The sequence below is a fragment of the Miscanthus floridulus genome, chromosome 7, assembly GCF_019320115.1.
Source record: "Miscanthus floridulus cultivar M001 chromosome 7, ASM1932011v1, whole genome shotgun sequence".
NCBI lineage: Eukaryota > Viridiplantae > Streptophyta > Magnoliopsida > Poales > Poaceae > Miscanthus > Miscanthus floridulus.
Window position 1 is genome coordinate 29967464 of NC_089586.1, and position 70275 is coordinate 30037738.

Sequence of the window (70275 nt, forward strand, 5' to 3'; positions counted from 1 at the left end):
TCCATGATGCCTGTGAACTGAAGCAGTTCAGCTAGCCACAATCCTCCCCAAATGCTTTCTTTCATACTCGCGACCAGTATGACCTCTTCTGGGGCAGGTTCGAGCAGGCCATCATGTGCACGAACCAGAAGTGGGTGGATTGGGACATCATGAGAAAGTATGAGCCTCTTTGGGTTTACTATCCAAAGTTGAGAAGACTAGGTTGAAGAAGATCATGAGGTTTCGTCACAATTGGAATGAAGCCGTGGTCCGACAGTTCTACTCCACACTGGAGGTGAACTATAAGAAGGAAACAATCAAGTGGATGGCTAGGAAGGGCAAGTACAAGGCCTCCTTTGGCGAATTTGTAGATGTGTGCCAGCTTGACTATCATACCATGAAGGAGGGAGAGCAGATGAACAAGCTTCCCAAGGCGAAGAAGAAGAGTGAGGTGGCTCAGCTCTATGTGACTCCAGACTTCAAGTTTGGAAAGGTCAAGGATCTAGCAGTGGAACCAAGTGTACTGAACACCATGCTTCGTTGTACTTTGCTGCCCATGGTCATTAACTCTGATGTTGTCTATGAGAAGTACTATGTGGCCATCAAGAGTATCCTAGATGGTACAAAGGTGAACTAGATTGATTTCCTTGTTGAGCTAATGTGGTGCAATCATGAGGTGCGGAGTTCCTTGGGTCACCAGCCCTATATCATGGCGCTGATCAAATCCGAGGCATCCTTCTAGGTTGTTGAGGAAATAGTGCACAAGTCCTTCCGTCCACACGTCAATGACAAGGATTTCTTCACCAAGGGCTTGCCTCAGCCTTAGGCTCCATCAGCTAAGGGAGGTGAGTCTTAGCTTGAAATGATGTTTGTGGTCACAGGAGGGATGTGGGTGCTGGGGGTCAGGGTGGTTGGGTGCCTCTAGCCAGTTTCTTTAATCAATATTTTGAGGACATCCGTGCTCATGTGCACAACATGATAACGCCAATGGAGGGGAGCCTTGATCAGAGATTTGAGCGTGAACGAGGCTACTTGCAGGAACACCTTGTTAGCCCTCTACAGACCTCAATGCGTAGCTTGGCGAAGAGGATGGAGTTGCTCGTCTCCAGGGAAGAGCTACAGGGAGTCCGCAATGACTTGGTGGCTAATGCTCAGAACATTGCGCAGCTTAGGCAGTCCCATGACAACCTTGCTGCCCATATCTACTGAGTTTTCTAGCCGGCGGATTAAGGTAATTCCATATTACTCACTTTTCAGGTTTTTGCCCGTTACACAATCCGTACCTTAAATTTCTTATGTCCATTTGACTTGAGCTCACTTTTCTTGCAGGTGTAACTCTAGTATCCCATTCAGCACCGTACCTTCAGGGAGTTGCTACATCAGGCTCTTCCTCGACCGGTATAAACTTAAATTCCCTTTAATTTTCAGATTTGTACCTCACATATTCCAACTTAGTGAATTAAGAATTGACACTTAACTTTTGTTGTAGGAGTGCTCCCAAATGTGCCTACTGATGGCATCTTTTCTTCGAAGTATCAGCCAATTCCTCTGTCGCCGCACAGCCAGCAGTAGTCGACCCCACCGCTAGATGTGGCGAACTATTCGGTAGATTCTGGTTTCACCTATCCAAGCTTAAGAACCTGATTCCTTTGACCTTGAATCCATGTTGAGGCTTGCAATGGCCTGGTTCATCCCTTTGGTGAACATAACTGTCTTGAGTTGGTTTCTTCAATTGGCGTCCTCCTTTGATGGTCGCTTGGTTGACCTTAGTTGACGGTGGTTGACTCGGTGCGTCGTCGGGTAGTTGGTTGCTAGGACGTAGCATTTCTTTGGTTTGGGTTGTTAAGGATGTCAAAAAATGATAGCCTATGGTGTAACGAACTTGGGTCATTACAATATCGAAATGCACAAGTGTTAGACAAAATAGTAGTGTGTTTTGTTGAATTAACTGATATAATGAAATGGGAAGCATATACACCATTTGCCATGCCTACACCTCACTCCTCAGCAAGGGCTCCGCCAAGACGTGACCCAAGCCGATCATCACGTCTGACTCGCACCATCGCAAGGGCTTCGCCTCACGCGACCATGCTACCGCTGAGCTCCTGGAGCAGCCGCACCGCTACACCCCACCGAGCACCCCACACCGACCAACCCATGCAGAGTACCTGCCGAAGAGGAAGGCGAATGTGGCGGCACCCATCTCCGTCGAGGGGGAGGCGGAGGAGGAGCATGACGTGGAGTACTACATGGAGAACGACATCGACGTCCTGCACCTCCAAATCGTCTGCTTCACCATCGTCTTGCCCGATCTCTAGAAGGTCTGCAAACCCCCTCCCGGAATCGTCGGAGAGGATGACGATGCTATAGTGGCCACGGTGACGGCGGATGCGTTTGCTACATCATTTGCTCACCACATGTTCGACAAAATGTTTCAACGCGCTGTAAACTTATTGATCTTAGGGTAAGATGATTCTATTCAAGGTAAAGCGGACAACCAAACACAACCTATCTTATACAGGCTAAGCTAGTCAATGTAACCAAATAAATGCATCTTGTATTGCTGAAGCCAGGCTTTAGTTGTCCTGGTTTAATTGGCTAGGTAGACCAGGTCTTATACATCAACCAGACACACCCATAGTGTAGATAGATAATGTTTGTGAATATCTTTGTAATATCATAGGCTTTCTATCTAATCCATGTTTCTTTATAATAAGAACCAAGAATATATGAACTCAATACTTTATACCATTCCTTAATATATTATACGTAACTCTTTTTTTGAATAAATGAGTGTGAATTTTGGTACGTGTTGAATAATAATTGGATAGATTGTCATACAATGGATTAATTATATTTCTTTTACTAGAAATTTTCATTAATTACCTATTGAGTATAAATGTTTTTGCATATCTACGAGTTCATACAAAGTTTTAACAAAAACAAATTTCCAGATGGCTATGGTACGTATATGCAGTTCTTTTTATTATATAGTATCCGCTCTGTTTACTTGGTTTATAAACCGTATTTTTTCAGTTAACGAACAATATTATTGTCTTACACCAAATCAGCCAACAGTACTTTCAGCCATGGTTTATCAGCCAAGCGAAAAAGACAATCATCCTTTGTTTCATCAAATTATAGATTGTTTTGGTTTTTTAAGGTATATATAGCTTTTACTGTAAATGTAAATTTATAGTATGCCTAGGTAAGTTGCGTTTATAAATGGGAATGGAACGGAGGGAGCAGCCTGTTTCCGCAACATCCATCCACCAAAGTCCTAGGATCCACCCGGCCAGTGACGCTCCAGGAACCACCGTTAATCCAACTCCAAACCCTGCAAAAAAAATGCAAACCAACCAGCTAATCACCCTATTTCCGGCAAGCGGCAAGCCACGGCCAGCCCGGCAGCGAACCAACCGCCGCCCTTGCTTCGCTCGCGGCCGCTCGCGCTGCCGCGGCGGAGGTCCTATAAAGCGGCGCCCCGTCCTGAGGCAGGAGAAGCAATTGAGAGATCACTCAACGCACGCCGGCCGTCGAGCGAGCAGTCTCCCAATTCCACCCAATAAACAGAATAACATCTCCTCGAGCGCGAGGCGGGCTTCCTTCGACCAATCCAGCAGCAGGAAGCAAGCGACGATCCGGCCACCGCCACCACCAGCCGCAATGGAGATGAAGAAGGTCCTCGTCGCCGCGCTCGTCGCCGCCGCCTCGGCCACCGCCGTGCTGGCCTCGGTCGCCTCCGAGGCGACCGCGCCCTCCGAGGCCCCCGCCGGCGCGGCCGGCGGTGCGGCTGGCCCTTCCGCCAGCGGCGCCGCCGCCGCCGCCGCCGTGCCCGCCGCCGGGGCGCTCGTCGCCTCCTTCCTCGCCTACTACCTCCACTGAGCGACGACGCGAACGCGCTGGCCGCGCGGGGCGGGAAACTTGGGTTGGGATCCACATCGTGTTTGGTTCATCCGATTAATTAATTATATTGTTTTTATTTGTGCTTTGCGAGATTGGTTAATTATTACGTGTTAATTTGTTTGTTTGTTCATTTGTTCGTGATCGTGTGGATTGTCAAGGGTTTGTTCTGTAATCGTGCCTGATCGATGCTAATATATTACGATCCCAATTTGATTTTGTGATTCTACTATTCTTTATCGATGGCCACGTGCTGACGTGGTTTTGTTAATGCTCCTCCGATCATTGCATTGTTTGATACCTTTCGCTTCAATCAAAGGAGAAAAAAAATGGTGCCTTTCTATTCCATTCCAATTGATATGCTGCACTACGACGTTTCAGAATTAATTAATTCAACGATGTGGAAAGAAAACCATTGTTGGAGCAGTTATGGTTTGCATCATGATTCTCATGTCAGTCGTCACTGCTGCTGCTGCAAATAGTCGTTTCCAAACATGTGCGATGCCAACAACTACAAGAGGGACAAACAAAACTAAAATGTGAACAATTCCCACTCGTGACTCGTGACTCATGACTCAGCAGCCGTCGCCTTCGTCAGTTTTATGCGTGTTCCAGCTGGTTTCAATTTATTCTTTCTCACAAAACACTACTAAATCAGTCGAAATCAGCTGCCCAGCCACAGCTGAAATCACTTTTCATCAGTTCTACTAGTATAAAGTCAAAATCACTTCCCCTCGCTCAGCCTGGCCAGCCATCGCCTCGCGGAGGCTCACGCAGTCACGCCAAGCTCGCTTGCCGCTCCCCATCCTCCCTCCCCCCGAATACTCCTCGATCCCCGAAGCCCAAACCCTAGCACGGGGAGCTGCGTCGGGCGAATGGAGTTGCAGGTCTTCTACAGGGCGCTCGTGCTCTCGCTCGTCGGCGTCCTCAGCACCGCCCTCGGTACGGCACCCTCCGACTCTATCGGCTCCGCGGTTGCTGAATTTCCGCTTGCTTGCTTGCCGCCGTGCTGTGGTTCTCTACGGTTCTCTGCCCCTAGGGTTCGGATACTAGCGGGAACCCACTGGCTGCCGCTGGTTGCAGTCCAATTTCCTCGCGCCCAGCTTGGCCTGCGCGGTCTGGAGCAGTGTACTCAATGCGATTGAGTGTTCCGTAGGCTAGGCGTTTCTCGTACTGATCGGTGGGCGAGCAACTAGCAGTCTAGCATAACCATAATTCCGGTGTCTATCAAGTTAGCTCTGTTGCCTCTGTTATCAGCAACAAAATTGTGGAACACCTTCCATTTGGTTTTAACCACTCACTATCAAGTGATGGAAAATTGTTCCTTCACATGTAAAATTAATTGGTTACTCTTCAAGTTTCGAATGGGAACCCAAGTACCACAGTTGCTTCAGTTTAGGACTACTCTTTCTTGGTTAAATCTTACATATAGCTATAAACTGGTCCTCATTGTACTTACTTTTGATATATGTGTTGCCATGGTGATTTGATGAACTACCTCAGGATAAGCCCAGCCTTACTTTTTGTTGATCAAATTGGAATGTTGACTCAGTTGTGTGCATTTGAGTTTTTTTTTTAGCAATTTCACCCACTTCATCTGGGTTTGAATTCTCTGTTTCAGGTGCGCTATTTGTGGTTTTGAATCCTGCCCCTAACCTTAAAGTGCTCGGGCTTCTACAGGTGAAAAATTATCATTTAACTTCAAATATCCTCTCCAAGTAAGTTGTTTAGCTGCTAAAGCTCTATATGTTGTTCATACTGGCTACAGGGTTTTGCTGCTGGACTTATGCTTAGCATCTCCTTTCTAGACTTGGCACACAATGCCCTGAATTCTATTGGCTTCTTGAAGGGGAACCTCTGGGTGAGTTATAACATCCTTATAGTTCTTGAATCCATGCTCATCTGTCCACATAACAAGGAGCAACTGCAGTTTTTTGCAGGAGTTCTTTTCTTCGGTTTCATTATTAAGTTTATTCCAGAGCCAAAATTTTCGCCACCAGCTGATCCAAGCGAGAAAAAGGTTGGAATGAACAGCCCGTAATGATTTTCTTAGAGCACTACATCAATCTGTTTCCTCACTGAAATAGGAAAGCTGAACAGAATTTAGTTCTCTTTGTTTGGCTTGAGGAAAGCAGGCTGATGATGGTGGAACAGGTAAAGATACGATGAGGAAACATCGCCGGCAAGTGTTATTCAGTGGTATTATCACTGCTGTTGGTAAGAAACATGGATTCCTTCTGAAATCCTTCAGTTCCCTTATTTAACCACTAAACAGCAAATGCACCTGGTTGATATTATTTTTGAAATTTGGATGGCATTATTTGGACTGTTTCATTTCTTGCCGTATCTTCTGCCAATAGTTTGTGCAGCTTTGCTTCATTGAGGCTACAATCATTTGAATTGGCAAATACTCTTATTTCAGGAATATGCTTTCATAATTTTCCAGAGGGGATGGCTGTATTTCTGGGATCTGTCAAGGTAATGCCTTAGTACAGTTATGCCAGCATTATAGCTCAAATTGCTAACTGTCTAACCACCCTGAAATAACATTCTTTTCTTTGGTCACTTATCTATTTAATTAGTTCTTAAATGGTTGAACTAGTGATACTCTCCCTGTTATTCATCAATGTGCAGATTGAAAAGAATGTCAGTATAATAGCTCAGATGACTAAACCATTAATTAATAACTGAAGCAACAGTTGTTCTTTTAGTTTGTTGTCCAAATAATTTGTTCTTAACGGTTTAATTAGGTGATTTTTTTTCTCGAACTACGCAGGAGAGCTGCGCGTCATTTCATTAAGGTAGAAATAAAATACACGAGTCTGGTTAGACCCTACTCGAGTACAAAAACACCACCAACACACACTCACTCACTTAACTAAAACATGCGCGCCACAAACTATATTGATGTCAACCAGACAAAACAGCCTGCCTTATACCCCCAAGGCCGGCTCCCTGACCAAGAATTCCTGGAACTTTCTTGTTCCAGCATTGCACCAAAGATTGCTCTCAGCGCTGACAGCCCTAAGAACCTCCTGGATGCTTGGCGTGGCATTTTCAAACACACATGAGTTACGGTGCTTCCACAGCTCCCAGGCTACCAAAATTATCAGGGAGCTGAGACCCTTCCATTCAGCCTTGGGCACTGACGATATTGCCTTCCACCACCATTTAGAGAAACGAGATGTTGTAGGTTCTGGCGATAGAGAACTGAGACCCAAGTATTGGAAGATTCGAGCCCATATTTGGCGAGTGAATACACAGCCAACCAGGATCTGATGAATAGTCTCCTCAGCTTGATCACACTAAGGGCAAGCCTCAGGATGGGGCAATCCCCTCTTCGCAAGGTGATCGGCCGTCCAGCACCGATTTTGGAAAACCAACCAGATAAAAAATTTGCAACGAGGAGGTGCCCAGCTTTTCCAAATTCTTCTCCAAGGACCAAACCTGATGGTTCCCACAAAGAAGGCAGCATAAGCTGATTTACTTGTGTATAAACCAGATTGGGCTAGCTTCCAAGTAAATTGACCTGGAACCTGTTGCTGCAGAACCATTCCATCCACCAAGTCCCAGAGCTGCAGGTACTCGATGAGGACTGGTACTGTGCGAGCTCCCCTGATGTCATCTACCCATTTTCTGTTCTGGAGTGCCTGAGCAACGGTACGTCTCTTGGCTGTACGTTTGGGGACAGCATTAAACAGATTGGGGGCCAACTCAGCCAAGGTGTGACCGTTTAACCATCTATCTGTCCAGAACCGAATTTTCTCAGCATTCCCTACTATGGCATCTACTGCAATATTGAAGAGGGCCTGAGCCTTGCGGGGGACTTGTACTGGAAGACCAGCCCATGCTCTTGATGGATCGGTTTTCTCAGCCCACAGCCAACGAATCCATAAAGCGCAGCCAAGGAGTTCTAAGTTATGGATCCCAAGGCCACCATATTCAAGAGGCCGCTGCACCCTTTCCCAAGCCACCAAACAATTACCACCATTAGCCTGCTCCTGGCCTTTCCAAAGGAAGCCTCTCCTTTTCTTATCAATAGCCTTATTTACTTTTATTGAAATTAAGCTCCCTTCTATCCTTTATTTCAATTATCCATTTTAATATCCGTATACATTGTGATTATTTACGAGCTTCCATCTTGCAATGTTGTAGTCTTACATAAATTGTAAATACCCTATGCCTGCATTTTTTATAGGATGGGTAGATTTATGAACAAATGAAACTTCCTATCAAGTATGTAGAAGTCACAGGCACCCATTGGCTTGTGATGGAAAGTCTGAGGAATCACCATCCCTTCTGAGCTTGTGATCTACTGATCTGTACTCCAGGAACATACTCTATGATTTTTCCTATAGGTTACAGCTTCTGGAATTAGTTGTTTTAGTTCCTTTCAAAATGCTGGTTGTCTTGCTAATTCCTTTTGTATATTCCATTTTTGATTCACTGCAAAGGTGGGATTGATTGTGCCCTGCATTTTCTTCAAACGAGAACTGTAGGACTTATTTCTGCTTGTGCCTAGCTTTGTTAGTTCTGGAAGGGCTCCGTCCTAAACCTCATGTTGTGTTCCAAGTGTTTGTATTTATTATGATTTTTTGTGCCTGAATTGATTGCTTTTTGTCACAATAAAAAATTGCAGGGTCTTCATGTGGGTCTAAACTTGGCTGTTGCTATTGCTTTACATAACATACCAGAGGTACAAAATTCAACTATTCAGCTTTTGTCGTTAGATGAGACAGATTATCTAAAGTTTGAATTATTTCCACCCATGATAGCTCTTGGATACATTTGCACATGCAGTAAGATTCAAATGGCACAAGTTTTATCTTTGTTCTAAAGCTTCGAAATTCCATGGTCAATATGAATGCCAAATTCTTATGGTTACCTTTACATGTGCAAATTAATGTATGTCATGGCAAAAGGGCTCACAACGATTCTTAAGTTCTGTGTGATTAACCAACCTCTTAGTTTTGCTGGGTATCTGATAATCCTTTTATCCATTTCTTTTCAAACTGTGTGAGTTTTGCCATAATCAGGTAGCATCTGAAGCAGTATTAAAAAGAATATGTTTCTAAATAGTGTTAGCACTTAGCAGAATATAGTTTAAACTTTAAAGATGCAAAATACAACTGAGGAAATCAAGATTTTCATTTTTATGAAGAGAATGTATGCTATGTGCATAAAAATGATAACTGGGCAGTGGTGATATGTTGGCATATTTGTTATGGATGCCATTCAGGTTATTTTCTTCTGTATATTTGTGTCTTTTAAAAAAAAGGGCATACCCAGTGCAGAGAGCTCTCGCTCGGTGCAGGGTCTGGGGAAGGGTGTTAGTGGCGAGCCTTATCCTCGCCTGTGCAATGCGAGGAGACCGCGACTCAAACCCGGGACCTTCCGGTCACAGGCGGTAAGACTCTACCGCTTGCACCAGGCCCGCCCTTCATATTTGTGTCTTTTATTTGGATAAATGTTGAGTTTCATCCAGTTTGGTTTGTTTTGCTCAGTTCAATATACCAACTACTTAACAATTTGGTCTAGACTCCTCTTCCTTAATATAATGATACACAGGTCTCCTGTGTGAAAAAAAAGAAAAAAAAACTACTTACAATTACAACTTTGTTACATTTTCAGGGGGTTGCTGTAGCTCTTCCAATCTATTTTGCTACCAAAAGGTACTATCTCATGCAGAGATTGGTGGTGAATGAAATTTATATCTCACAGCAGCCTTCAGAGATGAATCTAGCGTTGAATATATCTAATTTGCAGGCAAAAAGTTTCTCTAAAATACAACAACAACAACAACAACAACAACAAAGCCTTTAAGTCCCAAACAAGTTGGGGTAGGCTAGAGTTGAAACCCAACAGAAGCAATCAAGGTTCAGGCACGTGAATAGCTGTCTTCCAAGCACTCCTATCTAAGGCTAAGTCTTTGGGTATATTCCATCCTTTCAAGTCTCCTTTTATTGCCTCTACCCAAGTCAACTTCGGTCTTCCTCTGCCTCTCTTCACGTTACTATCCTGACTTAGGATTCCACTACGCACCGGTGCATCTGGAGGTCTCCGTTGCACATGTCCAAACCATCTCAACCGGTGTTGGACAAGCTTTTCTTCAATTGGCGCTACCCCTAATCTCTCACGTATATCATCGTTCCGAAAATATCGTCAGTTCAAATCTGCCATGAATGTGAGATATGCATGTTGTCCAAGTTGAGAACTTGACCTAATTATAGAAAGAAATCAGATTCTAGCTAACATTTCCTTCTTTTGTTTGTAATGCTTGCTCATCATATTTTAACTATTCTTGTATTTATTGGACCTTTTGTTATGTAGATGACATTTCTATGTTTTTGTAATGTCACAGCAAACAGCGGGCATTTTGGACAGCAACACTCTCTGGTTTGGCTGAGCCACTAGGAGTGATTGCTGTAGGTATGCTACTTCATGAACCTTCCTATTGTAATTGTGTCTTTCAGACAGAAACTAGACCCAAATCTATCTATGATATGCTACCTTATTTAGCACTAATGTTATTTTGGTTACTGCAGCTTTGTTGTTTCGAAGCAGTTTGAATCCTGACATTCTTGAAGGCCTACTTGGATCTGGTCAGTCCGTTAGTAAATTGAATACTTGTTTTGTTTCCATATCTGAGTACTCTGTTGACTTCTGCGCCTTTGTGCAGTTGGTGGTGTCATGGCTTTCCTCGCTTTGCATGAAATGCTACCTCTTGCATTTGACTATTGTGGCCAGAAGCAAGCTGTCAAAGCTGTCTTTGTGGGCATGGCCTGCATGTCTGCAAGGTTTCTTGATTCTTCAAATCAAGTTAAAGGATACTTTAAGTAAACATGATGTCATAATGACCAGTATGGATATGCTTTCAGCAAGAGACTCCTATGTGGCTTTTTATAACTTGTGCACTGCAACTAGTCAAAATCCTCAGCGTTTTTTTTTTCACAAGTCACAAGTTTGCTGGCATCAGCTATGGTACTAGTTTCATATGTTTTTAGCGCTAGGTGCTAGGGCAAAGCAAAGAGGCCTATGCCATAGGTCATCTAAATGATAAAACATACTGGCAGAAATCTCTGCAGCCGTCATAAATATTCACATTTCTAAAGTGCATATAATGGGGCAATTACAGTATGGCCCTATAGGGCTGCGAAGGTGCTGAACTTGCTATGTCACAAAAAAAAAGGTGCTGAACTTGCTATTAATGTAGTAGAGCTTGTATTATTGTTCTACACGCCTTTTAACAACAGTACACACTATTCTGTTACAATCCTAATTCATGTTTTTTTTAATTGACAGCTTGTACTTCTTGGAAGTCAGCTTACCAAAGGAGATAAGCTTGTAGCATCGAGCTGCAGGTACAGGGAGGTCATCTGAAGCTGAGCTTGTCAGTAGATCCTAATTTCTGGGAGGAGTGTGTTCCTGGAGAGGCAACAACACACCAAAACCATGAACAATGGCTACTGCCGCGCTGCCATTGATACTGTCCATTTTACCATGAAAAACTAAAAGGAGGGGGAAACTGCATTTCCCCAGGATGTAATAGCTACATTAGTCGTGGGACCATATGAAATAATTGGGGGGAAAAAAGTACTGTAGTACTCCGTCGGCTCGACAGATGGATGTTAAGTGTTAACCTTTAATTTCTTAAATAAGATCTATTAATCCAACTCATATCAACTAAATTTGCATATAATTTAAATGAGTTGTCTATCAAACTTTTCTAAGTTTGCAAAAAAAAAAAAGGCCTTACAAGGGCTGACACTTGTTAGAGGGAATAGTGAACTGATTGATCACAATACTTGAACTACTATTGATCACAGCTACCTTTTGTTTCAGACGAGTTATCGTGAAACTTTTGAAACGTGATTAACAATAACCATTAAAATAAAGAGCTGTTTTGAATTTGTTCTCTAAGAAATTTGACGCTAAACTTGATCACTCGGGGAAAGCTAGAGTTACCTACTTGAAACTAAAATTTTGTGGCTTTCTTCTATAAAATTTAGTTATGGTGAACTAATACCAGTTGGCGAAACATTTCCATATACAATTCATGCAACAAATTTCTATATTTATTAAAGCACACATAGGTATCACTAGAAGTTTGGTATATAAAGAACAGTAATTCTTGCTATAGACGGCCGGACGTCGTCTTCATTTGCCTGCACACGGATCGGCACAACAGGCAACCGGCCTGCTCCCCTACTCCCCTATCTCTGCGAGACTGTGACCATAACTTCCCCACTCTGTGTTGTCACGGGTCCGCCCCTCCGCCTCCCGTCACGGCGTCCACTCGTGCCCGTGTCAGGCAGCGCAAAATCGCTCCAGCACCCACCCTCCCTCTGCGCCATCGTCGCTGCCGCGCCCTACCTCATCCACCGAAGCGACCTGATGCGGCCTTCTCCAGCCCGCGCCCCACTTCACCTCGTGGCCTTCTCCAGAGCGCGGTTCGCCTTCTCCACCGGAGCGACCCGCCGCGGCTTTCTCCACTAGACTTGCCACGGCTTCTCCACCAAAGTGGCGAGCTCCGCGCCACCAGCGAGTTCTACAGCAGTGAACTCCATGCACTGACGAGCCTCCATTCTCAAGCAGCAAGGAGACGTTGCACTAAAAGCGCATATTGCAAACGTATGTTTCAAGTATTTCAAATGTTTAAGAGGTATGTTGCAAGTTTTCTATATCGGTGTTGCAAAAGTAGATCAGGATGTTGCACATGTTGCAGTGGCTATACACGTATATTTCAAGTGTATGTTCCCAATGTTTCATCTGTTTCAGACGTATGTTAGAAGTGTTATATCTGGATGTTGCATATATATGTATGTTGTAAGCGTGTGTTTTCAAGTGTTTCATGCATACGTTGCAAGTGTTTCATCTGGATGTTGCATATGTTTGCAATGGCTACACATGTGTTTTCTTGTATTTCAGACGTATGTTGCAAGTGTTTCACCTATTTCGGACATATGTTGCAAGTGTTTTGAATGTTGTAAAAGTAGATATGGTATTGTATATATTGCAATAGGACCCACGTGTCGTAGTCATCTGGTGCTAAGGTGTCGCGGCACATATAGACGCGGAGCAGGTGATTGGGATCCACGTGGGCGCAGACGGTCCCGCCTGCGCGCGGGAGCGGGCGTGCATGCGGGGAAAGGAGTGGCACTAGAAATAGGGTGGTCCCCGCCTGTGCGATCCCTGCATACGCGCGCGCGTGAATTAATTTTCTCCATTTCCGGCTGCATCCTGCGGCAACGTCTGATGATTCAGCTAAACAGCCTGTGACAGCGTACGATACTAGCGCTTAAGATCGGACGTCTTTGGTCCTCACATCAGTTATATCGATTTATTAAGCATGTTCCTCCGGAATCAGCCCTCAATCTCCAGGTGTCACCCTCGTCCTCCCCGCACTGAACTGGACCGATTGCAGCAACAGCATCAACCCGAATGTCCTCACGGGTCAAAGCTTTTTACAACCTCTTCTGGCATTGGCACAATGAACATCTCTATCTTAACAACTATGTTTGAACTGGTACACGTTTTGGGACTAGATCAACATGGTCCCCAAAGATTAGTGATTCATAGGGGGGAAAACTGCAGTTGCCCAACACTAACAGCCAAATTTGCTGTCAGACCTTGTCGTGGCAACTTGAAATAATTGGCATTATGTACAACATATATCGCCAGTTGTAACAACTAACAAGCTCAACGCATCTAGATTAACAGGTGGAATTACACTCCGATGCATAAATGATATATAAAACTACTGAGAATGCAACATCTAAATTGCGTTCAAAAGAATGCAATATCTAAAAGCGACCGCTATCGATGGTGCAGTTTTTATACAGCTCCCCCGCCTGCCCGTCTGGGCCAGACTGCGGTTCAGCCGTTTAGGCAATCAGGCCACACGCTGGGTTGACTACAGTGAACTTACAGCCCCTCATGTATATTTGAGATCATATCTCGCACATACTGCATATTCGCTATGCATGTCAGAGAACTTCCAGATGCGCATTTACATACATGTAAAAATGGAGCTCTGGAAACCATGCTGTACCACCAAATGAAACCTTTTTCATTGCCCGAATAAATCATGTCATCCATGTGACAAAAAGACAAATCCGCTACTTAGCTCCTTTAGTTTTATAAAGCACATATACACATGCATAAATACGCTAGGAATGTGCAATGCTATTACAACAGCATTCATCCCTCTTTCTTCGTACTTTCTGTTCCACTACAGGGCCTTCCAGATATCAGAGGTAGGATGATCTACCAGTAGGGGTCCATTTAATTTCTCTAGCTGAAGAACACTCGACAGAAGTGAAGGAACTATATGTTACAGAAAATGAAATCTGACCTAAGCAAAACTTGCTTTGGCATCGCCGAAAAATGGAAGACATAGCACTAGTTTCTACCAGCCCAAAATGCTCAGAAGAACAAGGTTGAATCTCAATGTGACCAATATACATGTTAACTTCTGTATCCAACACCAAAGTGGAATCTGCTGGCTTGCTTATCATTGAAGGCGTACTCAAGCCGCAGAGGTCCCAGTGGGGAGTCCATGCGGACGCCAACACCGTAGCCATAGCCACTACCTGGCTTTCCACGAGCTCCAGCTGGGTCACCTGAAGAGCCAATCACCACAGATGGTCCAAGTAAGAATTGTGTATACTGTCTAACAGAAAAGCAGCTAATATGTATAGATGGTAAAATGATTTCAAGTAAATTCCCCATTTGTGCTAGACTTCCATTCTGTCAAATGTGTCCTAGAAAAATAAATAACTATCACATTAGAGTACATACAATATATGAATTACCAGGAACTTTAGGACCAGAACCAAGATCACTGCCATAGTCGCCAAAGATCACGCCTTCCAGTGGCCCAAACTGCATTCAGAGCAAGAATACAAAGTAATCAAATGATGATTTAAAACCTTGATTTGTTCATTCACGAGATCAGAGTAGGTAAAATGTGCATTAAAGTAGCAGTGTAAGACCACCATGAATAGTATGCATTTCTTCAAACGCATGATGGCATTTGCAGACGACTGTGCATACAAGTTCTCAGGGAAAAAAACTCTGCATATAACTGATTTTCAAGCTGCCAATCTATTCAGACATGAAGAACAGGGCTCCAGATTATCTATGCAAAAGGGGCTCGGAACAACTGTTGTACTCAGCTATTACAAAGATAGCATATTATACCGCTCAACAAATATTCTATTAAGACTTGGGCCCAATATGAAAGTAGGGCAGTGAAAGAGTAAAGCAAGCAGGCCAAGTTAAGCTACCACAGGAAATCATTGGGTGATGGTCCAGCCATACAAGTGATGGATAAGTCTGGCTGGTCTATTGTGGGGCTGTTGGAGGCTGTTGCACAAGGACAACATCTAGTCTTTGTGGGGCTGTTGGCTGTTAGCATCTAGGACAGTGGCTGTTAGCATCTAGGACAGCATATTAGAGGACAGCATCTTAGAGGACAGCACCTTAGCATCTTAGACTAGCATCTTGGCATATGCTTGGCTGGCTAGCAGCCTATAAATATGTAACCCCAACCCCTCAGGTTGGCATGGCATTTGTGTGAGCTTGTGTGAGAAATAGACAAGAAAAATTGCCCCAACTCCTAGTGTCATCCTCTCTCGATGAGAGTAAGAATTCTCCTACTACCAAGAGTGAGAATTCAGCGACTAACAACTGGTATCAGAGCCGTATTATCCTGTAGCCTGAGCATCTCTTGCTCATCTTCTCTCCCAGCCCCACAACAGCCCCAGCTGTTGGCAGCAGCAGCTCCTCCGGCCGCTCCTGTTCACTTCTCTCCCAGCTCGTCTGAAGCAGCCCTCTCCCCACGCAGCAGCCCCCCGGTAGCGCGTCATGTCCGCAGGGCAGTCTCAGCGCTCGGTCGCCTCGAGCACGCGGCGTCGGCAGGAGGCCGAACTTGCCGCGGCACAGGAACGCGAGCGAGCGACGGCAGAGACCGCTGCGGCGGCGGCAAGGGCGTCGAGGCTGGCAGCAGCAAGAGCGGAGGCGGAAGCAGCGGCGGCGGCGAATGCAGCGCGTGCGGCGGCGGCGGAGGTCGAGGCTCTGCGCGGCAGCATCGGCAGCTCCATTTCCGCTGATGACACCGCCGACGCGGACCTCGAGCTGCTAGAGAGGGAGGCAGCGCGAGCGCGGGCGGCGCAGTGGGCAGCCGCGCACGTCCACGAGCGTGGCGGCAGCCCAGACAGGCGCGGACGCGCTGGCGGCGCTCCTGGAGGAGGCGCGCACGGCGGTGGCGCTCCTGGGGCAGCCGCGCACGCCCACGAGCGCGGCGGCAGCCCAGACAGGCGCGGACGCGCCGGTGGCGCTCCTGGAGGAGGCGCGCACGGCGGCGGTGCTCCTGGAGGAGGTGCGCACGGCGGCGGCGCTCCTGGAGGAGGCGCGCGCGGCAACGGTGGTGGACGGGTCGATGGAGAGCGCGGCCTTCACAGGCAGCGTGGCTCTCTCTCCCCGGATCGGTACCGACGGGTCGATGGAGAGCGCGGCCTTCACAGGCAGCGTGGCTCTCTCTCCCCGGATCGGTACCGTGGTTACCACGGGCTCCAGGCTGTTGTCAGGGACGTCGGTCCCGGCGGTGGGTGGCCTACCCTCACCAAGACCAACTACGTCGAGTGGGCTGCGGTGATGAGGGTAAAGCTCCATGTGCGGCACATGTGGGAGGCAGTCCGGTACGGCGACGTCGACTACGACCTAGATCGACGGGCGCTGGATGCTCTCATCGTTGCAGTCCCGGCCGAGATGCAGTTCTCGCTTACCAGCAAGCGGACTGCCAAGGAGGCTTGGGACGCCATCGCTGCGGCACGCATCGGCAGCGACCGCGCCCGCAAGTCCACACTGCAGGCACTTCGCAAGGAGTGGGAGAACCTGGCCTTCAAGCCAGGTGAGGACGTTGATGACTTTGCTCTCCGTCTCAACACTCTGTTGCAGAAGATGGTGCAGTTCGGCGGCGACACTTACGGCGAGGAGAGAGCTGTCGAAAAGCTCTTCCGCTGCGTCCCCGAGAAGTACAAGCAGATGGCTCGCTTGATCGAGTCTCTGCTGGATCTCTCCATGATGTCGATCGAGGAGGCGATAGGTCGCCTCAAGGTCGTCGACAGCGATGAGCCACAGTCCCTCTCGGGGCCCATCACCACTGGCGGGAGGCTCCTTCTCACTCGGGAGCAGTGACTTGCCAGCCAAGGTGACCGGAGGAAGGGGGAGCCTTCTTCCGCGACAGGCGGCCGCAAGCGTGGCAAGCCACGCAAGGCGCGCAGAGACGCCCAGGCCGGGGCGCGAGGACGTGCCGAGGGTGATGCCCGCGGAGGCGCCCAGGGCGGCGCCGCCGGCAGGCACAAGCCGGCACGAGACGACGCCTGCCGCAACTGCGGCCAGCTTGGCCATTGGGCCAAGGACTGTCGACAGCCACGACGCGGCCAGGCCCACGTCGCACAGGCGGAGGAGCCGGCTCTGTTCATGGCACATGTCAGCATCGAGCTACCTCCAGCGGCACCGGCCGCAGTGGCTCTCCTCCACCTTGACGAGCCAAAAGCACACGCCCTCCTCAGCGACAGCTCCGGCAACGACAAGACTGACGGGTGGTGCCTCGACACCGGCGCCACCCATCACATGACCGGTCGACGGGAGTTCTTCACCGAGCTTGACTCTAGCGTCCGAGGCTCCGTCAAGTTTGGGGATGCCTCCGGCGTGGAGATCAAGGGCATCGGCTCCATCATCTTCACCGCCGTGTCTGGTGAGCACAGGCTGCTCACCGGAGTCTACTACATCCCCGCGTTGAGGAACTCCATCATCAGCTTGGGACAGCTGGATGAGAACGGTTCGCGCGTGGTGGTTGAGGACGGAGTCATGAGGATTTGGGATCGTCGTCGTTGCCTTCTTGCCAAGGTATCCAGAAGCGTAAATCGACTCTACGTCCTTAACGTGCAGGTGGCACAACCCCTCTGTCTCGCTGCTCATCGGGACGACGAGGCGTGGCAGTGGCACGAGCGTTTCGGGCACCTTCACTTTGAGGCCCAGAAGCGGCTCAGTGCCACGGAGATGGTGCGAGGCCTGCCGTGCCTCGACCATGTGGAGCAGCTCTGCGACGTCTGCGTGTTGACGAAGCAGAGGCGACTCCCCTTTCCCCAGCGGGCGAGCTTTCGAGCCAAGGAGAGGCTCGAGCTCGTGCACGGGGACTTGTGTGGCCCGGTGACACCGGCCACATCGGGAGGACGACGCTACTTCCTGCTGCTCGTCGACGACCTCTCCCGCTACATGTGGGTGATGGTCCTCGGCAGCAAGGGAGAGGCTGCGGACGCCATCAGACGCGCGCAGGCTGCTGCGGAGGCGGAGTGCGGCCGCAAGCTGCGCGTGCTGCGCACCGACAACGGCGGCGAATTCACGGCGGCTGAATTCGCGTCGTACTGCGCTGACGAGGGCATTCAGCGCCACTACTCCGCGCCGTACAGCCCGCAGCAGAACGGCGTCGTCGAGCGGCGCAACCAGACGGTTGTGGGGATGGCTCGGGCCCTCCTCAAGCAGAGGGGGATGCCGGCTGTCTTCTGGGGAGAGGCGGTGGTGACGACCGTCTACATCCTCAACCGCTCGCCTACCAAGGCGCTCGACGGCAGGACGCCGTACGAGGCTTGGCATGGGCGCAAGCCGGCGGTCTCCCACTTGCGGGTCTTCGGCTGCCTCGCGTTCGCCAAGGAGCTTGGCCACATCAGCAAGCTCGACGACAGGAGCACTCCGGGAGTGTTCATCGGCTACGCGGAGGGCTCGAAGGCCTACCGCATCCTCGACCCGAAGACACAGCGTGTGCGCACGGCGCGCGACGTTGTGTTCGACGAAGGGCGAGGATGGGCGTGGGACAAGGCGGTGGACGATGGCTCGGCTCCGACGTACGACGACTTCACTGTCGAGTACGTCCACTTCGAAGGAGCTGGGGGAGTAGGCAGCTCTTCTTCGGCGAGCGCGTCTACCCCAGTCCCCGAGCCTCCACCGACCCCGGCGCCTGCTACTCCGACAGCTCCACGCTCTCCAGCCAGGACCTCGGCTGCAATGAGTTCTTCGCCGGCTTCACCACAGCCGGCAACGCCACGCACTCCAGCACCGACAGGCACCTCTCCGGGCACGTCTACTCCAACACCAGCTCGTGTCGAGCACAGCCCGGTTGAGCTCGCTACTCCGCTCTCTCACGACGACGAGCGCATCGACGCGTACCACGACGGCGAGCCGTTGCGGTACCGTACGATGGAGAACCTTCTCGGCGACCAGTTGGTGCCGGGACTGGTGCCTCACGACCTAGAGGACCTGGAGGCGCAGTTGCACCTTGCATGTGACGACGGCGAGCCTCGGTCGTTCGTAGAGGCCGAGAGACACGCGGCATGGCGCGCCGCGATGCAGTTGAGAAGAACCGCACCTGGGAGCTTGCTGACCTTCCACGTGGCCACCGCGCGATCACCCTTAAGTGGGTGTACAAGCTAAAGAGGGATGAAGCCGGCGCCATCGTCAAGCACAAGGCTCGCTTGGTGGCACGAGGTTTCGTGCAGCAGGAGGGGGTCGACTTCGACGACGCCTTTGCTCCCGTGGCACGGATGGAGTCCGTGCGACTCCTCCTTGCGCTAGCTGCCCAGGAGGGCTGGCGTGTTCATCACATGGACGTCAAGTCGGCGTTCCTTAACGGCGACTTGAAGGAGGAGGTCTACGTGCACCAGCCGCCGGGATTTGCGATCCCCGGCAAGGAGGGCAAGGTGCTCCGCCTGCGCAAGGCCCTCTATGGCTTGCGGTAGGCACCGAGGGCGTGGAATGCCAAGTTGGATTCCACGCTAAAGGGGATGAGCTTCGAGCAAAGCCCGCATGAGGCGGCCATCTACCGACGGGGCAATGGAGGAAATGCCCTGCTGGTGGGTGTCTACGTCGACGACTTGGTGATCACCGGCACCAAGGATGCGGAGGTGGCGGCATTCAAGGAAGAGATGAAGGCCACCTTCCAGATGAGTGACCTGGGGCCTCTCTCCTTCTATCTGGGAATCGAGGTGCACCAGGATGACTCTGGGATCACGCTTCGACAAACCGCCTACGCCAAGCGCGTCGTTGAGCTAGCTGGGCTCACCGACTGCAACCCAGCTCTCACTCCGATGGAGGAGAGGCTGAAGCTGAGCCGCGACAGCACGACGGAGGAGGTGGACGCTACGCAGTACCGGCGTCTTATGGGGAGCCTTCGCTACCTCGCCCACACACGGCCGGACTTGGCATTCTCCGTCGGCTACGTTAGTCGGTTCATGCAGCGATCGACGACGGAGCACCAGCAGGCTGTGAAGAGGATCATCCGCTACGTTGCGGGGACTCTCGACCACGGCCTCTACTACCCGAGGTGCCCTGGGGCGGCACACTTCGTCGAGTACAGCGACAGCGACCACGCCGACGACATCGACACCAGCAAGAGCACGAGCGGGATCCTCTTCTTCCTCGGCAAGTGCCTCGTTAGCTGGCAGTCGGTCAAGCAGCAGGTGGTGGCCCTGTTCAGCTGCGAGGCCGAGTACATAGCGGCCTCCACCGCTTCAGCTCAGGCGCTCTGGCTCGCTCGACTGCTTGGTGATCTCCTCGGCAGAGACACTAGAGCGGTGGAGCTCAGGGTGGACAGCAAGTCCGCTCTGGCCCTGGCAAAGAACCCCGTGTTCCACGAACGCAGCAAGCACATCCGGGTGAGGTACCACTTCATCCGAGGCTGTTTGGAGGAAGGGAGCATCAAGGCGAGCTACATCAACACCAAGGACCAGCTTGCGGACCTGCTCACCAAGCCCCTTGGGAGGATCAAGTTCCTTGAGCTCTGCTCCAGGACCGGGATGGTTCAACTCTCCCACAAGACGACGCACAAGACTTAGGGGGAGAATGATGGATAAGTCTGGCTGGTCTATTGTGGGGCTGTTGGAGGCTGTTGCACAAGGACAGCATCTAGTCTTTGTGGGGTTGTTGGCTGTTAGCATCTAGGACAATGGCTGTTAGCATCTAGGACAGCATATTAGAGGACAGCATCTTAGAGGACAGCACCTTAACATCTTAGACTAGCATCTTAGCATCTTAGCATCTTAGACTAGCATCTTGGCATATGCTTGGCTGGCTAGCAGCCTATAAATATGTAACCCCAACCCCTCAGGTTGGCATGGCATTTGTGTGAGCTTGTGAGAGAAATAGACAAGAAAAATTGCCCCAACTCCTAGTATCATCCTCTCTCGATGAGAGTAAGAATTCTCCTACTACCAAGAGTGAAAATTCAGCGACTAACAACAAGATCCTCTTATTTGAGCAACAATCTGCCTGCTCCAAAGAGTTTGCTCCAGCAGCGCTGCAGCAGCAGCAAGCACACCTGCAATCACTGTTCTTCTATAGAGAAACAAACAGCAGCTGCTGCAGCCCAATGTGCTACTAGCACAGCCGGGTGAACCCAATGATGAGACTGGGTAAGATACACTAAACTGGGCTGATAATTTTACTTTCATGTTGGGCCCTAGTAGCAACAATCAACAATGTGACAGAAGAATATTGATCCTGTTTTTGCTAAAATATTCGTTGCTAGATATTCATATTCCAGGACTATTGTGTTTTGCAAAGAATTTTGGGCCCTGTTTCTGGGTCTGGCACCTATGAGTAGAAGGTTCCATACAGGCATACAGATAAAAACAGTGTGTGTGTGTGCGCGCGTGCTCGCGCGATGTTCCATATCTAATCTGTATTCAAGTCTTGAACAGTGTGGCAGCATGCCCACCTGTTTATTTCCTTTCTGAGTTAGCTATATTCTTGAACTAAATCTGAGAGAAATTTTACTTAACTTGCAAATCATACTAAGATAGTACCATTTATAATCAATTATGTAGATATGTATACCCTTGTTGCCAATACGGCATTCTGTGGTAAATTACCACACAGTTGTGTCTATCATACTTCCATGTGGTCCATTTGACAACAACAAAAAGACAGTAAGGTCGGGAGGAGAAAGAAGTTTACCAGGCGGCATGAAACTTCACCACTACCAACAGAATAAGAGCGCCCAGAGCCAACAGCACCTTCTTCGTATCCTCTTACACTATTTGTCCCACCAATTGCAAATGCTTCATGAGGTGGAAAATTTCCCTCCATGTGACCTCCAGAAGCACTACATCATCAAACAAAAAGATTATAAAGAAAGTAACAGAACTGGAAAAACTGTCAGTGCAAGTTCAATGCAGGGATTCAGTTCATGATATTTTTTGCTACAGGCCCCGTACAAGAATGTGATTAAAACAAACCTTAGAAGAAGCCTAGCAGGACCAATTTCATATCCCTGCCTCAAACGTGCTGTCACTCTGTTGAAGCTAAGCCACTCAGGAAGAAAAGGCAGACCTTGCTCAATGTTGAAAACAAACTACAAGGAACAGTAATAGCAGGAGATAAGCAATGATGGCTACAAAAATTGCCAAGATGGGAAAGGAATAAGCATTGATGCCAACCATTGTAGAGCTATGGTCTCCAGAATCTGTGTGGATACTTTCAAACTTAGCTAGCAGAGTATCATCGTAATCATGTCCACTGCAATGCAACGAGACAAACATCAGGTGGAAATCTTAACTCAACAATTATACTGACTGTGTTAGAATCTTTCATGTGAAACTAAGGAAATAAGACAATGACAATGGAGACCTGGCAGTTAATTGGCTGTTATAGAAATCCCTGATGACTGGATTCCCTTTATCATCACGAGCACCAGCATGCTGTGCAGACACAAAACGTCACCATACCGTATGGCTATTCCTAAAAGCATAAGCAGCAGAATATTTACCTGAAAAATTAAGCCAAGTGTCCCACTCCACTTGGGCCTGAATGGTCGACTATATTCCAAGCCAGCAGTAACACGTCCAATTGTTATTGGCCCATGGTCAGGATGATCACCACCATGGACAAGTGTTCCAGGAGTCCTAGAGTTCTGGTACGAGAAATAGCTATAAACATATGCATGGTGCTAACTAGCGGAACTGGAAAGCAATGTCATAGTAAAGGCAAATACCTGAACCATAACAGTTCTGGAGGTTCTCTTATTGTCGCCATCAATCCAAGGGTCAGTAAAGTTCAATCTAAATATTGAATCGATTTGCCCCCTTTCCAAAGAGAGATTTAATTTCTTGTTCCTCCCAAAAACATTCCGATGTGAATATGCAAAGCTGCACTACATTGAGTAAAGTTTAGACTATGTGCAACATAATGATTTTATTCTAGACATAATGATTTTATTCTAGACATATTACAAGTTCAGAAATCAGAATATATATTTAGCAAATTGGTTTTTGTTCGTAAAAACTTGTCACTTTGGTTTTTGAGGTGGCATTTTCCCACAAATGGCACTATATGTTGTTAATTGGCAGCAGTGTTAGAGAGAAGGCTACTCATCCTAGAGAGGAACGATGTAAAATTTAAAATTAGAAACTCTTCCATGTTCCATATACATGGAGCTAAAACCACAATTAATTTGGATTGGTATTGTCGGGTACCATAAAACGGGGTACCCCGAGCGTACACCAAAATGGGCACTTAAATCCCATCAACGACAAAGTTAGAGGGTAAGCCATGGGCTCATCACCAGCCCCGTCCGAGCCCACCCGGCTCTCCGCCTCGCCTCAGGCCTCTCACGGAAGGTCTCGGCGTCCTGACGCGATCTCCGCCTCGCGCGAGGCCTCTCACGGAAGGCCTCGGCAAGGAGCCCAATCTCCGTCTCGCGCGAGGCCTTATTCTCCGTATCGCTCGAGGCCAGCTTGTCCATAGCCTGTCGCCCCCGCCTCGACCGGTCTTCCCGACAGCATGTCATGTCCCATTAATACGTCAACCACTCCCGCAATCTCAGCCGGACGATGGCTCGACACCACGGAGTGGCCGACGGGACATGAGGCCGCATCAGCACCATACCGGCTGAGACAGGGCATGGCGGGGATTACCGGCCACTGTATTCTGACGCTGTGCCCACGATCAGCGCCCGCACTACACTGTGCCCCGCGATCCCCGCCTCGAAAACAACACGACATGGGCAGCCTGGCCCGGGTCATCATCGCCTCCGAACCAGCACACCAGATCAACCGCTCTCTCCGGGCCTCGGCACTCTGCACCAGGGTCTCGGCTATCTCGGGATTCGTGTCTGCCGAGACCCCCCACCGCGGTGCGGCCTCGGCACCGACCGAGTCTCGGCCTCGCGCACAGTCAATCCACAGCAACCCGCACGTTGACCGCAGCACCCGCTGCGAGGCAGCCCTGGAGCTCCCATGACGCACAGGATCGGATGTGACCAGCACGCCGCCCCAGTGCTCCAAGGACGGACCACTCCGACGACTACGCCGCCACAGGAACAGGCTACAGGGCTCGGACACGCCGCCTCTGTTCGCACGACGCCGTATAGTTAGCACATGTACTACCCTTGTCCTCCCTTCAAACTATAAAAGGAAAGGACTTGGGCTATTTCGAGGGGGAGACAGGTTCTCACAAAAAAAAACATTCCGTAACACGCGCACTTCCTTGCCGCTTGAGAGCGACGTCTCAAGCAGCCCGCATCACTCCCCGCCGAGACCTGGGACTGGCTCCCTCTCTCACCTAGCTTGTAACCCCCTACTACAAGTACTTCGGTGCAAGGAATATAAGATCAATCTCTCAGACTGGACGTAGGGCTCGAATTGCCCGAACCAGTATAAACCTTGTGTCTCTTTGTATCACCATCTGGAATCGGGAACACGCAGGGCAAATTCACTAGTTGGTTGAGGACCCCCCGGTCCAAAACACCGACAGTTGGCGCGCCAGGTAGGGGCTCTCTGCGTGTCAATTTCGTCATCCCAACAAGTTCCGGATGACAGACCCCGTACGACCGCTGCGTCTCGGCACGGTGGTTTGGTTTGGGAGCCTGGAGTTCATGTCTCTAGGGCACGAGTACGACATGGTACTTCTCAAACCCCGAGCCCCGCCTGCCGACGACGACGTCACGCACCAGCGGCCCAGCGCAGGCGGCGCCCGGACGGCCGTTCTCGCCAGGAACGACGCGAGCAGGATCACCCCGATGCCACGCAAACCCAGGGCGACTCGCCGCTCTCCGCCGACATCCCACGACCAGCTGTTGGCGCAGGGTCCCTGGTTGGGGATCTGTCTAGCCTGAGCATGGACAAGGGAAAAACGCCGGTGGCGCCCGGCGACGCCCCGACATCAAGCTCCGCTCCACCACTCCCTGAGGAGCCAACTCCGGCAGAGCAGAGCCCGGCGACAGCACTATCTCTATACCCCTTTGGGTTGAGAAATGCCGCCGCATCTTATGCTTACGCCTACGCTTCCGCTCACGCGGATCTCTCGGAGCGTTGCCAGCGCTTCGCTTTCAACTTCGACACCGCCACGTCGACCCACACCCACGCCGACTCCTCGGAGGAGGACGAGGCGTGGGCCGGAGCGGATTTCTCCGACCTCCACGACCACGAAACCATGCGTCGCTTCTTGGCCGCAAGCGACTATTGCTTTGGCTACTCCGATTCTGACGATGAAGGTACTTACGATCCCACTCGTGAGTGCTTCCACGTCGGACTTGGGATGCCAAGCACGGGCGACGAGGACGAGGGGGCAGACAACCGCACTCCGCTTCATCAGGGAACGGGCGATGCTACGCCTTCGCGCATTGTCCCACCCGCAGCACGGAACGAGAGCCTTGCCCTCGGACAATTCCGGCGCCCGGACCTGGAACAACTCCGCGAGCTTCAGGCCAAGGTCGAGCAAGATCGACTCCTTCTGCAACAGCTCCGAAGCAATCTCGAGCAGGAGCAGCAAGGCCGCGGTGACGGCGGAGGAGCCCGGCGACGGGCTCGCGACGTGCACCATCGCATCAACGACGACGAAGGGGACGATCATCCCCCAATCTTCAATCGCGCTAGCCAGAATGTCGCGGCTGCGGCAATGCTAGTGCGCGCGATGCCCGAGCCCTCCACCACGGAAGGACGACGGGTTCGCGGCGAGCTCCGGGATCTCCTCGAGACCGCCGCGGTGCAGCAGGCCGAGAGTTCCGCCTCCAGGCGGCGCGGTGCCGTCTCGGACCTCCCCTCAACACCGCATCGGCAGGATAGGGAGGCCTCGGTTCGTCCCGAGCCTGCTCGGGCGCCGACCATCAACAGGGTCCCCCCGGTCCATGACCGCCTCGACAACCGACGCGAGGCCTAGGGCGACCACGAGGTGATCGCCCGGCGACGGCGCCACGACGGGGAGGGGTCCGCTCGAGGCTACCATCCGCATCGAGGCGGCCGATATGACAGTGAGGAAGACCGCAGTCCTTCCCCTGAACCACCTGGCCCTCGAGTCTTCAGTAGAGCCATCCGCAATGCTCAGTTTCCAGCCCGGTTTCGCCAGCCAGCCAACCTCACCAAGTATAGCGGGGAGACCAACCCCGAGCTCTGGCTTGCCGATTACCGCCTGGCTTGTCAGCTAGGCGGCGCCGACGATGACCGGCTCATCATCCGCAACCTTCCCTTGCTCTTATCAGACTCAGCGCGAGCCTGGCTCGAGCACCTTCCTCCCTCTCAGATCCACGACTGGCGCGACTTGGTTCGGATCTTCGTCGGGAATTTCCAGGGCACATACGTGCGCCCTGGAAACTCCTGGGACCTTAAGAGTTGTCGCCAGAAACCAGACGAGTCTCTCTGAGACTTCATCCGGCGCTTCTCGAAACAATGCACCGAGTTGCCCAGCGTCGGCGACTCAGAGATCGTCCAGGCTTTTCTCTCTGGCACCACCTGCCGAGACTTGGTCCGAGAATTAGGCCGGAACGTGCCGCGTTCGGCCGCCGCGCTCCTCGACATCGCCACCAATTTCGCCTCAGGCGAGGAGGCTGTAGGGGCCATCTTCCCCACGGACAACGCCAAGGGGAAGCGGAGGGATGAGGCCCCCGAGGCCTCGGTTCCCCGCCTCCCCAAAAGGAAGAAGAAGGATCGCCAGGGGAAGCGGGCCGTCCTCGAGGCCGATATGGTCGCGGCCGCAGAACGCAAGAATCCCCGAGGCCCCAGGGGCCCCAGACCTTTCGACGACATGCTTAAGAAACCCTGCCCTTACCACCAAGGCCCGGTCAAGCACGCCCTCGAGGATTGCTCCATGCTGCGGCGTTACTACGCCAGGCTCGGGCTCCCAGACGACGACGCCAAGCAGAAGGGCGCCGGCGACCGGGACGATGACAAGGACGACGGGTTCCCCGAGGTACACAACGCCTTCATGATCTTCGGCGGACCCTCGGCGTGCCTTACGGCGCGACAGCGAAAAAGGGAACGCCGAGAGGTCTTCTCGGTCAAAGTGGCCACTCCCCGGTACCTCGACTGGTCTCGGGAGACGATCACCTTTGATCGAGACGACCACCCCGACCATGTTCCGAATCCCGGGCAGTACCCACTTGTTGTCGACCCGATCATCGGCAACACCCGACTCTCCAAGGTGTTGATGGACGGAGGCAGCGGCCTCAATATCCTATACGCCAACACCCTGGAGCTCTTGGAGATCGACCGATCGAGGCTCCGAGGCGACGCCGCACCCTTCCACGGCATTGTGCCAGGGAAACACACGCGACCCCTCGGGCGCATCGACCTTCCCATCTACTTCGGCACCCCCTCCAACTACCGCAAGGAAGTCCTTACCTTCGAGGTGGTCGGGTTCGAGGGAACCTACCACGCCATCCTGGGGCGGCCGTGCTACGCCAAGTTCATGGCAGTCCCCAACTATACCTACCTCAAGCTCAAGATGCCAGGCCCCAGCGGTATCATCACGATTGAGTCCACGTACGAACATGCATACGACTGCGACGTCGGGTGCATCGAGTACGCCGAGGCCGAGACCCTCATCGCCAACCTCGACCAACTCAGTGGCGAGGCGCCTGACTCCAAGCGTCGCGCAGGGACGTTCGAGCCCGCGGAGGCCATCAGGCTCGTCCCGATCGACCCCGCCTGCCCCGACGACCGGGCGCTGAGGATCAACGCCACCCTCGACATCAAATAGGAAGCTGTGCTCGTCGACTTCCTCCGTGCGAATGCCGACATATTCGCATGGAGTCCCTCGGACATGCCGGGCATACCGAGGGAGGTCGCCGAGCACGCCTTGGACATCCGGGCCGGCTCTAGACCGGTGAAGCAACGCCTGCGCCGCTTCGACGAGGAAAAGCGTAGGGCCATCGGTGAGGAGGTGCAGAAACTCTTGGCGGACGGGTTCATCAAGGAAGTGTCCCACCCAGAGTGGTTGGCTAACCCCGTGTTAGTTAAGAAGAAAAATGGGAAATGGAAGATGTGTGTAGACTACACCGGTTTGAACAAAGCCTGTCCAAAAGTCCCCTTCCCATTACCCCGAATCGATCAGATCGTTGACTCCACTGCGGGGTGCGAGACCCTTTCTTTCCTTGATGCGTATTCTGGTTACCATCAAATCAAGATGAAAGAGTCCGACCAGCTTGCGACTTCTTTCATCACCCCATTCGGCATGTATTGCTACGTGACTATGCCTTCGGCCTCAGAAACGCAGGGGCTACGTACCAGCGGTGCATGACCCAGGTCTTTGGCGACCACATTGGGCGGACCGTCGAGGCCTATGTGGACGACATCGTGGTCAAGACCAGAAAGGCCGAGGATCTCGTCAACGACTTGAGGATAGCCTTCAAATGCCTTAGAGAGAAAGGCATCAAGCTCAATCCCGAAAAGTGTGTGTTCAGGGTCCCCCGAGGCATGCTCTTGGGTTCATAGTCTCGGAACGCGGCATCGAAGCCAACCCAGAGAAGGTCTCGGCCATAACCAGCATAGGACCAATCAGAGACCTCAAGGGAGTACAGAGGGTCATGGGATGCCTTGCGGCCCTGAGCCGCTTCATCTTGCGCCTCGGCGAAAAAGGCTTGCCTCTGTACCGACTCTTGAGAAAATCCAAGCGTTTTTCTTGGACCCCCGAGGCCGAACAAGCCCTCGACAGACTCAAAGCGCTGCTCACAAATCCTCCCGTCCTGGTACCCCCGGCCAGGGACAAGGCCCTCTTACTCTACGTCGCCGCAACGACCCAAGTGGTCAGCGCTGCCGTAGTAGTAGAAAGGCAGGAAGAGGGGCATGCTCTACCCACCCAACGACCTGTTTACTTCATCAGCGAGGTGCTCTCCGAGACCAAAACACGCTACCCCTACATCCAGAAGCTAGTCTACGCCGTAGCCCTGGCCCGGCGCAAGCTGCGTCACTACTTCGAGTCTCACCCAGTGACTGTGGTATCGTCTTTCCCCTTGGGAGAGATAGTCCATAACCGGGAGGCCTCAGGCAGGATAGCCAAGTGGGCCGTCGAGCTTATGGGGGGAACCTTGACTTTTGCGCCTCAGAAAGCGATTAAGTCTCAGGTCTTGGCCGATTTTGTGGCTGAGTGGACCGACACCCAATTACCACCTGCCCAAGTCCAGACAGAATGCTGGACCATGTACTTCGACGGGTCTCTGATGAAGACCGGGGCAGGCGCGGGACTCCTCTTCGTCTCGCCCCTCGGAGTACACATGCGCTACATGGTGCGGCTCCACTTCGCCGCCTCCAACAACGTGGCCGAGTATGAGGCCCTCATCAACGGCTTGCAAGTCGCCATTGAACTTGGGGTACGTCGTCTCGACATCCGGGGCGACACGCAGCTCGTCGTCGATCAAGTCATGAAGGAGTCTAATTGCCTCGACCCCAAAATGGAGGCTTACTGCAAGTTGGTACGTCGCCTAGAAGACAAGTTCGACGGTCTCGAACTAAACCGCATCGCGCGGAAGTACAACGAGGCCGCCGACGAGCTGGCAAAGATGGCCTCGGCACGGGCTCCGGTCCCCCCGAACGTCTTTGCCAGGGACCTTCACAAACCTTCCATTGACTACACCTTGGTAACAGAGGAGGGCCCACCTGTGGAATCCGCGGCGGGGCTCGACGCTCCCTCTACTGCCGAGACCCTCTCGACCAAGCCCGAGGTCATGGAAGTCAACACCGAGCCTCCGCAGACCGACCAGGACGCGGATTGGCGAATCCCGTTCCTCGATTGGCTTGATCGGGGGGAGCTCCCTAGTGACAGGACCGAAGCCCGACGGCTTGCGCGCCGAGCCAAGACTTACATCCTCTGCAATGACGAATTGTACAGGCGAAGTCCCTCCGGTGTCCTCCAACGATGTATCACCGCCGAGGCGGGCCGAGCCCTGCTTTAGGACTTGCACACAGGGGCCTGCGGGCACCATGCGGCGCCTCGGACGCTCGTAGGAAATGCTTTCCGCCAAGGGTTTTACTGGCCGACGACGGTCGCCGACGCCACCAAGCTAGTACGCTCCTACGAAGGATGTCAGTACTATGCTCGACAAACACATCTCCCGGCCCAGACCCTCCAAACCATCCCCATCACGTGGCCGTTCGCCGTATGGGGGCTCGACATGGTCGGGCCTCTGCAAAAGGCCACCGGGGGCTACACCCATCTACTGGTATCAATCGACAAGTTCTCCAAATGGATCGAGGCTCGTCCGATCAATCGAATCAAATCCGAGCAAGCAGTGTTGTTCTTCACTAACATTATTCACAGGTTTGGGGTTCCTAACACCATCATCACCGACAACGGGACACAATTCACCGGCAAAAAGTTCTTGACGTTTTGCGACGACCACCACATCCGTGTGGCCTGGTCGGCCGTAGGACACCCAAGGACCAACGGCCAAGTAGAACGTGCCAACGGCATGATCTTACAAGGCCTCAAGCCAAGAATTTACAACCGGTTGAAGAAGTTTGGTAAGAAATGGCTCACCGAACTCCCATCGGTCATCTGGAGCCTGAGGAACACTCCAAGCCGAGCCACGGGGTTCACGCCTTTCTTCCTGGTCTATGGGGCCGAGGCCATCCTCCCCACTGACTTGGAATATGGTTCCCCAAGGCTAAAAGCCTATAACGAACAAAGTAACCGCACAACCTGAGATGACGCCCTCGACCAATTGGAGGAAGCCCGAGACGTCGTGCTGCTGCACTCGGCAAAATACCAGCAGACCCTACGGCGCTATCAGGCCCGGCGCGTCCGAGGCCGAGACTTGAAGGTAGGCGACCTGGTGTTGAGGCTAGCACAGAGCAACAAGGGCCGCCACAAGGTGACCCCACCATGGGAAGGACCGTACATCATCGCCCAAGTACTGAAGCCCGGGACCTACAAGCTAGCCAACGAGAAGGGCGAAATCTTCACCAACGCTTGGAACATAAAACAGCTACGTCGCTTTTATCCTTAAAATTCCAAGCATTGTATATATTGTTTCTCGGAATACAATTGAAACCCGTTTTTAGTTGTCCTAATTTCTCGAGAAGTTCCCCGAGCCTATCGTTGGTCTCGGCAATACGATGACACTGTAAGGGAGACTCAGCTCTGCCTCCGCAGAACCAAATCTCCCTCGGGGGCTAGAGGGGGGATTCCCCCTAAAGTCCCACGCACCATTTTTTAGTCGTCTTTCGAAAAAATTCCTACGCCAAATCCTCTAGCACGCTCTGACGAATCGGTTGCGGAAAACCCAAGGACCAAAAGCCCGACTCAGGGCCAGAAGGCCGGTTGAGTCGCGAGACAGCCTAAGCCTCCGGGCTACGGCGCTCCCTCACCACCTTTCGCCCAGGGGACGGCTTAGGCTCCAAAGAGGTTTTTTACAAAGAAATCAGATCGGAGACAACAAGAGGGCAGAGGCTCGGAAATACAAGACAAACGATTAAAGAAACACGAGTACTTTAAAAAGAAAAGCCTCGACGGCCACAAATGTTACGATACAAATCTAATTCCTACTATATTTACATGGCCACTTGGGCCCAGGTCATGGCACAGCACCTCCGGCATCGGCAGACGGCGAGGGAGGGACCACCTCCTCTTCAAACAACGTTGCCAGCGCGGTGCCAGGGCCTTCCGCCGCCTCCAATAGCTTCGTCACCACCTCGTCGGCCTCGTCGTCATCATCGGGCAAGACGTAGCCATCGCTGATGGCTTGAAGGTCGACACCAACGTAGTGCGAGGCGATGACGGCCAGTGCGCGCTTGACGCCCGTGTGCAGCGCTCCTCGGAGCCGCTCACGCACTTGACCACTCAGTGCAGTCAGACAGCTCCCAAGGGAGCTGCCTGACTGAACCCCCTCGACCGCTAGGGCGTCGCAGGCGGCACAGGCGGCACTCTTCAACGCCTCGTGCTCCCCGATCTCAGTCTCGAGCACCGTCTGCACCGCGCTGGAAGCCTCGGCTGCCCGGGTAACCTCCGCCTCTGACTCTGCACCACGGAAAACGGAATGAGGTTGAGCGAGGGAAAAAAACAACCTAAATTAGGGGCGGAAGCCTACGGAACTCACCCTTGGCCTTCTGCTCCCAGCGTCGGGTCTCGACCTGACAGGCCTCGGCTTTCTCCTGCCAGCGCAAGGCCTCGGCCCGGGAAGCTTCGGCCTTCTCCTTCAGGCGCTGGGCCTCGACCCGAGAAGCCTCGGCCGCCCTGGAAGCTTCACTCCCCAGCTCTGCGTCGCACAAGGAAGTTAGGGAACGAACATAAGGAAAAGAAACTAAAACGAGGGGACTAGGAATCACCCTCGGCCGTCCCCCTCCAAACCACAGCCTCGGTTCGCGAGGCCTCAGCTGCTGCAAGGGCCTCATCCAAAGCACCTTTTGTCAGCTGGTGCGCATTCTGTTCCGCCCCTAGCTGCCTAGCAAGAGCCGTGGCCGAGGCCGTAGCTTCTACGGCTCGAGCCCTGAAGGCATCCCGATCACTGGCCGCACGGGTGAGCTCCTCCTCCAACTCCTTGACCCGCGCCGCCAGAGGGGCGAGCTGCTCCTGGGCCGTGGCCGCCTCGACCTTCGCGTCGGCACAACGAAGGTGGAGGTCCTCCACCTCTGCGCTCCGCGCCGACAGGAGCTCGTTGGCGCCGGCAAGAAGGCCCTTCTGCTGCTGAAGCTGGTCCCAGACATCCCTCTCCCGGCGGAGGAAGATCGACTTCCCAAGAGATCAGGTCTCGAGCTCCTGAGGGAAACAGAACAGGGGTCAATCCCCGCAAAGAAAACTCGGAAAAAGACCACCGCATGGGAGAAGAAAGCACGAACCTGGGCAACTCCGGGCAAATCGTTGGCCACCACGGACAGCGCCGTCCATAGAGACCGCTCCGCCAGCTGGCGGTACTGCTCGAACGTGTCCCAGTGACCGCCCTCGGCCGCGTCCTCGAGAGCAAACAGAGGCTCTGCCTCAGGATCATCCCGGCTTTGCCACAGGACACGTGGGTGGTTCCACCCGCGGGGCTCGGGCCGCACCCGCGCGAAGGCCGAGCTTCCCTCACCCGGGGTTGGAGCCGGCTGGTCCACGACACCGGCCACCTCGGCACCGGCCATCTCCTGCGCCCGGGAAGTATCGTCGAAGGAGATCGGAAGAACTTCCACCTCCCGGGCGCTCTCCCGCAACGGCGGCGGGCCTTCAACCAAGGGTGCCGCCAAGGCCTCCGCCGCCTTCATCTCCACTTCCTGGGCTGGCAGCCCCGCCACGATCGCGTCAGCGTCGGCGGTCCCGGGGGCTCCGGCCACTGCCATCGTGGCCTCAGTGGTCCCGGGGGCTCCGGCCTCCGCCATCGTGGCCTCGGTGGTCCCGGGGGCTCCGGCCTCCGCCATCGTGGCCTCGGTGGTCTCGGGGGCTCCGGCCTCCGCCATCGCGGCCTCGGCGGTTGCGAGGGCCCCGGTGCCCGCCGCAGCGGCCTCGATGGTCCCGGGCGCCGCAGTCTCCGTCACCCCAACCTGTGAAACCCCGGGGACCTCGGTCCCGGTGGTCTCGGCGACCAAGGGAACCTCGGCCGCATCCGACCCACGAGCCTCGCCATTGCGGGGCGGAGGCGCTACCTCCCCTTCCTGTGTCGAGGCCGCCTCGGCAGCCCCTCCTGGAGTGGCCGGCTCCTTCGGGTCGGCCCTCGCCAACGCCGCGCCACGATGCAGGGCGGCTTGCGCCTCCGCCACCCAGTGGGCGGTGGAGCCGGGGTTAACCTTGAGCACTTTAAGGGGCGCCAAGGTAGGCACCTCCGCAGGCCGCTTCCGGCTAAGGACAAGACGATCACAAGGTCAGTACAAGACAAAAGAACGAACGGAAGGCACTGCGACCCCACCAAAAATACACCTACCTCAAGCGGGGCGGCAACCGCTTCGCCACGGCGACCCTCGTCCGCAAAGGCGGTGGCGGCGGCAGAGGCATCGCCTCCGTGTCCATCGGCGCCGGTTGGTCCTCAACGGACCCCGGCGCCCCCTCGGTCCTCTGCGGGGGCAGTTGCGTCGCCTCCACCGCCACTTGTTCCACCACCGCCGCCGAGCCCGCCGGGCTGACGGCGCGTTTGCCCAACGCCCGCGCCTCGGGCGTGTCAGCCTCGGCCCCGGAGCAGGCAATTGCCGACCCCGAGTCCGCTCCTCCTCCTCCCGAGAGTGCCGGGCTGCTTGCCAACACCCCGGGCACCACCTCCACTACGTCAGGGAGATGGTCCAAGGGACCTCGCCCTCGTCATCCCCGTCCGAGGCCTCCGTCGACAGCGACGGCGATAGGGATTCCTCCAACGGGAGACCATCCTTCCTTTGTTGACGGCGGCGCTTGTCCAGCTCCTCGCGCACGAGGATCTTCTTCGTGCGCTTCGCCGCCTTGGCGTCTTTCCGTTTTTTCTGCGCATCGGCGTGCGCCCGGTTGATCGCCCGCCGCCTCGCGTCCTCGGGAACGGGCGACGGAGAGGAGCGCACGTCCCTCATCCCCTGCAGGAAGGCGAACGCGCATAAGGGAACAAGAAGTAAGAAGAAACGGGGGAGACTCGGGGGCTACAGCGGCGCACGACTCACCAGCGAGAGGAACCCCCGCGACGGTCGCACTCGCGATGGGGGTCAAGTTGCCGCCCCTCAGTTTCGCCTCTACCGTCTCCCCCACCCGACGAAAAATTTCCTCATCGAAAAGGGCGGAGGACATCCGGATGCCCTCAATGGGCTCACCCGGCCTCATCTCGAACAGCCGCCGCCGCCGAGCCATCAGCGGCAGCACCCTCCGGCGGTGGAAGGCAGCCACGACCACAGTCACGGTAAGGCCATGGCCCCATAGCCTCTCCAGAAGCGGCTGCAGCTTGGGCTGGTCGTCCATCGGGACGCCGTACTTCCACCTCTCCGGGCAGCTCCCCACAATCCGCCCAGTGTAGGGGGAAGTCCTCCGTCGTCGTTGCGAAGGTAGAACCAGCTCGTGTACCATCGGCGATTGGATGACGCGAGCTGGGCCGGGATGTAGAGGTGCTGGCGGTCCTGTCGCACTTGGAGAGTGCAGCCGCCGGCCCTCGTCGCTTTCCTCGTGCCCGTCGGCTTAGTGGTGTGCCCCGCCCGGAAGAGATGGAGCCACAACTCCCAATGGGGAGCAATCCCCAAGTACCCCTCGCAGACGGCAACAAAGATGGCCTCCTGTGCGATGGAGTTGGGGTTGAAGTTGTGGAACTCCACGCCGTAGTAGTGCAGGAGCGCCCGCATGAACCGATCCGCCGGGACGCCGAGGCCGCGCTCGTGAAAGGAGACGAAGCTCACGACGTAGCCGTCGCGAGGCCTCGGCTCTGGCTCGCCGTACGAAGCGATCCACTCCGGCCTGTTGGGGTCCGTCACCGGACGAAGGAGTCCGCCGTCGACGAGCGACTCGAGCGTCTCCACGGTAACGTCGGAAGGATCCCAAGGGTCCGCCTCGATGACAACGATGTCGCCGGCCATGAGTGCGGTGGAGGGATCAGATGCGGCGGTGAGTTTTTCTCTCTCTCTCACTCTCTCGCTCTTTCTCGCTTTCTCGCTTTCTCCCTGGCTCGCTCTTCTCCCTTCTTCCCGGCACCCGCTGCTCTAGCGACGGCTCGATAGAGGCAGAGCTAACGCAGGCAAGGTAAGGTGAGGAGGGGCGAGACTCTTTGAGTATTTATGTAGGGTGAAGGCGAAACGGACGGACGATGAAATCGGGGAAGTTTCCCCTTGATCCGGCGCGATTACCCACGATCCGATTTTACCGCCCACGCGCCCACTTCTTTCTCATTAATTACGGGAACAGTTACGTCCCATCCGCCACGTCGCGCTCGACCACTACGGCAGCAGGCGTCGTTTCGCCTCCCCAGGAAACCGCCTCAAAAGGCGCGCCACCCGTTGCCGAGCCAATGGAGAAGATATTCCCCCCACCCTATTCCTTTCAGATGAAGGAACCGGGCTCCGAGCCCGTTACGGTCTAGGGGTTCGAAGGCTGGGCCCCTAGGGGTTTCGACAGCCGCCCCAGGACAACAGAGTCAGGGACGACCGCGGGCGAGCCTATACGGGGCTGAGGCCCAAGCAAGCGAAACGCTTGGGACGCCCTAAAGTCGTGTCCGAGACCGGCAGGGAGGTCTCCGAATGGGATCCCACCGTAGGGAGGCACCGAGCCACCGAGGCCCAGCGAACGGCCTCGGCACCCACTAGAGAAACCCTCCGGTACTTTTGGAGTGCGTCTCTGGACCGCTAGCTGTCCCCTAGCGAACGGGGCACGGGCCTCCACTCGGACTTATCCGATAACAGCTCACCGGAAGTGCCAACGCTCGTGCCCACCGAGGGTAGCCTGGCACATTCCACCCCTCCTTCCGAGCGAAAAGGAAGCGCGAGGGTCGTACAAAAAAGCCAGGGAAACCCCCGACGGACCTCTTGCCCCGTGCAGAGGCTAGGGGGCTCTTCCTGCAACCTTGCCGAGACCCCGCGACCCAGGCTCGCGCCCAAAGGGGCCTTGGCAAACAAACCCTCACGCGCGAGGGGCGTACAAAAAAGCCAGGGGAACTCCCGACGGCCCTCTCGCTCTGTGCAGAGGCTAGGGGGCTCTTCCTGCAACTTTGCCGAGACCCAGCGGCCCAGGCTCGCACCCGAATGGGCTCGGCAAACAACCCCTCCGTCCGAACGAAAAGGATATGTGAGGGTCGAACAAAAAAGCCAAGGGACCCCTGACCGCCCTCTCGCACCGGGCGGAGGCTTAGGGGTTCCTTCTGCACCCAAGACAAAGACAAGCAACCTAAGCCCGCGCTAGAAGTATCGTTACGAATACGACAAAGGGCACCGAGCCCGTTACGGTCCAGGGGTTCGAAGGTTGGGCCCCCTGAGGTTTCGATAGCCGCCCCAGGGCAACAGAGTCAGGGACGACTTTGGGCGAGCCTACGAATGGCCGAGGCCCGAGCGAACAGTCGCTCGGAGCGTCCCAAGTCGTGTCCGAGACCGGCAGGGAGGTCTCCGAATGGGATCCCACCGTAGGGAGGCACCGAGCCACCGAGGCCCAGCGAACGGCCTCGGCACCCACTAGAGAAACCCTCTGGTACTCTTGGAGTGCGTCTCTGGACCGCTAGCCGTCCCCTAGCGAACGGGGCACGGGCCTCCACTCGGACCTACCCGATAACAGCTCACCGGAAGTGCCAACGCTCGTGCCCACCGAGGGTAGTCTGGCACATTCCACCCCTCCTTCCGAGCGAAAAGGAAGCGTGAGGGTCGTACAAAAAGCCAGGGGAACCCCTGACGGACCTCTTGCTCCGTGCGGAGGCTAGGGGGCTCTTCCTGCAACCTTGCCGAGACCCCCGCGACCCAAACTCGCACTTGCGGGCTCGGCAAATATGATAAAAACTCCTCACTCGAACACGAAAACGAAAAAAGCCCCTGGAGGAGTAACTCCACTCCTCCAGGGCCTCGGGGGCTACACCCGACGGATGCGCTCGCGCGCACCCACCGAAACCTCAAGAAGCAAAACACAATCCCTACGTGAGCGACTGCAAGCCAAGTCTCGATAAACCCTCAGGGAGAGTGCACTCACCCCCCCTGAGGCTCGGGTGCTACTGTCGGATACCATAAAACGGGGTACCCCGAGCGTACACCAAAAGGGGCACTTAAATCCCATCAACGACAAAGTTAGAGGGTAAGCCATGGGCTCATCACCAGCCCCGTCCGAGCCCACCCGGCTCTCCGCCTCGCCTCAGGCCTCTCACGGAAGGTCTCGGCGTCCTGACGCGATCTCCGCCTCGCGCGAGGCCTCTCACGGAAGGCCTCGGCAAGGAGCCCAATCTCCGTCTCGCGTGAGGCCTTATTCTCCGTATCGCTCGAGGCCGGCTTGTCCATAGCCCGTCGCCCCCGCCTCGACCGGTCTTCCCGACAGCATGTCATGTCCCATTAATACGTCAACCACTCCCGCAATCTCAGCCGGACGACAGCTCGACACCACGGAGTGGCCGACGGGACATGAGGCCGCATCAGCACCATACCGGCTGAGACAGGGCATGGCAGGGATTACCGGCCACTGTATTCTGACGCTATGCCCACGATCAGCGCCCGCACTACACTGTGCCCCACGATCCCCGCCTCGAAAACAACACGACATGGGTAGCCTAGCCCGGGTCATCATCGCCTCCGAATCAGCACACCAGATCAACAGCTCTCTCCGGGCCTCGGCACTCTGCACCAGGGTCTCGGCTATCTCGGGATTCGTGTCTGCCGAGACCCCCCACCGCGGTGCGGCCTCGGCACCGACCGAGCCTCGACCTCGCGCACAGTCAATCCACAGCAACCCGCACGCTGACCGCCGCACCCGCTCCGAGGCAGCCCTGGAGCTCCCATGACGCACAGGATCGGATGTGACCAGCACGCCGCCCCAGTGCTCCAAGGACGGACCACTCCGACGACTACGCCGCCACAGGAACAGGCTACAGGGCTCGGACACGCCGCCTCTGTTCGCACGACGCCGTATAGTTAGCACATGTAGTGCCCTTGTCCTCCCTTCAAACTATAAAAGGAAAGGACTTGGGCTATTTCGAGGGGGAGACAGGTTCTCACAAAAAAAACATTCTGTAACACGCGCACTTCCTTGCCGCTTGAGAGCGACGTCTCAAGCAGCCCGCATCACTCCCCGCCGAGACCTGGGACTGGCTCCCTCTCTCACCTAGCTTGTAACCCCCTACTACAAGCACTTCGGTGCAGGGAATACAAGATCAATCTCCCAGACTGGACGTAGGGCTCGAATTGCCCAAACCAGTATAAACCTTGTGTCTCTTTGCATCACCATATGGAATCGGGAATACGCAGGGCAAATTCACTAGTTGGTTGAGGACCCCCCGGTCCAAAACACCGACAGGTATATTGTATTGTATTGTATTGTGTGAAGGGCGGGCCTGGTGCAAACGGTAGAGTCTTACCGCCTGTGACCGGAAGGTCCCGGGTTCGAGTCGCGGTCTCCTCGCATTGCACAGGCGAGGGTAAGGCTTGCCACTGACACCCTTCCCCAGACCCCGCACAGAGCGGGAGCTCTCTGCACTGGGTACGCCAGCCCTATATTGTATTGTGTACAAAAACACTGAATTACATATTATTATAATCATAAGCATGTCAGTTTAAGAGTAGATTTCCACTGAAGTTTAAAGCCAACTAACAAACAGATTCCAATGTCCAAATGCTATTTTGGTAAACCTTTAAGAAAGGAATTTATTAAGCGAGCACATGCGGCTAGCGAACTAGTAAACAGATGGCCTGGGGTTTAAAGTTAACGTATCTGATGTCAAACAAGATCAATTACATATTCGATTTAAAAATCATCAGCTATCTATTCAGCTACACATCATGAGTTCATCACCAATAATTGACAGATTCTAAAATAAAAAGTGCTAACTTTTGTTGATTCCAAAAGGCTTGGGCTTTGGAGGATAAGCTTATAGCTTAAGCTGCTCCGAATGTGGTGGCTACAGGACAATTATGATGATAATCATAGCCCATCAAGCCCTCCAAACATTTATAAGAACCTTAGATAATGAGGATTCTTGATAACATTAAGCCGAACGAAATAAGGGCGAAAGCCCATTGGTGGCCTGTTTGGAAGAGGGGCATAACTCCAGGAATATTAAGCACTATCCAACTTTGCCCATGTTTAGTTGGTGAAAAGTTGGAAATTTTGCTACTATAGTACTTTCGTTTTTATTTGGCAATCAGTGTTCAATCATGGACTAGTTAGGCTCAAAACGTTCATCTCGCAATTTTCAACCAAACTGTGCAATTAGTTTTTTTTCGTCTACATTTAATGCTCCATGCACGTATCGCAAGATTCGATGTGATGGGTACTGTAGCATTTTTTGGGAAAACTTTTCGTGAACTAAACAAGGGCTTTGATCAAATTTTAATTTAGTCCCAAGGATTTGGAGCACAATATGCCCTCTCGAACATAGGCCCTAGTTTAAGCACAGTGCCACTTTTTCAAAACCAACATAAACAATAGTCAGCAAGGAAAACTTCCCTGGGAATCTTTGATGAATCATGATGACATTGAGCCTATGCAGAGAGTAGAAACTAACTAGCGGAAAAAGCACCAGAAGCAGAAAAAGAGTAGATGTATATACATACATCTTAATGACTTAACCTGTGAAAGAATAACATACTGACCTGCCAATAAGTCCAGAAAGGGGTCCATTTGTTATCCTGCAGAAAAACATAATGTCATATAATCAGCAGAAGAATAACAGTTTGACTGTACTTTGCGCATGTGCTACAACTTTGGAGGTTAAAAGAGGAAAAAGACAGCGCATACCCAGCACTAGTGACTCAGAACAGAATTTCTTAAAGCATAAAGTCACTGGCTACACCCATTTATGCAATCTCTAAACTGAGCTCAATTAACAAAGCATTGTTCGTACTCACCCACTTGAAATTCCACCACCAGCAGAGAAACCACCCGAAGGGCGTTCAACAAGATTCATGACAAGGTCCACTTTATTAGAATCTGCAGACGATTACAAAGCACATGAACATTAGCACTCATAAGAGATCAGATCTACTTCAAAAACAATGACAGAACTTAAAAATAGCTTCACCTCCAACTGGCTGTGGAATTATAGTAACATCCTTCATGATTCCCATAGTGAGTATTGTTTCTACATCCCTTTTCACTTGTGCCGTATTGTAAGCCTGTTTAATTTTAAATAGACAAGATTAATTTGAAGTTTTAACAGGCAACATTAATGGTAGAGCATAAGACAACAGGACATGGATAAAAAGGTAAAATCTATATACTATTGCGACATGATAATTTTTAGATGATTGCTAATATTATTTTGGTTCAGAATGCTGCGGTGCTCCTTTCATAATGTTTTAAGTCCAAAGCACTCAGTCTGATTCCAAATATTACTATGAAAATGACAGAATATACACAATCATAATGAAAGAAAAGAGGGACTTGGTTATACGCTATACGGGCTCCAAGTCTCCAACCAAACTTATATGCCTATATTGTAACTAGCGCTGGTGATTCTGGTATTAGACTATTAGACTATTAGCCTTTGCATAGAAATTTCAGTGCATGAATGATGCAACACAGCACATGAATTCCGAAAAATGTGAAGTTGGAAGGGTTAGCATTTCATGCAACATCTAGAAGAACATGACTGAAAGATGATGTTTGCATTTCAGAATATCATCAATAGCCCTCCTGAGGTATATAGAACATAAATAGACAGATCGAGAAAGGCACTTCTGAAAATGCGCTCTGACCTGCCCTTTCTTGGTGGTAAGCTGCCGAAGGATGGTTTCCGGCTGTGTTTTTCCAAGAGTTGGTTCACCACTACGACAAGGAAAGGAAACAGAAGGATGGAAAACATAAGAAACATAGAAATTTAAGCACTTTAATACAGTGTTTGATCAAGAAATCTCAGAGAAAAGATAGGTTCTCACGTCTTCCTGTCTAGAAAGCGAATGCCAATGTTATTAACCTCAGCTTCTGAAACCTGCAGCCTCAGAACCCCTCCAGAAAGTATATCAGCGTATGAAACCTGTATCCAAACCAAGGAATCATTGTGATTTGTCATTTATCAATGTACCTCTATACACAATGAATAACCAACAAATCCTATGCTGCATGCTCAGTGGCCCACATATTTGACATTGGTAAGATATACAATTTGATCATGAGGTCGCAATCACATCTGCCCGAACATGTATCATCTCCCACACCTCAGGGCTACCAATGCCACCTGCCTTCTCTTCCTATGGAAAACTCCTGTTTCTCTCAACCACGTTGTTCCATGCCATCTCTATCATTTTTCAGTCCACTAATCCTCAAGCTCGCCGCAAACAAAAGCAACAGTTGGGTAGCCTTGCACCAAACCAACCCCATAACTTCCCACTACTGCCACTCCGACCACTCAACTCCTCAACATCCAGTACGAAGCAGGAGGCAGCCCGCAGCCCTCCCATTGCATCCGTCTTCCCCTAATGCCTGTGATCTTCACTGGAGTATTCTGATTTGTTTGCAGGGTTTGACCCATACTGGAATCAGGAAACCCCAAAACCAGGTTGACTCTCAATCTTGTCCTCCACCTCTCTCAACTAGAGTATTCTGATTTGTTTGCAGGGTTTCATCTATAACGGATTCAGGAAATCCCTAATCAGCTTCGTCCACAATCTTCTCCTCCTTCACCTCAAAGTTTTTTCATTTATGTCAAATTTTATTCACCTATTCGATCAATTTACCTTTGTTTCCTATTTTGTATGTAAACATCCGTGCACACTAGGCATGTCTGGTTTCCCATTCTTCCCTTCTCTATCCTAATCACCTTAGTTTCCTGCTCCGTGGTACCAATTATTTCAGTTTCATCTTTGTTTCTGTGTGGTACAGGTATGAGGCATTGTAGGAGCTAAGCACAAGCAACTATGTGACAGAGAAACACAAATTCGGATTACCTACCCATCCAGTTAGGCCACGCTCCTGATACCATCCATTGACGGATTTGATCACTTTATCCAGATGCCTAATGTTAATAATTTTTCCTGCACATTGTAACTCCAAAGACTCAATGGATTGTGCAGACAATAGTGCACATAATCTGTTGACAAATTGAACATTATTTGAGAACAAGAAAGGACATGTTTACCATGGCGATCACGAAAAGCATCTTCCAGGAACTTGGACGGTAGCATGTTGGCGCCCTCACATACCAGCCCATGGAAGTCTTGGTTCGGCTCCACCTGAAACCAAAAGAAGAACCGAAATTGTGCCTTCATTAGCTCCAGAAATAAGGAAAGAAAGTGGGGGACAACAAGAGTATTGAGGATAGGAGGACCTCGAAGACGAGGCGAATGCCATCGCGGGTGTCGACAGCGACGGGCATACACGACCGGAACAGTCCGCTCTCGACGATGCGGTGCACGTCCTCCTGCACCTCCCGCACGGTGAGCGCGGCGTTGGGGCGGCACGCGCGCAGCGCCGCGGCGGCCGCGGCCTCCAGCTCGGCCCGCTCCAGCGGTTCCCCGTCCTTCCCCCGCACCGCGACCTCGCTGATCAGCACCCGCTCCTCGGGCCCTCCGCCATCCTTCCCGTGCCGCCGCGGAGGCGGGGGCAGGGCCGGGTCGGCCCGCGCGACCGGGACGCGCGGGAGGCAGGAGCCCAGGCGGCGGGCGGCGACGTCGATGGCGCGACCGATGTGCGCGAACGGGAGCGCCGCGGAGAGGAGCGCAGGCGACGGAGACGGCGCGGAGGCGGACGCGGACGGGAGCTTGACGCCGGAGGAGACGAAGCGGACATCGCGACTGCGGCCCATGGCGGCGGCGCAGGAAGGTCCGGTTAGGGTTCCGAAATGGAGCTGGAGTAGGGTTTAGGGCTTTGGCGACGAGGACGAGGGCGAGGCTGCGAGAGTTTCGTCCGCCATGGGCAGTGGGAATGCGGAGCGGAGATGGTGCTGGACTGGCTGGCCGCCTTGCCCCGGGCAAGAGGGGTACTCTGGTTTTCGTGTTGAGAGTTGAGACTCACAGAAGGCCAACGAGAGCCGTTCGCGTTCGATGTGGTCGCCACTCGCCAGGCCCATTCGTGCAAGTTTTTCCTTGAGCCCGTTGGATTTTTGGATATGATGATGAACAATCTCCGCGTATGTCCATGGTCTCCTCCTCCGTTCAGCCTGAACTTTGAACCGTCTTTCGCCACGTTCGTTTAACTTATAAGCTTTATTTTTTCAGTCAACGAATAATGTTTTTCTCTCACAACAAATCAGTCAATAGTACTCTCAGCCATGACTTATCAGCCAAGCGAACAGGGCATTTAGTCACCGTCGCTGGTGTCACGATTAGCCATGACTAGAGGTATTAACATATTCTTTTCTCGATCACGTAAAAGATTTGCATGATTTTTTATTAATATAGAGAAAAGTTTAATACAATACATCTTAACGACGCCCTAGGTTATACACAAACACTCCGACCCCCTAACACTCCGACCCCCTAGTATACTGCAACTGTGTGCTGTTACATATTCTAACATAAATTTTCTAGCATATTTGCTAAGTTCAGGGGAAAAAAACCTCTAGACTACATTAAACATTAGTCCGAGGCTTTGTGCATTGCACAAGTTTAGTTGATTTAATTTAACTTTCAGTGATAAATCATACTCCCTTCGTCCCAAAATAAACACGCATTTCGCTTATCGAGGAGTCAGGCTTTTTAAAATTTGATTGAAAATATAGAAAACACTATCAACATTTGTACCTCCAAATAAGTTGTTATAAAAATATATTTCATATACTTTAATACATCATAAAACATTAGTAATTTTTTATATATTTTTAGTCTTTTGACTCCTCAAAAAGTGTATTTATTTTAGGACGGATAAAGGATGTCAGTTAACAGCAAGATGTTTTTGTAACATGTTAAATCTCCTAGACGTCCGCAAAAACATGGTGTAGGTATATGTGTCATTATTTTGTTTCAGAAAAAAAAAGAGTTACTCCCTTCGAGATAGTGAAAATGGATGTTACTTTGTTAGAAAGTGTAGGTTATGATAATTTTTCTACGCCCATTTTTAATATATTTTTTTATAAAATTTATATATCACTAAGTCTAGTATCACTCAGCAAAACCAAACAATCTAGAAGCAGAAGGGGCGTGTTTCTCTATTTATTTCGGTTTTCGAAAACCGGTGACTCATCGTTCCAAATAAAGTGCGTGTACGTCTCCTTTAATTTTTGTAGCGTGGTTCTTTTAAGAAAACAATAATCGCACAAATGGATTCGTTTGGTTAAATGCGGCCTTTTTCTTTAGAACGATACAGGCGTTCAGCCTCATCTCAGCGATGGGCTGAGGTTTAAAAAGGCCACCAAATAAAGCTCAAATCTGAAAATTTCACGGGCCAAATTAGGCAGTCAGGACCAAACAAAAGCATACTGGCAACAAGCGAAGTGTGAATTTATTTAGGTAGCGGTGAGGGAAATTTGAAAATTTCAATGGGGGAAGAGGTAAATTATGCGATGGCAGGGGATTGGCTCTGCTTAGAATCGTCGGTGCCAGCGGCCTGACATGCTGATCATTTTCTTCGGCAGACAGTGGCGAAGCTAAAGAAAATTAGAGAGGGTGCACTAGCCGGTGCAGAGTCTCATAGCTGTGCATATATAGTGAAATTCTAATCAAACTCATTATTTTTATAATTTTTAGAGGTGCATGCACCCCCTATACACACGGAGGCAGCTTCTGGCAAAGGACATGACGTTGACCCGTTGTCTTCAAGTCTTCTGATCGCCAGTGACTTGTGTTTCCTCTAAATTGAGATTCTAGAGTCATGTGATCAGGGTGCGTCGTGGATCCGGGGTACACTATGGCACTACATGCGTTTATTATTGTTGTTCTTTTTACCTTTTTTTCAACCGCTATATACTGGTTGTTGTAGCTTTTGCTTCTAATTGAATACTCTCTTTGACATTTAGTACACAGATAATTTTTGAGGAGTTTTTCTATTTTACAAATTAGCTAAATTATAAAAACTTAACTACTAATTTTAATCAAGCTGTTGAAGTTGCTCTGAGACAGCAACAAAGCCTTGGAAGAGAAAATTTCAGGATCAATGTTATCCACTTATTCATTATCTCTTGGGGCGTGATTGGTAGGTTGAATCGGACCGTTCCTGCACTGTTTTAATGTCTGACCTCATTTATGCGGCGTGTTTGGTTGCCCGCCTCGCACCTTTCGCCTGTATCATTTCATTCATCTATCCTCCTCCATCTCACACGACTTTGTCTTCTCAATTTCCACTTCCCTCTCCGTACAGGATGGCTTGATTTAGGTATAGCACAGGGACACATGTGTCATACACTCAAAACTCCCATTCATGCATACAACCAAACAAGATCCCATCTCATACTGGACCAACAACCAAGATAACCAAACACGACTGAGTGCACGATTTGAGCATGTATCTCACCATTCTAAACCGGTTCTTCATCCCGACTCTCCCTCGTCAAAGCAACCAATCACGCCCTTAGAGAATGGTGTGTGCCTCTCCTGCGCGGCTATGGCGTTGCCAGATTCCCCGTGACCGCTGCTAACGTCGTCCTCCTCATCTCCTTCATTCTGCCTAGCCTTGCCATTGTTTGTTTGCCTTTCCTTTCCCCATCAAAGCTGGTTAGACTGTCTCCGATGAGAAACCCATACGGGCATCCAAATCCAAAATAGATAACAAGAGATCTAAAATCAGTCTCGAACAGAGTACTTATACGAAAGATCTATTTTAGATTGGCTGAGAGGCACAACCCAATATATAAGTATCCTCACTCCTGAAAATCCATTTGCAGAAATGACTCTCTTTTGAGTCTTGTTGTTGGAGAAGATGCTAAATATGTATTGAACCTTTTACTTGTGACGCTACTCAAATAATGAATGAGTCTTGTATTTTGTGTGTCGTTGTTGGAGACTCTTCTTCCGGTAGCAATTTTCTACTCTTTTCTGAACATTTTGATAATAACTATAAGTCTTGGACATGCTGTTAACGCAGTCCGAATTACATCTGTTGCCGCTGACGTGGCACGCTAAAACCACCGCCGAAAAATCGTGGACGATCCAAAAATAAATAGTTTTAATAATAACAAAAAGTTATTAAATGAGTAAAATCAGACGCTGAAAAGTTTTTCCGGCTTCTTCTTCTCCGCCGGCTGGAGCCTTTTCGGTTCCGATCCGAATCCCCGCCCCTCGCACGGCCGGACGGCCCTATACTTGTACTAGGTTGATTGATCGAGCGGGGAAAAAAACAGAGGCTGGCCACCGGCCCTCGATTTCTTGACACGATCCGGAGGCTGGGGTGGTGAGGACGCCGCAGCTCTTGAGTACGCAGCAGACGGAGCGGCGACAGCATCATCGTCGCAGTCTGTAGTAAGCCTGCTCCTTTCACCTCTCCCCCTGTGATCCTGATCCTGTTCCCTCACTCCTCGGCGAGATTCTCCTCCGTGTACCCTGTGTTTGCTTGAGCATTGTTTTCTTCTGTCAGCACCAGTGTGTGTATATATATATATATTATATGAAACTCCATAAAGCTCCTAGGATCTGTGCGTTGAGAGCGCTCTGGTTACTGTTCACCAATCGTGTGCAGCCACTGGCCTCGTGCGTGTGTAGTCCTCGATTTGGTCTCGCGTCGTTTAATTGGCCCGGCCCTCCTGCTGACCCTCGCTCTCTCCGTCCGTCAAAATAAAAAAGAAATCTCTTCCTTATCTTCGGACACGGCACCGCTGCCCCACGGAGTCGCACGCCGTTCCTCGGCAGCGCCGCTGGGATCGGCAGCGGGTTCTCCTCGGCTCCTTCGCCCGCCTCCTCGGCGCCGCCGTCGTCGTCATTGCCGGGGGCTCTCCTCGACTCCTTCGTCTGTGTTCTTCGCCGCGCTTCTGAGGTGCTCCACTTAGCTTTACTCGCTGTTCCTCCTGCGCGTCCTATCTGCTCCTTCGCCCATCTCCTCCGCGCCGCCGTCGCCATTGCCAGGGTCTTCTCTGTTATCCTTCTCCTATGTCTGTGTTTCGTTCTTACGATGATCTTCGCTGTTGTTCGCTGCTGCTGGTCCTTCAAGCAAGATACAAGCGCCCTCTCTTTCTCCTCCATCTGATTGTTGTGTGCGGCGCGCGGGTGCAGGGGCCCCTAGTGCTCTGGTGCAGTAAGCCGTACACATATTCTCTTCCTCCGTTGTCACTCTTGCCACAGTACTTCTAATTACATCTGGTAATTTGATCTGTAATTTTATCCATGCTCATCCTAACTGCTATTTGATTTGGATCCCTCTCTGGAAGGGAATGAAAAAAAAGGTCAAACTAGCTAATCATACGATCAGTTTTTCCATTGCCTTTTTCCTCTGGAATTCAGGATACTTGGTTAGCTAGCACTTCGGTATATGATATTGCCGTATTTATTTTGCCTGCAGAAATATTGTTCATTTATATCCTATATAAGGTGTTATCTTCACAGGAATTCACTTTCAGAAAAGAAATTTGGTTTATTTATATAGCTCCAGCGTTTTTAAGAATAAATAATTCATGTTAATATATATTCTGATGCAATAACTCTTCAGTTCAGACTGTAAAAGATCGCCTAATCATCATTTGCCTTGCACAGGTTAGGGATGACATGGGAGATAACTGAAATATATTATGTCCAGCTAACTAGATATGGCCTGCAAAAGATCGCCTAACCATCGTTGCTTTTTACAGGTTAGGGATGACATGGGTGATAACTGAAACATATTATGTCCAAATCGATGTTCCATCGAACAAACTTGGACCGGCCTTCCATAGGTTAAGGACGAGATGGGGGACTGTTATATTCTTAGGTGCTTTATATTACAATTTGTGAACGCCATCTGCATCAAACAATGCTGTTGCTGCTAATCATGTACATCCTAGAGGTAATTTCAGTTCCCCACTGATTTTCTTTTGGAAAAAAAAAGATTCAGTGCGTTTTTGGTGTTCTGATATTTAATATTTCAGTTTAGAGTGAAGAGCTTTTAAATCAGATTGTCTTTTGCGTTGAAGTATATTTATTTTAGACTAACCAATTTTTGGTTTGCTTTTATTTGGCCAGATTAAGCTTGTGCTTTCGCGACTAAAGATACGCTTATGACATTCCCATGCCTTTTCCTGTCTAAATTATCCTCTGGCTATGTCTATCAAAATCTCTTTTGGTTGACAAAGGGGTTCAACTATGACAGCAGGTACCTATAACTGTTTCCCTATTGTTACTTGAGCTTTATTTTTTTTACCGTGACAGCTATATTGTAGTTCCGAGATAAGACTACTCTGTAGACAGTTTTCAAATTATTTCAGGGTGAGGCTACTTACTACTTACAGATAGCCAGACATAGAAAAGGAGGGTCGGAGAAGCAGCGCAAGCTCACTCTGGTTATAAATAGTTGGAACTTATGATACATCTCCTACCATAAACAAATCTTGACGAATATGAGACCCATGGGAAGGCTTCTGTTTTAACCCACAGTAGTAAACCGCTCATATGTTAATACTTATTTTCATGTTGAGTGTTTCGAGGAGCTTCCTCTTGGATTGTGGCCAGGAGTTTTTGTTATGTGCATGAAGGTTTTACAGAATTGCCAGTCCAAATGTCTAATCAAATTTGTCTAACTTATTTTAGTTTTATACCAATTAAACTATTAAGATCCATTTGTAGTGGCTAAAAGATTACTCATTTAGTCAGTGCTTCACATAACAATTGAGTGAAGATATATTCTTGATAATTTATGGCTCATAATAGTTTAATCTGTTAACTCTCCGTGTTCACATGGTTTCATGCTAATCTTTATGGGGATGATGTCATTAACGCACGTGCTTTTCTCAATGTGTGGCATGTATGGTTTGTTGATATCATGTGCTATTGTGTTCCTGCAGGTAGATGTTTCTTCGATATACTGTGTGCTTGGTCACAACAGGAAGCTGCTGCAGAATCGGACTTGGGTCAGGTACATCCCACTATGAGACTGATGGTCTATCATCCGATCCCACACATTCCCTACGACTGCCTACTAATAATCATATATGAATACCTCACGCGTATGGTCTCTTCCTGTGCCTGCATCAAATCAAAGTAAATAAAAAAAAAGGAGAAAAACCGCTCTCCTACCGCGGCATCGCGCCTCGCCGCCTCCGTCCGCGCTTCTTCCTCTTCCTCTTCCTCTTCCTCTTCCTCTTCCTCAATCATGTGATTCTAAAATGTGAGTTTACACTACTGTTGTTTATTCCTCTTGCTATTATCACTTCTGATAAAATATGCGTCGAGCATCTTTGGCTGATGTGCCGGGATGTTCCCTATATGGCGATTTCTTTTATGTTTGTGCTTACCGGACACTAGAGTGATGACTTCGATCAAAACTTGCATGCCTACAATATAAGCCATCTTGTATTTGAATTGCACTGAACTAAATGCTGGGAATCTATTTTTCTTTTTTCTTCTTGGCCTGTGGGAGGGGGGAATGTTAAAGGAAAGTTGTTCACCTGATGAATCTTTTCTACATTATATCTTTTTGAGCTAATCGTTTTGTTAAGCCTCTTCTCCCATAAAAAGGTAAACACACGTCTTGCAGTGGTATTCTTTCATAAAAATCGTGTAGCAGAGAGATCAGTAGTGTTGCGGTTCTGTTTCTGCTCTAAAAGTTAATTGTAATGTTGAAGCCTTACAATACTGAGTTGCTAAATGCAAGCCATGACGCATCGAGCACACACCACTCAGAATAGCAATGACTGCTTCCTTGCCTGGGAGCTGTCAGCTGTGAGCTTCTTACTGCAAGTGGAGATCCAACATCCAACAGGTCAGTGGCACATTTGTTATTATCATTACATGGACAAGGTGTTCAGAAAACCTCAGAATGATGTTATTGATCAGGCCAAAAAGCAGTTGTTCAAAGAAAATGAACTTGCCCAAAGTTTCAAACCTATAGTACAGTCAAATACTATGAAATAATGTGCTTTAGGTGACCTTTATATTCATGGTGCTAGCATAATTTGCATATAAAATTAACACTAAATTATATTCATGCTCGACAGTCTTTTTGGTTAGTGATATCATGATTTTATTATGATAAAAAATACCATATATTCCTGATGGCTTTAAACTCTTTTGCAAACCTCTGTTTTATCAGTTTTATGTATGAAACCTGGAGTAGAACCACTCTACATTATGTCCAGAAAGCTACCAGATCCTGTCATACTTCAGATAACTTCATCTACAATCTGTCATTTTCCTCTACAACATGACTCTTTTGGCTTCTATATATTTTTAGTGGGGACTAACTATTTACTTGCTTATAATACAATAATAGCTGGAGCACCAAATCTGGAAGAGGTCAGTTCACTTTTTTTTTATGATCCCTTGTGAATATTGAAACCACCTCTTCACAATTTTGAAACATGTGAATCTTCAAAGCTTGAGACCACCGCTTTTTTGTTGCATAAAAGCTAAGGTAATTTCCAATGTTCAAATGGAACTACACTCCATCTGTTCTGACAAACCCCAATCTGTATAATGTTTATTCATTTGATATATGTTCTCTATTTTTATTTCAGGTTACAGGTGAAAGGGAAAGTTAGGCAATTTGGCTTGCGAAAGTGAATCGGTGCTTATGTCACGATGTATGACCCTTAGCGGGTTCGGCCAGAACTGTTTTTTATTTTTAAATCGTGTGTCCTGTGTCCATGTATTTTTAAAATAATCAATACATAGTTGGGCAAATTTGTTTTTTTTTGCAAAGAACGTTATATGCTCCCTTTATGAATTCAGTCAGTATTTGCATATGTATACTTTTCTAAGTTCCTTTGTATCCCATGTGTATTCGCTTCATCATCATAGCTAAACATTATATATAATACGGAAAGATCTAAATGGATCACCAAAACAATACATATACCACATTGAAAGGGAAATACCACGTCAACATACTCCGGAAAGGCAAGCCACGCTATCCTCACGCATCGACGATGCTCGAATACAAGTCACAGCTCACAAAGATCAAAGTGATGTAACCTTAGCAAGAGCGGTATCACAGGTTCACAGCAAGAAAAACAGAGATGTGCACATCACCTGCGTGCGCAGCGAAGCGCGCAACCCGGCCTAGTCTAAAGTCTAAATTCGTTGTGGCCAGCTCGTGACGCCAGCATGTCCACGGTAGTAAACGAGATGGTGGCCGTTCGATGCCTGGTGGGTGGCCGTGATCGCGTTGATCAGCAGCTGGATCACCGAATATATACCGGCTCCAACCCTAGCTCTCTCTCCCGTCCACATCCGCCTCTCCTCCCTCCCCCTTATCTCGCGGCGGCGGCTAGGGCGGGCCCGGTCGCGCGCGTCCGGCCGAGGGCGCCACAGCTCCCTGGCAAGGGAGGCATGAGCCCCGGCTAGGGCAGCCTGGCGCGGCAGCCGGCCTGGCGCGGCAGCGCAAGGGCCCTAGCGCGGGTGGCCCCCACCATGGCGCACCCCGGCGCAGGGCGAGTGCGCCCCTCGGCGTGGCGTTGCGCCCCCAGCGCGGGTGGCACCCCGTGCGGCGTTGCGGGGTGAGCTCGCCCCCACGGCCGGCGGTGCGGCGGCGCGGGTGGGGCCCAGGGGTTGGTTCGGGTCAGAGCCTCCACGCGGCGGCTGGCTCTAAAGACCCACGCGCCCCAGCGCGCGAGGACTCCGGCGCGAGCAGACCCAGGTGAAGGTGGCCTCTCTCCCTTGCTCCTCCTCTCCTTCACTCGCCGGCGCCGGGCTCGACCATCGTTCTGTGCTTGTCGCGCTTCTTTGCTGGGGTCGAACTAGGGCCTCCACGACCAGATCTAGGGCCTTCATGGCCGCATCCGTTCGTTCCGCCACTGAATCTAGCCTGGTCGTGTCCTCTCGTAGCGTCCGGCCGGATCGAGCTGCACGCCGACAGCTCTCGCCATCGCGATGTGGGCCATGCCGCCGGATAAGCCGCCAGCTTTGCTTTTGCGTCACCGCGCAGCTGCTTGCTAACGCTAGATCTGCGATCCTTGTAGGTTGGTGGTGGTGGGAGGAGCGACCCCACGAGCGCACCGCGGACGAAACGGCCTTCAGTACCAGGTCCGATTTGCTTTCTGTTTTCTCGGCCCTGCTTGTTCGATGTTTGATTTTTGAGTGCCTTTTCCCGCTTGCTGGAGTTAGGGACCGCGAGGACGATGCCGCAGCCAGACCGGAAGGCGCTGGGAATGATTCTCGAGAAGCTTCAAAAGTGCGTGTTTCACATCTTTGTCGCAAACGCAAGATGAGATTTGTTGTGTCAAGTTTTAATGAGCTCGATTTCTCCTCCTTTTGCCACTGCCCTATTCCGCAGGAAGAATGCGTATGGAGTGTTTGCGGAGCCGGTGGATCTAGAGGAGGTAAGGAGCCCATATTCATTTGCCATGCTTCCTGGAGTTGTCAATTTGTTTGGTAGGGAGCTGTTGAGTGTTCATATCGCGGTTATTGATTGACATAGCTGCCTGACTACCACGATGTGATTGAGCACCCAATGGACTTCGGCACCATCTTGCCAGGAATGCGTATTGCTTGTTCGAGCAATTTGAGGTCAGATTGCTAGGCTTTGGGCGTATATTTAGGCAGCATATGGATAATGAAATATCGTATTGCAAATTGTTGGCCATTGAAGAGTTACTGTTCAGTTCATTTTACTTTTGTCGTGAGCGAATTTGATGTGTAACGTTCTCCCAAAGTAGCAACATGTGATACGTTAGATTTGCCTAAGAGAATCAGGTTTGTAGTGAGGTAGCTAGACTTCTCCATTTCATCATGCATTTGGAACCACATTTCTTGGTCTTGCCTTTCACGACAATTTTGTGCGCAAGGAAGGTGGATACCTTTCCGCTTTGTCTGTTTGTACTAAATTTGTGTTGCCTCATGCAAATAGTCATTAACGTGTCCTTGAATTTGTGGTTGGGCACCCAATGGACTTCGCATCATGGTCAATCACATCGTGGTAATCAGGCCACCAGCTTTACCTCCTAAACTTTATGTTTAGATTTAACCTCACTGGTTGTAGACCAAATTATTTTTCCTTCAAATAAGTTAAAACTCAACTTTGTTCATTGCTATTTCCTTTGATCAGTTTTGATGCTTCATAGAATCTTTGGCTGGTACTAAAAAACCTCTAATTGTAGATGAAACAAAAAATTACTGTTGCGTCACTACCTTTTTTATTCTGGGGATGAAGCAGAATCAGGTTCCAGCTTTTAAAAACAAGATAGTGGTGGAGGGTTTTTGTAACACCCTAAAATTGGCATCATCTTTAAAAATAGGTTGAAATGATTTTATTATGCACTTACGTGATCATGCAACATAGAAAAATCTCATATTATTTTTGTTCACCAGAACAGAGAAAAGAGTATCACCATCCATGTATTGGGAAGGCACAAGTGAAAGTCATGCATTTCCTTTCACAAATTTTCTTTTTCGTCAATTCTGGTCAGTTGTATTTTACTTTTTATGTCTGCTGCTGCCTTATTTGTTGTCCTGTCATCATATAAATGCATGTAATGATTAGTGTTTGAGCTAAAATGACGATCCTTGGTGCCTTCCTATGAATGGATTCTAGGATGTCCAAGCCTCCAAGGAATGACCAAATTTCTTTACACTTTTGAGATTTTGTTGTTGTATTTATCTGATCTGGTCTCTCAAAAAGCACCTGCAACATATTGCCAGCCACATGAATCTTCTCTACTAATGGTGTACACTACAGTTTTTGAACTTAAACAAGTGCATTGTCATGTTGGAATTCTGAAAATATAGTTCTTTCTTTTGTACAATAACTGGTGCATTTCTCTATAGGAGGAAAATGAGAGGAATGGGCAATTCTCTAATCAAACAATGGCTACTAAGTTTGAAGTGCAAACAGCGCCACTGAGTGATGGAGTCCTCCCTGGGATTATACGTCAGATAGTGATAGAGTAAGTATTCTTTGACTACTCTGAATTCCACGTGCTTTGGTTTTATCATCTTGTATGGTTTTAGAGACAGTGAAGCAAATTTCAGGATACTAATTAAAGTAGTTGGGAGGGACCTTATGCCTGCTTTGATATTACCTTCTTTCACCTCACAGTTTTGCACTCTATACTCTCTGCACTACGTCCAGTGGACATGCAGACCTAATAATTGCATACTAAGGGGGTTGCGTAAGAGGGAGTGATTGACACTGCAATCCTGACTGAGATATTGCGAGCTAGAGATAATACCAAATGCTGATGCCTTGTAACAGAGGTTGTATTTCTTTGGACCAGGGTGTGCCATGATATTGGAATCCCAGTACGAGAGGTATCTCCATCGTGCTCTAATTATGAATTTTGGAAAGAGGCATTGGTTACAAGTAAGAATTTTCCCTCTCGGATAACACAACCTGCTACATGATGTCCTTATTTTGAGCATTGGCTGCTGCTATTTGGTGTACCATATACATTTTCCCACCTTCACAGTATTACCATGGTTGTGCTGGAAACACAATGTTAGCTTTGTCTTTGTCAATGGCTAAAAAAACCCTTTTGGCAATCAGGTACAAAGTTTTGACTCATATTTTGTTGCTCCGATGAAGGCTCCGATGGCCATGCTTATAAAATAGTTGCGTTTGTTATAATGTAGAAAAAAGTATTTTTAGTTTGTAGGCCATCTTCCCATAATTATGGAGTTACAGTCTGTTTCCAGCATAGCCACATAACTGAATTATGTCACCTCCCAGATCATCATCGACAAAGTTGATAATGCACTGGGAAGCACAAAATTTAACAACTTGGCTTCACTGACAGTGCTTAATCTTTTAATTTGTTGGCCAATTATAGAAAAATTCGTTGCCATCCACAACCCTACTATGATCAGACAAGGATTGTATCTGGCATACCTTCACAGAGGTAATCAATTCACAGACCATCTCCTATACTTAGACGACACCAGCTTTTTTTACCAAGGTTGACCACATTTCCCCACCAATTTAGATGGGATCGCTCTAAATATTTACTTTTGTCCTTTTTTGTGTATTTATATGGTATTTAGGCAGTCTAAACAGCATATTTGAACTATGCAGGATAAAGAAAACAGAGGTTGCTCAGCTTAGTAATGTTGGGTTCTGCAGTCCAGTGAACACCCATTACTTTCAGGTACTTCTTCCTATTACTACATCTTCCTCTGTCCTTTCCCTCTACACATAGGCATTCCTTTTTGCAAAGTTTCATGCAGCGTCTTATTACACCTGTGTTATCCTGCAGAGACAACCTTTGTTAGGGTTTTACCTTTTTAGAGGATCGTTTATCTTTCTTGTGTTGCCCTTGATCAGTTTACAGAGATTACTAAATTCATTGGGTTTAAATTTCCCAGCCGAATAAAGACTCCCTACTTTTAGGTACTTTTGCCAGTCTTCCTCTATATTTGATGTGCTGCTTTCTCGCACTTTTTTTTTTGCAAGAGTAAGTTGCCTATGTTAAACTTTACCAAACTGGGAAAGGCGTTCCTTTCTGTCTGTGTCAGTTTGTAGCAATTGGAGCCAGGATATTAAAAAGGCAACACATTCTCCTCAACTCAAGAACAAGGCCATGCTTCCTGCAAAACAGGTGTAGCACTACCTGTAGCACATGCCTATGTGCTGCTCTTTCCTTTTACACCGCTATTAATCTAAACTGCTTTGCAGTCCACATGAGTCTTTTTTATTTGTGTCAACTAAGTTCAAACCCTCTTGTACTGGTTTGATAGTCAAAGTCAGGACTCAGGATTATCTTGTTCTTATGGCGTTTGATCTACAGTTTGTCCTGAAACTGGAACCTGAATGTTGATCTTATTAGAGGTTGATATTTCCTTTTTCAACTTCCTATATAAGAAAAAAGATCAGTCGCTATTAATTTATGTTTTCACAACACCTGAACAGCCTATGCACTGTTTGCTAGGGACATATTGCAGTGTTTGCATTCCTTGCCATGAGATTTGTACAAAATGTTTTCAGGACAACAAGTGCATTTTTGTTTCGTCATCCTAAGAAAACATTTCCTGCAGCGGTTATTACCTTATATTGACTGTTCCTTTTCCTTTTTTCTATGATCAGATCTGAATGATAGTTGGGTCCTTGTGTGGTTACTCATTTTAGTTTGTACTGTCTATTCCCTATCAACTGTAACACTTTGAATTTTCAGGTCTAAAATATTATGCCTTCATGGGTTCCAAAAATTGGGCTCACTTCTGACACTGAAGGAGCTCTCAGATGTCCAGCAAGTGAATTAAGCATACACACTGACCTCTATGAAATTACACCTAAAAGACAAAACAGATACATGATTCAGTTTTAAACCGGTTTGTATGGCACGGCCCTACTCTATCGGTTGTCATTCTCGGAATCATTTCATTGGAAACACGCAAGTGACTGTCTTTGTGAATCTTGGACTGATTTGGTTGTAGATACATTGATATGGCTGCACCCTTGTCCGAAATGTGCTTCCTTTCCTCTTGGACCCAGCAATGTGGGGAGGTACAATCTTGTACACTGTACCAACGATAGCTATTCTCTTGCGAATTGCCATGTCATATTTTCCCACTTTTGCAAACTTATCTATGCATTATTGCACTAGAGCTGTAATACTCTTCGCTTCTCCTGGTTTGGATAATGCGAATTAGAGAAGGCAATGATGAGAGAAAGTTTGTTTACCTGTAGCATATTAAGAGAGTGCCTACCAGTCTGAAGCAATTTAGAAATGTTAAAAACCTTGCAAGGATTATGTAAGACAGCTACCACGGCAAACTCCATGTTTCGTATAATATATGCTCACTGTTGTGTTCTTCATCGTTTGTTTCTAAGAAAACAGTATCTCATCATTGTTGATAATTACAGCTGTCAGTTAGGTGATATTTGTTATTTGTCAGCATTGTGCCATTTCCCAGATAGATTTTTGGCCATTTCTCGCGCGCATGGGCGCGCGCAAATCACTAGTTATTATCAAAGCAGCGAGCCTCGGTCGCCTCTCAGCCCATCCACGTTCACCCGAATTGTGTCAGCCATTCGATCTCGCGTTGTACGGCTACGATGTCTTGAAGCGGATTCCGTCGTAAGCAGTTACCCCTGCTTCTACTCGCCTTTTCCGGCTTCTCCTCAGATTCTGCTCGGCTTATCCGGCTCGTCGTCGGAATCCGGCCAAGCGAATATATTCGCAGCTCCTGCTTCAGCTTCTACAGCCTTCTCCTTTCCCCATCCTCTCTCCTCTTCCCTTTCTCCCCAGACGGGCGACGGGCGACGCCAGGGCGACAGTGCCTCGCGCCGGCGCCAACCCGCGGCTGCGGCCGACCTCGCCCTCCTCCTCCTCCCCCCTCGCCTCGACTCAGCCTAGCTGGACCCCTACCGGCGGCGCACCCCGCGAAGCGGTGTCGGGGCGCGACGGCGCGCCGCCGCAACCGGCAACGCAGCTGCGCCAGTGGGCCCCGTCGTTGGCCGCCGGCGCGGGTTCCCCCCCAACTCCCCCCCCCCGCACGCGGCCTCCTACCGATGTTGCGCGGCTGCTCCTGTGCAACAGGAAACCCTAGGTGCCTCTCCGTCTCCTGATCTGTCGCTGCCTCTCCCTTCTTGTCTCGGATCGGGTGCCGTACCGGTGCGGGGAACACTCCATGCGGCCGGATCGAACGCCGCACCACCGTGGGCAGCCGTCAGTGCAGCCGTCGGCCGCCGCTATGGCCCCGCCACAGCCGCGGCGGCTGCGCGACCGCCCTCCGCTGATGCGGGCGAACCCAGCGCAGCACGACCCCGCCTGCGTCGTCATCGGCCCCATTGACGCGACCGAAGCCAGTCCAGCTGCATCCTCTGCTCTATTTCGTCCTCCCTGACCTTGCTTGGTCTTGCTACGGTAACTTCAAAAAAAACCCTATATCTCCTTTGCCACCTTATATCTCTGATCCCTTGATTATGTTTTCTATATGTATGCATGTAGTTTGCTTGCACATACGATTCCTGTTCTCGAAAACAAATTGAAAATGTCTCCCCTCATAGCTTATGCATGTATTGCTAATCTGGAAGGCACATCGTTTGCAGGTTTGGGACATTGATGCGAACAAACTATGTTATCTGCAACGTATTCAAAAGGCGGTGACTGCATTCTCTGAAAAGCGTTGGCATGTGACTAGGTGAGTTAGCCCCATAGGAGATAGGAACACCTGTTAAATCGGTTTCTACTAAAAAAAAGGAACGCAAAATTGTAGCATCTTAATTTTAGTGCTACGGTCTCAGGCCTAGCGATGGCTCATCAGTTATCGGCAAATGATAATAGTAGATAGAGAATGCATATATACCTGTGAATGCTGAAAGCATTATAGTTGCTTAAAGTATTCATTTATATGAAATTATAATTGCTTACAGTAACCATCTATACTTCACACTACCATTATGAACAAAAAACGTATTCACAGGCAGCCGCTCTCCTCCAGTCCTCATCCTCCCGAATCCCGGCGCAACGCGGGTGCCAGTCGCGTGGTGCCATGGTAGAGAGCTGCTCATCGGCAGGGGGGGCCTGTTTCTTATCCGGTTGCTGTGCCGCTTATTTTCCTCTGATCAGTTTCCTCACGTTTAGTGATGAATTCCATGTGTTTGTGTGTGCATTCATATGTTTGCTGTATATTCTGTGCGTATGCTTAGAATTGTACTTTGTACAGCGGGTTTGTCGCTTCTTACCACGCTGTGCTTTCTTTTGTTAGCTTATGTTTCCTACCAAATCGCTAGTTTCTGTTTGTCTTACTTCGTGTGATCGTGCTGTTAGGTACATTCCAATATGTCCTGTCAGTTCGATCCGAGTTCCCGTGCCGTTTGCTCTGATTACCGTCCTGCTGCTTTGCTCAGCGATGTGTTTTGTTTCTCGGTCATGAGGTTATCCATTATGTACTTTGGGTTTACCTAGCGTTACTGCTTCTGTTCGTCTCGGGCATTTTTTTGGTTTAGATCCTTTGTTTGAGAGGTCACGAATTCAATTTGGGCTATCAATTTCCGCGCAGCCTATAGGATTGGATGAGATCTTGGCAAAATCTTGCTCCATTCTTCCTTCAGTTGGAGGCTCTGTCCTGCCTGCATTGTTTAGTTCCAAGGTTGCATCTTATTGGATCTTGATTCCTGGCAATTCCTATGGTGTTTATATGAGTTCTATTAACCTTGCCTCCATACTTTGCAGCAATATTGCATTCAAATTGGCGTCATGGTGCCTCCTATGCTCCTTAAGTGAAGGTGCAACACTGCAACCGCTCACTTTTCATCTCTTTTTTCCTCATAATCGCAGTATACCTATTTGCAAGTACAAAAAAAAACATTAGCTGTACTAACATGAGCTAAGTCTGGTGGAAGTCACAACTAAGTAGGCATGGTTCTGCTTTTGTCGTTTGACAGAATAAACATATATTGAATTTTAGATCACATCCTTAGGAATCAGGGAAGACGCTTACTTTTGGATGACATGAGTGATCCTATTTCTAACCGATGGCATGTTTGCCTCCATGTGTGCCATTTGTTGTTGGTTGTATATGCAACTCAACTTGGGCTTCAGTTCATGCTTTGCCATTCCAGAAAATTTTTGACAATTCAAGACTTGAACTCGGTGCTACTGTCTTCATCTTAAGCTATGTAGACATGGCTTTGCTGTTTCTTTGCATAAACATAGGTATTGATTTACTCTCCTCGCATTTGACACATGAGCCCATCATGCATGTAACTGTTTATTTCATAGACATATTGATTCCTTTCGCAAATGGTTCTTTTATCCACTAAGCTTCTATTTCTGTACCTGCGCTGTGTGTCACTGTAGGCCCTTGAACTTTCTTCATTGTAACTCTTAATACATCCCTTTTGAGTGTTATTTAATTTTGATCAGGTGTTGAATTTATCTACAGCTACACTGCTTGCTCTGCACTGTTCTGGTTCTCCATCTACCATTACCCACCTCTGGTCATTGTCGATCTGGCATTGGCTTGGAGCACAATGGCCACAGCTGCAGCGCCCACACATCCATCGCCTGAGCTATCCCTGTCCCCCATACGAGATAGGAACACCTGTTAAATCGGTTTCTACTAAAAAAAGGTAGCGCAAAATTGTAGCATCTTAATTTCAGTGCTACGATCTCAGGCCTAGCGATGGCTCATGAGTTATCGGCAAATGATAATAGTAGATACAAAATGCATACATACCTATATAATAATGATATTCAACTAACAGTTTGTGGATAATCATAGCATGATAAACAACAAAACTCCCCATTCCAGTGCTCACCTTTTCGGTTCCAGCTTCTGTTGGTGCTGTTATCCTGATATTGATTCGGTATTTAGTCATTTTTTTTATTAATTTCGATTACACGCTACAGTTCGTTACGTTGTGGGCAAAATCTAGAGGAGTTGTTTCGTCTCCTGTTGAGCATCTGACACTTCGTTATCTGGTACATCCTTTTGTTGCTTTTATGGAGATTAATCTTGCTATGAATGTCGCTGATGCTTATGTAAAATCTAGGTTAGGCACCTTGATACCTCTGAACTACACAGGGCTAAAGCAGCTGAAAGATGAACAATGTCATCCATGTTTAAATATTGTGATACCGTCGTGCCACAATCAAGCATTTTTTACGGATGTGATATGCACATATTATTGAGTGAGTATTCTTACAAGCATATTATACTATTGTAAGTGACATGTCCAGCAGTGATGAGAAGAAGTACAAGGCATTAACGTGTGCCACTCAAAGAGAGATACTGCAGAGTGCCGATGTCATTTGTTGCACCTGTGTTGGTACTGAAGATCCTCGTCTTTCAGACTTCCGTTTCCAACAAGCAATTATTATTGCCTCCTGCTGTCTCAGGTTAACAATGATTCCTGTTGTGCCATGTATCCTGAGTCAACAGCAAACTTCATTGCCAGGTTCTTATTGATGTGTACACGCAGGCAACAGAACCTGGATGTCTTATTCCTTTGGTGCTTGGTGTCAAGCAGGTAGAAATCTAGATTTGTTGCTTTATTTTATTATCATTTATTTATTTATTTATACTCTTGCAATTGTAGGCTGTCCTTGTTGGAGATCATTGCCAACTGGGTCCACTCATCATGTGCAGAAAACACCCCATGCAGGGTTAGCACAATCTCTCTTTGAACGCCTTATTCCTTTCGTGCTTGGTGTCAAGCAGGTAAAAAAAAATATTGTTTTATTTTATTATCCTTTATTTATACTCTTCAAATTGTAGGTGGTCCTTGTCGGAGATCATTGCAGTCTGGGTCCAGTCATCATGTGAAAAAAAAACCGTGCAGGGTTACCACAGTCTCTCTTTGAACGCCTTGTTATCCTTGGAGTGAAGCTATTCACGCTACAGGTAAAATACCTGCATCTGATGTATTATGCCTCAACAATGCTACCTTGATGTTATTATTATTTCCCTGCTTCATCCTGTAACTTTGCCACCACATGCGTAAAGGCTATGATTTTTCTTGCTTTATTGTTTTTGTTCTACCAGCTACTTACATTTTTCCGTAGAGATAATTATTCTTGCTTCTATAATTTAGTGGAGCATTGCTCTTACTTCTATAATTTATAAGATATTATTTCTTTGCCCAATATGAACTCCCATATGAAATGTACACCGGCAGAGATAGTTGATCTCATGCCGGCGCGCGCGATGGCGCGCATGATGTACTAGTATCTGTATTATCCACAGGGTAACCATACAAACGCCGATGTCTTGCATGTGTTAGATGAATCAGTCACTTCCATGTCTAAAGCAAAGAAGGGTAACTCACAGCGTCGTAAACATCCAAGATATTCAGGGCCAAACCTCCCAGAGGTATGCTTATATATATTGCAAATTGCAACTTAGAAATTATTACTTGGTCAGTCCCTGTAGAATGTTTACTTAGGCTACTCGGTCCCTGTGTCTTCATAATGAGCTGCTGATCTGTAATAACATCGATCGACCTCTCTTGGCAGTCCCTGTTACAACTTACAATGATATCATGTCTCACCTGTAAGGCCATAGTCGGCACCTAGATTTCTATATTGCAGCATGCTATGATATTCCTACTTAGTAGCATTCCATTTCCACTGTTGTGTTTTTTATTTAACTATAGTAGAAAGATGTCCTCCTTTAATCTTAGACTTCTAGTATCCTCAATTCTTCATAAGGTGCAAGCTTTATGTAACTGTGTCTGGATCTCCATTACCTGCAGTAGTCTCTTGTTCAACTTTCGATGTGATTGTTGTGGTGTTACCTGTGTCCTGCTGCTATTTATGCTTACAAGATCCTCAGTGTCCAACTGCCCCCTAGGATTCTTCCACATCAAGCACATGTAGGAAGGATGCTAGCATGAATGCATGATAGTTGATACTGGCAACAGTCATAGTATCTCCATCTGCAAATTACACACAATACAAACATTCAAACACTATATTCAAAGACTCCAGTTAAAAACAGCGCTACATAACATTGCAGTTGCAGCAGCCGAGTTATTGTGAACTTGTGGCCGTATAAAACTATCGTGAGAATACAGCACTACATAACAGTCATAGTATCGCCCTGTTCGCTTGGCTTATAAGCCGTACTTTTTCAGCCAACAAACGGTATTTTTCTCTCACAACAAATCAGCCAACAGTACTTTCAGCCATGGCTTATCAGCCAAGCGAACAAGGCATAGTCACTGAGGCAAACTAGTAGTACTTTTTTTATCTGATATAACATCTTAAAACATCATTATTTACCAAATACAGGTGTATGGCATGTATTTTACACTGCAACTAGATTTGTTGGATTCTATATATGCAAATCAGAAGTACGCGTCATACCTTAGGCAGAAGATAATTTGCTTAACATGGCAATGCTCAACTAGTTGGAGTGTCAATTAATTGCTGATTATTTTTTTTCCCTCCTGTTGGAGTGCGGAATAGGAGAAAGACCAACCTCAATAGTTTAATATGTCTTGGAGGCGCCACACTAGGCAATATTTAGTTTTCAAGGCATTGTCTGGCTCTTTTATATGGAAACATCATAGAGCATTCCGTATGGTCCTCTGTTTTCAATTGAAGAAACTACTTTCCCTTGCAATCCTAATGTTCAAATTGAATCCCTTTCCATGCATGTGCAGGACATCTGGTGCTATGTACGTTCCCTACTGCCATTGCGAGCTGCTGCTTGTGTATCTCACATGTTTCTAAGCGCATGGAGATGTTATTACCCAAACCTAGTCTTCACTAAGAAAACACTGAGTTTGAAACAAAATGCATGTGGAGAAGATGATATAGGAAGGGCTTTCACATGCATAGTTGACCAGATTCTAAAAAACCACTCAGGCAATGGCTTGAAGACACTCAAACTTAACATCTTTCATTGTCACAATCTTGACACTCATTATCTCAACAACTGGCTTCAGATTGCTATTACACCAAGGGTTGATAACCTCATCCTTAAGCTGCCTTTACAATACGAGGAAGGGTACAGCTTCCCGTGCTCACTTTTATTTGGTGGGAACAGAAACTCGATTCAGCATCTTCACCTCACCTCTTGTGCCTTCCGTCCCACGTTTGGCATTGGTTGCTTTAGAAGCCTAACAAAGTTCTACCTGTTTGGAGTGCGTATTACAGGAGAAGAGTTAGGGTGCCTTCTCTCCAATGCTTTTGCTTTGGAGCAGTTTGAACTCAGAGATTGCAGTGAAATAATCTGCCTGAAGATACCATGTGTGCTGCAGCGACTCAGCCGCGTGACTGTGTCTACATGGGAAATGCTGCAAATGATAGAGAGCAAAGCTCTCAACCTGACCTTTAAATTTGTCTGCGACGGTGACCTAGTACAATTATCTCTTGGGTCTTCACAAGTGAAGAACATAAGTATGGACTGTATAGATGACTGCAACCTTCTCTGTTATGCTATTACCAAGCTTCCATATATCACACCAAATGTTGAAACTCTTCGTTTGTCTTCACTTAGTGAGGTACGATCTGAAGCTCTATATTATTATGTACCTCTGTGATTTTTTACAGTAGCAGTAATACTTTCGGGCCCTGAGATATACTAATTCGTATGGGATATCTTCCCACAGATGGTTACTACACCCATGGCAGCAGCCAAATTCTTCCACCTCAAGCACTTGGAAATTTATCTTGATGGAGACATTTCCCAAGGATATGATTATTTGTCTTTGGTTTTTTTTTGAAGGAGTAAGTCTTCTTCTTGCAGAACATATAAAGTATCTATGGTTATCGATTGTTTAAGTGAGTTCTACTCTTCTGCAGGTAGATCAGGACGAAATGTCTTTTCATTCAGTTTTTTGGAGATGCCTCACATATGAGGCAGATGCTTGAACACAAGCATATGATAGCCTCAAGAATGTGACGATCTTGGGTTTCTGCTCCGCGTAGAGCATGGTTGAGCTAACATGCCATATTCTTGAGAATGCAACGTCACTGGAATGTATCACCTTGGACAGCGTATTTTATCGGAATGACGACGACAATGTTGGCAGGTGTTCTTCAGCCTCTACCCGCAAAACTGGCGACTGCTACTATCTGAGTAATGAAAAGATCTTGGAAGCCTATAACGGGCTCGAAGCCATCCAAAGATACATCGTGGGGAGAGTACCCTCCGCTGTTAAGCTAGATGTCCGGGGGCCCTGTTGCCGGTGCCATACTTTGGAGCTCAACTTGAATGTTTATTTAACTGTAAAATAATCATCTTTGTAGCGTTGCATATGTTTTGCGTTCCTTATTAAGTTATATATCCTTAATATTACATGTACCTTCTAGGTGTACTGTGCATTGCTGCAAATACTCGTTCGAAAATGTAGGGTCACATTTTTAATCCCTTCTCTATCTCTCCTTCCTTGTAAGGGTGAACTGTGGAATGTGCATTGGGCCTGTGTCTGGAACACAGGAATTTTTTTTCATGTTCCTGCGGTTTTTCTGAGCTCCCAAATTTATATGATTTTGTCTTCGTCACTATCACAACGGAGGTATTTGCACCAAATTCTCACGCGCATACCACAACCAGAATACAAACTTGTTTTGCGTGAACCTCACCTATCACTACACCCACAAAGTCGATTCTTTCATTTTGTTTTGGTATTAGTGAATCTTGTAATGAATATTTGAGATCCTAAATGATTTTAAATGAAAAAAAAAGTTTGAATTGAAAAGTTTTATCTTGTTGAGTACTACAACTTTGGTTCATGTCATATCTCCATCCATGGTCATTTAGAAAATTCCAAAAAAAAATTCAAAACTTGAGAACTTAAAATATAGTTTTTGGACTCTAAATAATTTCAAATGAAGATATCATTAGTTACAAAGTTGATATAAACTTTGTCTTCATCAAATATTAGTATGTTGCATGCTAGCTTTCAAACTAACTAGGCAACTCATGAAAGTGCCAATACGCATTCTCCAGTGCAGAACAACTCAAAATTCTACCTTTTGGATACTTGGATTAATGTACCATATTTCATTCCACAAACATGTCCGATGGAGCATTTGTATATAAAATTCAATGTCTAACTAACAAACATGCAATGAGTCAATTATATTGTGGTTAAGAGTAATGACTAGAAAACAAACTGTCGGTGCGAAAATTGACCAACAAGTAAATATTTATAGTTTTGTTATGCGTTGTGATCGGATGTGGCCTAGCACTCAATGACATAGGGTTTATACTAGTTCAGGCAGCATGCCCTACGTCCAGTTCCAGTCAGTCGGTGACTTTATTCCTGAGCCCAGGTGCTCAAAGTTTGTTGTGGGATTACAAACAAGTGGGAATAAGAAGGGGGTGTTAAAGATCCGGTCGGGCTCTGAACCGAAGGGCCAAGAGTGACGGGAGCTCCAACATGTGCTAAGTATTGAAATGTATGCTCTGCGTAGCTTTAGAGTTCTAGAGCTGTGGAGTTGTTCGAGTACCCAAAATGTCTAAAGCTTAGCAGAGAAAGAGTCGGAATGACCGTCCTATGTTTAGGAGAGAGCGCATCTCCTTTTATAGGTGAAGGGGGCGGCCTTACAAGTTTAGAGAGAGAGAGTGTGTGTGTGTGTGCTACCTAGTCTTGCTGCCCACGCCGTCGGGTACAAGACAGTTGTCAGCGCCCACAATACTGCTGACGCCTAGATACACGTGGTAGGCCCCATCGTGTTTGTCTAGGATGGCAAATATCGGCACCTACCATACTGTAGGACAAATGTCAACGCCCACAACATTGTTTGTGTTCTGACATATCTGAAAGGTTGCATAGCACCCTTCTGGCAAGGCCGGGCGGTATTGTCCTGCATGTGTGCAGGGTACGGTCATCGGTATTGCGGTTGACTTGAGCGTCTTGCCTTATCTGCTCCGCCTGATTCTTGGGTCCTCACCGAGCGGGCGTCCCCGGTCGGTCGTTCCTAGTCGGCTCCAACCGTGCCGGTCGGAGAAGAGCTGTAAGCAGAGGTTTGGCGTATTCCTGGTCGGAAAAGCGGGTCGGAGTTGGAAGCGAGCATCGTCCCCTCCTCGATCGGGCCTTTCGGTCGAAGACTGGATCACTCTTTCGGCCTTTCATTAGGTATCTGGGCTAGCCCAGGAATCGCGCGTTGTTGTAATACTATCTGTTGGGTCGACCTTTTGCTGGGAAGCGGGCCCATCGGGGACCCTAGGTTTATGAACCCGACAGGAGCCTCCGAGCCCTTTTGGGACTTCTACGAAGTCATGAAGGGGCTGTTTATACTCATTATACAAGAGCAACAGGTGGGTGTAAGATCATGAGTCACCCTCGGGCGTGATGGAGCGCGAACCTAGGCATCGGGCGCGGTCGAGGGGTCAGGCACGACGGAGCGTGGACCCAGGCGTCAGACCGATGAACCAACGGCCGTACAGGGAGTAGGTAGCATAGTGACTATGTGTCCATCACTATGGGTAGCTGTGAGTCCCCTGGAATGACATGTCGTGGGGACGGGTCGTGCTGAGACGTGACCGCTCCATGCACGATGCCAGAAGTTTGACCTGGGGTTGTACTTTCTGGCCCATAGTGGTTGGCGGTGGTGTGAGCTTCCGTTAGGAACCATGTCCGAGGGATCGGGCGAGGCAGAGCCAACCCTCAGACATTGGCCGAGGTGGAGCCTACCCTCGGGGGTCAGCCGAAGCGGAGCCACGCAAGAGGTGTAGCTTTGGTTGATGTAGACTAGGCCCGATCTTCCGAAAGGTATGATAGCGTCGATTAATGGAGACTCGATGTTCATGATCTAGGCTTCGAACCAAGACTGATTCGGACCACCGCAACTGTTACACCATAGCTCCATAGGTTATCAACCACGCGAACACGATTGACCTCGTCGAGAAGGCTTTCCTGCAAGCGAATCGAGAACACAAGCAAGAACGAGATAAACGCAATCTGAAATTGCAAATAAATATGAGGCTTATGACAAAGAGAAGGAGTTTAAGTCTTTATTCGAAAGGACTAATCACCACAGGCAAACAAGATCAAGAACTAGGGCCTTGGTTCACAGCAAGCGGCCTTGGCAGCGACAGTTGCAGCAAAACGACGTCTGTTTTAGGAGGAAATCAAGAACTAAACAAAACTCAAACCCTAAGGAGAGCGACGACTGGTATTTATAGAGTCTTGAGCGTCACCCCCTAGACATGCCCCCTAATGGGCCCAAACATGATACACGGTCCAACGGACAAAAAAAGGGTGTCGCTGCACCCTGACAGATTCTGGACGCTGACTTGTTTCAACGATTCCCGTGGATTCCGAAGGGATTTTGACATGAGACCAATTGGGTTGGTTTTCTTATCCAATTAGCTTTCCATCCATATGCGTCCTGGGTGACTAGTTTAAGGTAGACTGGTCCTGAAGGCCGAGATGAACTCGAACTTGATTTGGGCCTCCACCTTGGTGACTCGAACCGGATGAGCTTCGGGCCTCCTTCATGCTTAGGACACCCTCACTGATCTCCTTGGTCTCCATATGGTTCTCCAAGCATGGTCATATATATGGAGGTCATGTCCTCATCATCCTCCCTTTCTTGATGAAAAGCCGTCCTCGGCGTCGATTTTGTTTGAAGTCGATCCTGCACAACATGAGGACAAACGAGGTTTCCAAAATAATGGGAATGAACAATATTGTGAGAAAGAATATGACCACATGTTTAGGTTTATAGCATGTCTTGTCCTACAGACATGTAGTCTGCTCGATTGAAACACACACGATCTTTGCCAATACTATCCTACAAAAGATTAGTACTAATAAGAAATATATACTCTATTTCTTTGGATTCCACTTGTGTTCGAAAAGCAAAACTAGAGGAATATGGCATAACAACAGTGTTGATTTTACTATCCTCTAGTTGATCATTAATTTGCACAACAAAAGGAGAATTCAGATTTGTACAAATGTAAACTCATTGTATCAAATATTGCCCTTGGTTGTTATATTTACCAAAAACATAATATATATGTCTAGAGAACTATGGCAAATCAGCATATGCATAAAGTTTCTCCTCTAAAGAACTAAGATTACACGGAACCTCAAATTCAATGTAACCCAAAGTATTTAAAGAATACAACAATTTCAGCTCATCAACTTCACTAGCATTATGAATAATAAGTCTATTTTCATCATAAGTTCTTATTTTCAGCACACATATAGCGTGATCATTCTTCAATGATTGCATGGGTATAACATAAATATCATCATGCAAGTCATCTTCGTCACAAGAAACATCAAGCAAATCATCTTGTGACAAAGGTAAATTAAACGAATGATCCACTAAAATTTGCTCTATCATAGCATGATTGGTGGAAAAATTCAGCACATCAAGAGAACTCTCATCTGCTATGAATTTAGCATCATGGGCATTACATTTGCTCTCATGTTCAACAGGGGTAATAGTTGATGGTTCTGAATTTTCATATGAGGCTGTGAGCTTCTCATTTTCTGTCACGTCATCCTCGCTCTTTTCTATATTGTCCTACAAAAGGTTAGGCATAGCAAGAGGAATAACAACAGACTCTTCCTTTAAATGGTGCACCTCATCATATGAAGTCAAAACAGGAGGTGAATTAACAAAGGTTTCTCGCATAAGAAGTTTCATATCATTCTAAGTTTGAGGCTTATCAGAAGGATCTAAAGACTCCCACCAAGATAAAGTAGAATGTCGCAAAACACTAACTGCATTTTTACCTTCCTCTTTGGACACATAAAATGAGTAGCAAATATGTTATCGATGGCAATTTCCCACTCTATGTACTCATCAGCACCTATACCATCATAAGTCGGTGGATACGAACAACCTGTCATTATTAGAAGACAGCAAAAAACAACACAAAAGTATTATTCCTACCAACTACTTAGGTTGTGGACAAGGAAAAACAAGGCACTCAACTCTCAAGCGTCTTACCATGGTCTTACAAGTGTTCTTACCAAAGCAACAGGCGGTGCAATCGGTCAGTGACTGTGATACCATTGTGGCTTAAGTGTAACAGTTGCAAGGCAAACCTATACTTGGTTAGAAGAAAGTGGAGCTTGGATAGGCACAATATAGTAGCAAGAAATAGTAAAATTCATAACTGAATAGCAAAGCTAAATAAGTATTCCAAGTACTTGTCTTAGTTGCTGGCCTACTCACATTCCAAGTACTAGATGTATTAA

The 70275-nt window shown here is 49.0% G+C and overlaps 3 protein-coding genes, 1 long non-coding RNA gene and 1 pseudogene across 20 annotated transcripts; 3 read left to right on the forward strand and 2 right to left on the reverse strand.

Moving 5' to 3' along the window:
• Window positions 1-4567: 4567 nt before the first annotated feature.
• LOC136466791 (zinc transporter ZTP29-like) lies at window positions 4568-11557 on the forward strand. 12 transcript variants are annotated; one of them, XR_010761460.1, is made up of 13 exons: window positions 4568-4824; window positions 5504-5562; window positions 5651-5743; window positions 5813-5902; window positions 6015-6099; window positions 6305-6360; window positions 8522-8578; window positions 9197-9289; window positions 9514-9554; window positions 9649-9815; window positions 9910-10066; window positions 10244-10311; window positions 10428-10484. XR_010761460.1 is itself a non-coding variant. In XM_066465298.1 (13 exons), exons 1-12 carry the CDS (start codon window positions 4758-4760, stop codon window positions 10720-10722), a joined length of 927 nt encoding a protein of 308 aa, XP_066321395.1. In that variant the 5' UTR covers window positions 4571-4757; the 3' UTR covers window positions 10723-10742; window positions 11185-11557. The 12 variants fall into 12 exon arrangements, 7 of the variants coding, with proteins under 7 accessions (XP_066321395.1, XP_066321396.1, XP_066321397.1 ...); XR_010761461.1 differs by having other exon boundaries at window positions 9910-10019; XM_066465298.1 differs by lacking the exons at window positions 9649-9815; window positions 9910-10066 and adding exons at window positions 10562-10742; window positions 11185-11557 and having other exon boundaries at window positions 4571-4824.
• A 2490-nt stretch (window positions 11558-14047) lies between these two features.
• On the reverse strand, window positions 14048-43689 carry LOC136462952 (outer envelope protein 80, chloroplastic-like). 2 transcript variants are annotated; one of them, XM_066462003.1, is made up of 16 exons: window positions 42998-43689; window positions 42809-42902; window positions 42622-42704; window positions 41610-41707; window positions 41430-41499; window positions 40754-40847; window positions 40581-40662; window positions 40326-40361; window positions 22934-23087; window positions 22709-22852; window positions 22570-22640; window positions 22380-22458; window positions 22179-22294; window positions 21898-22045; window positions 14683-14766; window positions 14048-14504 (listed from the first exon to the last, which is right to left on the reverse strand). In XM_066462003.1, the coding sequence occupies exons 1-16, from the start codon at window positions 43472-43474 to the stop codon at window positions 14133-14135; spliced, it is 2202 nt and encodes a 733-aa protein (XP_066318100.1). In that variant the 5' UTR covers window positions 43475-43689; the 3' UTR covers window positions 14048-14132. The 2 variants fall into 2 exon arrangements, with proteins under 2 accessions (XP_066318100.1, XP_066318101.1); XM_066462004.1 differs by having other exon boundaries at window positions 14218-14504; window positions 14697-14766.
• Window positions 31364-35633, reverse strand: LOC136462236 (uncharacterized). The gene is made up of 5 exons (XM_066461370.1): window positions 35497-35633; window positions 33123-33957; window positions 32475-32877; window positions 32246-32404; window positions 31364-32166 (listed from the first exon to the last, which is right to left on the reverse strand). The coding sequence occupies exons 1-5, from the start codon at window positions 35631-35633 to the stop codon at window positions 31724-31726; spliced, it is 1977 nt and encodes a 658-aa protein (XP_066317467.1). The 3' UTR covers window positions 31364-31723.
• A 3618-nt stretch (window positions 43690-47307) lies between the features above and the next one.
• On the forward strand, window positions 47308-51445 carry LOC136462953 (uncharacterized). Of its 5 annotated transcripts, none has more exons than XR_010760852.1 (3): window positions 47308-48573; window positions 48750-51135; window positions 51239-51445. It is a non-coding gene; the product is annotated as an uncharacterized lncRNA (long non-coding RNA). The 5 variants fall into 5 exon arrangements; XR_010760851.1 differs by having other exon boundaries at window positions 48750-48879; window positions 48992-51445; XR_010760850.1 differs by having other exon boundaries at window positions 48750-48879; window positions 49568-51445.
• Window positions 51446-62399: 10954 nt separating this feature from the next.
• On the forward strand, window positions 62400-65460 carry LOC136465289 (uncharacterized; annotated as a pseudogene).
• Window positions 65461-70275: the final 4815 nt, after the last annotated feature.

Bases quoted from the DNA above. Each gene is read 5' to 3' on its own strand.
- LOC136462236 (XM_066461370.1), bottom strand. From the start codon at position 35,633: ATGGCCGGCGACATCGTTGTCATCGAGGCGGACCCTTGGGATCCTTCC. The intron at 33,958-35,496 runs GTACGGCGAGCC...TCTTGTCCTTAG, and splicing joins AGGCCGGAGTGGATCGCTTC to CCGGAAGCGGCCTGCGGAGG. The intron at 32,167-32,245 runs GTGAGTTCCGTA...TCCGTGGTGCAG, and splicing joins CTGGGAGCAGAAGGCCAAGG to AGTCAGAGGCGGAGGTTACC.
- LOC136462952 (XM_066462003.1), bottom strand. From the start codon at position 43,474: ATGGGCCGCAGTCGCGATGTCCGCTTCGTCTCCTCCGGCGTCAAGCTC. The intron at 40,848-41,429 runs GTCAGAGCGCAT...AAAATTAAACAG, and splicing joins TTACCACCAAGAAAGGGCAG to GCTTACAATACGGCACAAGT. The intron at 22,641-22,708 runs GTAAATATTCTG...GTGTCTGCACAG, and splicing joins CACTTGGCTTAATTTTTCAG to CATGCTGGTGCTCGTGATGA.
- LOC136466791 (XM_066465296.1), top strand. From the start codon at position 4,758: ATGGAGTTGCAGGTCTTCTACAGGGCGCTCGTGCTCTCGCTCGTCGGC. The intron at 4,825-5,503 runs GTACGGCACCCT...TCTCTGTTTCAG, and splicing joins CGTCCTCAGCACCGCCCTCG to GTGCGCTATTTGTGGTTTTG. The intron at 10,680-11,184 runs GTTTCTTGATTC...TTTAATTGACAG, and splicing joins ATGGCCTGCATGTCTGCAAG to CTTGTACTTCTTGGAAGTCA.